This window comes from Scyliorhinus torazame, chromosome 1 (genome assembly GCF_047496885.1).
Source record: "Scyliorhinus torazame isolate Kashiwa2021f chromosome 1, sScyTor2.1, whole genome shotgun sequence".
NCBI classification, from domain to species: domain Eukaryota; kingdom Metazoa; phylum Chordata; class Chondrichthyes; order Carcharhiniformes; family Scyliorhinidae; genus Scyliorhinus; species Scyliorhinus torazame.
In genome coordinates this window covers 191330730-191383305 of record NC_092707.1, presented here as the reverse complement: position 1 = coordinate 191383305, position 52576 = coordinate 191330730, and the positions used below count along the sequence as shown (strand labels likewise).

The following is a 52576-nucleotide window of genomic DNA, read 5'->3' as shown; positions in this document are numbered from 1 at the left end:
ATGACAAAAACGTCAATCCGGGAGTACATTTTGCATATATCGGAAAAAAAGAAAACTCCTTAGATCTTGGCCGCCTAAACCTCCATGACGGGGAGGGATTGAGGATCATTGTAAAGATGCTCAAATAGGAGGATGTGCATGGGTGGATGTCCCAGATCATGAGAGGGCTGTAGGACAGGGCATGGTCAGAACACCCCAGCGCTCACTTTGATGTTCTCTTCCTTTCAGTTTTTGATTCAAGTGAATCATGACAATTCTTTTGATAGCAATCGAGCAGCAGCAGCGATATCAGTGTGCCGCTGCACATGGCCAGGACATGCAGCCTGTAGGGGAAGAGGAGGCTGGGCATGCTGATGAGATCCAGTTCCAGAGAATACGGGCTACACAGCGAAGCCGAACAGTATCTCTGGCAGCAGCGCACCCCTCCCCGATGAACTCAATGCATTCTATGCTCAGTTCGATCAGGTAACCAACAATCCACTGTCGAATGCCCCAGCAGCCCATAATTCACCCATACCTACCATCACAGCTTCCGAAGTCAGATTGGCCTTCCTGAAAGTGAACCCTCGGAAGGCGACGGGATCCCTGGTCGTGCACGCAGAGCCTGCACGGACCAGCTGGCAGAGATATTCACGGACACCTTTAACCTGTGCCTACTCCACTCCGAGGTCCCCGCCTGCTTCAAGAAGACCACCATCATACCGGTACCAAAGAAGAACCAGGCAACATGCCTCAATGACTACCGACCAGTGGCCCTGACTTCAGTCGTAATGAAGTGCTTCGAGAGGTTGATCATGAAGCGCATCACCTCCATACTCCCAGAACGCCTTGATCCACTGCAATTCGCATACCGCTGCAACCGGTCCACATCAGACGCCATTTCCCTGGCCCTACACTCATCCCTGGAAACTCTTGAAAACAAGGACTCCTACATCAGACTCCTATTTATTGACTACAGCTCCGCCTTCAACACCATAATCCCAGCCAAGCTCATATCAAAGCTCCAAAACCTAGGACTTGGCTCCCCACTCTGCAACTGGATCCTCGATTTTCTGGCCAACAGACCACAATCAGTAAGAATGAACAACGACACCTCCTCAACAATAGTCCTCAACACCTGGGCCCCACAAGGCTGCGTACCTACCCCCTACTCTACTCCCTGTACACACACGCCTGCGTGGTAAAACTTGGTTCCAATTCCATCTACAAGTTTGCTGACGATAAGACCATAGTAGGCCGGATCTCGAATAATGACGAGTCAGAATACAGGCGGGAGATAGAGAACCTAGTGGAGTGGTGTAGCGACAACAATCTCTCCCTCAATGCCAGCAAAACTAAAGAGCTGGTCATTGACTTCAGGAAGCAAAGTACTGTACACACACCCCTGTCAGCATCAACGGGGCCGAGGTGGAGATGGTTAGCAGTTTCAAATTCCTAAGGGTGCACATCTCCAAAAATCTGTCCTGGTCCACCCATGTCGACGCTACCACCAAGAAAGCACAACAGCGCCTCTACTTCCTCAGGAAACTAAGGAAATTCGGCAAGTCCACATTAACCCTTAGCAACTTTTACAGATGCACCATAGAAAGCATCCTATCAGGCTGCATCACAGCCTGGTATGGCAACTGCTCGGCCCAGGACCGCAAGAAACTTCAGAGAGTATTGAACACAGCCCAGTACAACACACAAACCTGCCTCCCATCCATTGACTCTATCTATTCCTCCCGCTGCCTGGGGAAAGTGGGCAGCATAATCAAAGATCCCTCCCACCCAGCTTACTCACTCTTCCAACTTCTTCCATCGGGCAGGAGATACAGAAGTCTGAGAACACGCACGGACAGACTCAAAAACAGCTTCTTCCCCACTGTCACCAGACTCCTAAATGACCCTCTTATGGATTGACCTCATGAACACTACACCCTGTATGCTTCATCCGATGCCAGTGCTTATGGAGTTACATTGTATATGTTGTGTTGCCCTATTATGTATTTTCTTTTATTCACTTTTCTTCCCATGTACTTAATGATCTGTTGAGCTGCTCGCAGAAAAATACTTTTCACTGTACCTCGGTACACGTGACAATAAACAAATCCAAATCCAATCTAATCCAGACTGCATCTGTCCTGGGGGAAGGTAGACAAGCTGTGCCAGGTGATGCAAGAGTTGGCATTACATGAACTGGGAGGTCACCCATTGCCTGCCGGCCCTGAAAGTCACTGCCCTCTGAACTTCTCTGCCGGCAGCTCGTTTCAGGGTTCCACAGGGTTCCATATGCCCTGTGCGGCATATCTCAGCTAGCAGCATACGTGGGGTCACAGATGCTCTATTCGTGACAGCCGACATGTACATCAACTTGGACTGGGACATCCACAGGGTAGGCATGCCCCAGGTCCAGGATGTCATCCACTGTGCTCACGTGGCTCTGCACTCCCCTGGCTGCATAGGCCTCCATTTGTATTCTGCAAGGGAAACCACTTCCACAATGTACAGATCGTCAGTGACCACACAATGTGCATCATGCAGGTGTGTGCTCATTTCCCGGGGAGAATCCATGATAGTTACATCTTTGGCACTCGCCGATCCCAGCGGTTTTGAGGGAGAGCAGCGGCTGGAGGGATAGTTCCTCGGGGACAAAGGGTATCCACTCAGGAGGTGGTTAGTGGCACCAGTGCTGAGACTCACAACAACAAGGCTCAGGCGTCAGTGTGTGCTGGTCAAGCAGTTAACCGGACTGCTCAAGATGCGGTTCCGGTGCCTGGGCTGTTCGGGGGAAGTCCTCCAATATAGCCCCGAGAGAATCTCATGTATAAGAGTGGTCTGTTGTACTTTCCACAACCTGGCACTGCAGCAGGGCGAGAAGCTGGATGAGGAGGACATGGAGGAACACCTCATCTCCTTGGATTAGTATGTCGAGGAGGGCAGCGAGGGACAATCCACGGAGGCAGGACCTCAGTCAATGGGCAGGACCTGCATGGGGCACAGGACTAGGGACGCCTTCGCTGCCTCTTGGTTTGGGAATGACCAAAACTAGGGCGTCAAGGCCTCTCACATCATTGGGGTCTCACATCTTCTCACTACTGTGGGGCCTGCGAGAGGTCATTGTGATGGTCTCATCATCACTGGGCAGAGCCCTAAAGTGACTCACTGGACCCTGCAGGAGAATGATTAAATGAAGTGAGGACAGAGCGATGCTCCTCTTTTCCTCTGCAAAATGTCTGACCTCTGCCTGAGAACTGAGCGCGAACTGCCGCTGAACAGTGTTATCTAGGGGCCAATTGAGGCTGAATGACACATCTGCAGCCGGATTCTCCGTTCCTGAGACTAAGTATTGACGAAGTAGCAGGATTCCTGGCGTTCTACGACAGTACAACTTTCGCAGCACCTGGATCAATTCACCGACCATTGAGGGGCTAGAACCGGCGCCAAGTGGAACACAATCAATTCCAATGAAAAACGGGGTCAGCTTCACCGGGGTCGGGATTGGCACTCGAGAGGCTGACAAGCTGTAGCCGCATACAAGCACTCCACTGCCCATTCTTCCCAGCCAACAAGATGGCACTGGTTGCGCTGGAGCGCACCCATCCCTTTGATGGTTCGGCTGGGGGCGGATGGTACCTAGGTGGTTGGTCTGGGGCGGGGCATCTATATGACCAGCAGTGCGTCAGTGGTGTGTGCAGCCAGGCTGCGGTAATGGTGTTCTGTGCCCGTCCACTCCGACCCCACAGCTCAATACCTGGCCACCTCCCCCTCTTCCCCCACCACCCCCTTCCTCTCCACCAACCCCCCTCCCCCTCCCAGCCCAACACACCTCCTCCCCCGCCCCCCCCCCCCCCCCCCCCACCAGCTATTCTCCCAAGCCCTGACAGAAGCCCCTAGCCAGCAGCACAACAATCAGAACACTATGGCAATGTTGGACACTCTCCGTACCCCTTCTCTCCCCCTCATGAACCACGGCGACTGTTTCATGATTTTTGAAAGCACAAATGAACCTCACCGTTGCGAATTCCCCCCAGTGGAGGCGGAGGATCGCAGAGGCCCAGGAGAATACCCTGTCTGGCCCACTAATGATATGCCAACAGCAATACTGTATGTGCAGAGTGGAATGCATTGGCGCCGCTGTCGAGGCACAGAATTGCGAGTTGGCGCTAACTCAGCGCCTGCCACGATTTCGGTGTTAAAACCAATTCTCTGCCTAATCGCAGATATGAGAGGACTGAGCATTGCAGTGAAGGGGTGGGGTGAACTTTCCATGGATGGGGGGTTTGGTGGTGGAGGAGGGGAGTTGAGAGAGAAGGGGGGGTGGGGGGGAAAATCGCACCAGTAGCGGTGCAGCTTTATTGAGTCAGTGTGGGAGGTGGGAGAGACACAGCGCTGCCATTCTCTCACTGTACAGGGAGGAAGCTTCAAGTTTGCCCCAGGATGTGTAGAGAATGGCTCCATGACCGTGCAGAGACTTTTAATAGGCGAGTTATTATAATGGTGACGTATCTCTACTAGTTCCTAGGTTCACCAGTACCCACAAGGTGCCTGTCGCTTCTTACTCTTCCTCACCTTGCTGGCTCATCTAGGTGTATCCCCAGGATCCACAGCTTAACTTGAGGCAGCCAGCTGACTTCCACGTCCTGTTGCCCGAGACAACCGTGACAGGCATCCTTTGGGTGGGGTGGGGGAGGGGGGAGAGAAGGGCTGGACCTGGAGGGTCCTGGCCTGCTTCAGTTTTGCAGTGCTGCTTTCCTCGGTGTGCGGGGCTGGAGGTGTGCCTTCACAGGCAGGAGTATCAGATGGGTGGACACACCCAGGATCTCCTGATGTAAGGCCCCATACTGCAGTCCTGCTTGTCCTTTTCCCTTCGGGTGCCTGGTGGCCCTTAGCCTCCTCCACCGGATAGAATTGAAGCTGGAGTGGGGTCCACAAGCCCTGCTGTCTTCTGGCGCAGACACTTATGGATTCCGACTCGTGCCTGCACCATGCAAATAAAGCCCTGCGTCATAGAGCTCTTGCCCTCAGCCATGGAGATCAACAGCTGAACCATGGAGCAGACATCCCCTGCCATGGAGTGCACAACCTGTACCAAGGTCTCCACTGTGAATGTCACCCTCCAGTGTTGGTCTCGTTGCATTGGAATGACATCACCATTTCCTCAGTCAGGTGACGGGACTCCCCCAGTCGGCCTCGTAGTCCGAGGGATGCGATCATCCCTTCCTGATGCTTATGACTCTGTCTTTGCAGCTTTGGGATGACCAAAACCAGGGACACTCCATCAGCCTCAGGTTCAGCAGAGGCCTGGGATCTGGCATCCCTCCAAGTCTGGATCTCTGGGACGTGTCTCCATGGCTAGATGTGTTCAAGGTTGGACTGTAATGGCTCAAGAAAGCAGGGCCAACGTCCCACAAAAGAAAATTACGAGGCATTAAAATTAAAAAATGTCAACAGTTAAATTTTGCTGCATACTCTAATTTAACAGCACCATGTGATATACGTAAATGAGGCTCTTTTTGACAAGTTCTCTGTTGAGGAAATGTTCATCATGTGCAGCACCCATCAAGCATCTTACTCAAAATAAAAACAGAAAACGTGAAAAATACTCAGCAGGTTGGGCATCATCTATGGAGAGAGCAACAGTTAATGTTTCAGGTCAATTACCTGTCATTAAAAGGTTGACGATTGGTCATCAACACAAAATGTTAACTCTGTCCCTCTCTTCACAGATGCTGCCTATTCGGAGTACTTTTTATTTCAGATTTCTAGCATCTTCTGTATTTTCATTTTGTAAGCATGTTATTAGTCTGTCAATTGCACTGAAGCCCGAGGTTTGTGTGTCTGTCACATCTGTAATTTTTTCAAACAGATTTTTTTCAAGATCTTTCACGAACCCAAGCTTTCACCATGTTTCATCTGAATGAACCTAAATAATTTCCCCTCAGACTAAAGAATTCTCCACCTGTTGTAAATGTCAACCAAAATTATACTTCAATTATAAATTACCATAATTTATGAAAAAGACACTGAAAATAGAAAAATAAATAAAAAATGACTTACCCACGATTTAGATATTTTGTGCTGATAATTGTAGAAATCATTGCTGGGTCAGCAGGTTAAGATGTTGCCCACAGAAATGGGTTCAAATGGTGAAAGTTTTAGGATGAACATTATTATAAAACACTAATATCTTCAGAAATCTAACACTTTTAAGAACAACATTTTCACAGGAGCACTTAGCATTGGAGCAAAATGAAACCAGCAGAACAGCTCAGCATTTTAAAACACGTGTTTCGTTATTCACATTTCACTTATTACTTCCGATGGTGAAGCTCTAAGCTTTTTTTAATAATCAATTATCAGGAAATGTGAATTAAACTAGTCAAGCAGGGATAACATTTTTATCAAAATATTTCCTCTCTGGATTCCATTGTACAAGAGAACTACACTAGTTATTAGACTAGTTAAATTTAGGGGAGCTCTGAGAATTTGCACGTGTGAATTCCGTTTGCAGCCATGCACTTAACATCAACAGTCAATGCATTGAAATTGTGTTTTTTGTGATTAAATACAGAGGAATGAACATTGACAGCCACCACCCCAGTATTCAATAAAGTGTGAAATATAAAGTTCAGGACACGTGTAAAAATAATTTTACTTTTATTGCACAAAAATAACCTAGTCATTTTATTTCAAAATTATCGTTTCTTTTTAAATTTCTGCAGCTTGGAAGCACTTCTGTTTTTGTTTTTATTCTTGTTCTTGACGTTATGCGTTTCATAGTATCGAACTCCGACCTTCTTTGAGTGTTGCAGGCGGTTGAGTCTTCGCTTCTGCAAATATAAAATTAAACAGGTAAGTTTAACAGCTCAACGAACTGAATGCTTCCCATTAGATCATCAATACAAAATTCACAAATAACACCCACATCTTACCTATTTAAGTTTTACAGAGTTCCTCTAAAAGTAAACCCGTGCTTGCTGTTCTTTAAAATAATGGCATTAACTTGTACCACTACATTTAATGATTTATGTATGTACCCCATTTAAGTTCTATTGTCCAAGCAGCATCATCCCGGTTCTGATGAGAAAAATTGACTTATCTCTGTTGATTCTCCCCCTCCCCAATTCTATCACAACCGATTCACAAGTTTGATTCCTTTGTTAGCTACATACTACATAGTTTTGAAGACAATCTAAAACTGTCTTTTAACATGAATGTATCTTAACTGAATCATCAGCACATTCAGTTGGAGATTCTTTTTGAATGAACTCACAGTTAGATAATGGAAATAGAGAAGGATGTTTGAAATATATTGCCACACAGGAAAGAGGATTCTCTTTAGGATTGGGCTCCATTCTAATACAATTGCGCGTAGAAAACAAGGAGAGTTTACCTCTTTGGATGAGAGCTTGGCAGGAGGTTGTTCATCATCAGGCTCGTTTTGAGCTTTTCTCTTTCCTACCGTACGACCTGTAAATTGTTAAACAAAAATTTTATACAAAAATATCTACTTCGAAAAGGCTGCTAGAGACAGATGATACTGGAGGCAATCTTTACTCATTTATTTACAGAGTGTAATATTCCACGTTTTTAACCTCCTAACTCAACAATATCAGTTTTGTTCAGCGTCTGCTCTTATATGCTAAAGTGAAATCCCAATTCATGCCCTCCATCTTTTTTTTTTATTCTTTCAAAGGATGAGTTTCACTAGCAAGTGCAGAAATTGTTGCCCATCCCTAATTACCACTGAACCGCTGCAGCCTAATTAATACATAACTAAACACAATTGATATACAATTAATAAACACAAACCTGTCAAGAAAACACCAATCCTTTGAATAGGAGCCATATTCTACATAATGATCTGATAGTGGGACAGGGAGAGGAAAGAGGAGAGAGCCACACTTTTTCCCAAAATTGCCTGGGCCATGCCTTCAGATTTTTATTTAAAAACAAAGAAATCGCAGATCGCTACAAATTGCACAGCGTAACCATTCCAATTATTGATTTAGTTTAGAATACATTTAAGGCATTGAGATTCTTTAAGAGTGCTGAAAACAACAAACGTAATACAGCATTGTTTTTGCGATCTGCATAAACCAGTGTTTTAAAAACACTATTTCCTGATGTTAGAGTTAACTATTTCCTGATGATAAGAGTTAAAGGCCATAAATGAAAATAATGCCTGCAGCTTAACATTCGTAACTTAAGAGACGGTTACTTGAAAATCTTAGCACAAATTTTACAATTCATAATTTAAACACATATTTTAACTGATTTCTGTGAATAGGACTACAGAGAAGTTGATGATGCCCAAGCTGCTTGAACTTACCCGTTTCTTCTGATTCCTCCTCTTGATCAGTGGCCTTTTGCCCAGATTTGGCAAGCAATTTTGTGGTAAGTTCCTTGGGAATCCTGAAACATTAAAATTTTGCACTTAGAAAATCTCCAAAATAATTGTGCTGCAGCACAATCTCAAATTTAAATTAGAGAGATGTTTTATTCTGACACTGAAATTTGGAATAATGAGCATTTGCTGCAATTAGGTACAATCTCGTACAGTTTTTGTTTCAACTTCAGCTCGGCGGTAAAAGAGTTGCTGGATTATTACAGAAATTATGTCAACTTCACCAATGAAAGTAGCCATAAGCTAGATTTATCTAAGCTCTACTCTGGCGCTAGACAAAAAGTATAAGCAGGAACCAAAACGCAAAAGAGATCCACAGCAATATAATCAAAGAGCTCAGTCGGTGGAGAAGGTTATAAACACTTTGAAAGTTAAGGAGAGAAAATGACCCCCCCAAAAATTGAACAAAGTAATGCAGCATGGGCAAAACTCACAAATATCAAATTGCTATTTATCTTCAAGGACACAGTCAAGTATTTGAGTAATATTTTCTAAACACTAAGATCATATGGTTCACTTCAATAAGGTCAAAATAATTAAATAGCATTTTATTTTATCCTCCTGGAACTATAATTTTTGCTTAAAGTTATAATTCAAAAAGAGGTTTCTTTTATCCACTGGTGGCACAATCTATTCTGAGCAAAGGGAGGCAGTCGATTCCATTTTGTAACCGACTGTTAGGAGACAAGGCCCAGGAAGATTCTTCCCGATCAAAGACTGGAGCGGGAAAACTCCGAATGAAACTAGTACATGATGCTCTGTCTTGCACACATTTTGAATAATACATGAATTCCCTCGCTATTCAAATGCCTTCAAGCCATTAAATTAAAGTTGACAAGCTGTGGATGATACCAGTGCTCAGAGTAGGGCACAGTACTTCCTGCCAAATGTTAAATGTGGCAAAAGGCTGGATTTTGAGATGATAAAAACTGAAGCTTATTTTAAAAAACTGAAATAATTCAAAAAACATCTCAATGCTTCTTGTGGATAATTCTGAAATGTATGTACAAGCATATTATTATGTGGAGATCCCCACCACACTGCTCAATTAAACTTCCCCTACTAAATGGGTTAAAGAGAAAAACAGATACGACGGCTTGAGCAGAATAGCCTCATTATATGCAGGTCTATTTTCTGTCTAGTATTACAAGAGGATGATAGAGGATAATTACATAGAAACAAAATGCTTAAGAGGTAAGATTATTGAAGGTTTAGCCCAGCAGTGGGAATTACGGCATTAATTCAGTCTCGAGTCCACTTTGGCCAGTATGGATTATGGAACGCGACACTAAACCTCACTGCAGATAATTTGTTCAAGGACATATCCCTTGAATTTGATAACCCGTACCTTTTTTCTCTCTCTATTTTCAAACCATACACCAAGAAAAGCCAAACAGAGGACTGCACAGCAGACCATTATGCACAATGTTACTACTGGTCTGGAAATACAATCTGACAAGTTAAAATTCCACTCCCTCCATCATAACAACTTGCATTTATAAGGCATATTGAATACAGTAAGGGAGGAAGCATCAACAAAATTTGACATCAAGTCACTTTAGGAAATATGACAAAAGCTTAGTCATTGAATTAATAGAAAGAAACCCTGCAGTGCAGGAGGTTGCCATTTGGCTCATCGCGTCTGCACTGGCCCTTGGAAAGAGCATCCTACTTAAGCCCACGCCCCACTCTATCTCTGTGACCCAGTAAACCCACCTAACCGTTTGGACACTATGGGGCAATTTTATCATGGCCAATCCACCTAACCTGCACATCTTTGAACTGTGGGAGGAAACCGGAGCACCCGGAGGAAACCCACGCAGACATGGGGAGAAAGTGCAAACTCCACACAGTCACCCGAGGCCGGAATTGAACCCGGGTCCCTGGAACTGTGAGGTAGCAGTGCTGCTTTGTCGCCCATGGTCACGTAAAGAAACACCCAAGAGCTATAAGACCATAATCCATAGGAGCAGAATTAGGCCACTTGTCCCATCGAATCTGCTCCGCCATTCCATCAGGGCTGATATTTTCTCATCCGCATTCTCCTGCCTTCTCCCCATCACCCCTGATCCCCTTATTAATCAAGAGCTGGTCAGCACCTAACCATAACATAGCCAAGATTGACAAATCATTGAGGTTGAATATGAAGTTCTGCAATCACTTCGCTGTATCTCTTTGCCTGTCCATTGTCTGCACTAAGCATTTGCAACTTTGGCATCTGATTTGACACCAAGCTGAACGGAGCTTCCCATATCCACTTTGTCATCAAAGCTATGTACTTCCACGTCCTTAACACTGTCACTCTCTGATTCTTCCTCAGTTTATCGGCTGCTGAAGCCCTCATCCATGTCTTTGTTACCGCTAGACAAGATAATTCAATCCTCTACTGGCTGGCCTCCCACCCTCTCTAACCTCGAGTTCATTCAAAAGTCTGCTGATCTTATTCTAACTTGCACCTGCTCCCAATCATTCATTACTCCTGTGGTACCTGATTTATTTTGACTCCTGGTGCAGCAATGCTTCGATTTTAAAATTCCTATCTTTGTTTTCAAATCTCGCCTACAGCCTTACTCCTCCCCCACCCCACCATTGCTCACTCACCTCCAGCACTACTCTGTAAAATCCCTGCACTCCACCAATTCAGACTCCTTGAGCAGACCTGATTAAAAATCATCACCATTTGAGCTGACGTCACCCCAAGCTCTGTAATTCTTCCCTTAAACCTCTCTTACCTCCTTTAGGATGCTCCTTAAAACCTAGCTATTCAACCAAGCTTGTGATTGTCTGTTCTAATGTCTCCTTATGCGGTTGTCTCAATTATTTTGATAATGGTCCTGAGAAGCACCTTGGGATATTTTAAAACCGCTATATAAATGCAAGGGTGGACAGTGGAGAAGGCAGGACCCTTCCAGAACCTTGTCCACGTCACCTATTTCACAAACAAATGCTACTTATTATAGACAGGCTACTCATCCACCCCATTGAACTAAGTTGCTGCCGGTGCAGCCTCAATCAGAGACCTCCCATGATATCAAGGGACCTGCCCATGGATTGTTTCCATCCAGAGATCCTACAACAAGGCAGAAAAAGCCACTGTTGGCCAGTTAGCTTCAGCAGTGCTTGTGCTGCCTGTTGCAACACTGCATTAAAAAGGAAAAATGTTACCCTGGAGTTTAGGAACTTTCCATTTGGGCTCGAATTCAGAATCTATAAACCAGGAATAGAATCAGTGCAGTGTACTGCACCTTTGCTACAGCTCTAATCTCATTAGAATATCTCCTACTACACAGGAATGATAGTATTCCATTTTACATGTCAACCATCCAGGGATTTGTTTTGAATGAAAATGCCAATTTTGTGCCAACTTGTGCGAGCCTTTGCCCATTCTGAGCTGAAGTTAAACTCAGGAGTGCAAGGCTAATCTATTGAAATATCTCAAAGCCTTTGCCCATTTACAACAACAAAAAAAAAAGGGATGTTAACCAACTTGCCTGCCACTTAAATTGAATTCTGCATAGATTCTCACTCACCGAAAGCCCACATCCTCACTGACCTACTCTGACATCTGGCTATGAACTGTCTCAAATCCTAGTCCTCGTCTCAATACTATATGGGAAACTGACCTATCCAATTTTTGTAATTCCACTAGTCTTCCAATCTCCGAAACATTGTTCCCTTGAATCCAACCACTTGTGTACCCTACTATTGGCAGCCTTGCCTCCAGCCCCTTCAGATCCCTCTTGCTTTCTAATCTTTCCTTTGGCTCGGTATCAACCTGCTCACACCTCTGAAATGCTTTTGAGATACTAAAAGGTGCTTTATAATAAATTATGTAGAAACGCCTCAAAAGTTTTAACGAATGGAAGGTCACACCAACTAGTTTTGGCACCATCAGGGTTCAGTAAATATTCCACTGAAGAAATTTTTTGTATAAATTTATTCTGTATAGGGGAAGAGGAAGCTTACCTAACAGCCGAGAATCTCTTTGCTTTGGCTTTATCCAAGAACTTTTTGTATTTAGCAATCTTTTCATCCAAATCCTGCAGTACTTGTTTTGGTTTTACTGATTTGCTCTCTAGTTGAAGACTATTTTCTTGAAGTTTATTTAGATCAGCCCCAGTTGATTCTTTTTCTTCATTATCCTCGATTTCCTGTTCCTCATCCTCTGAGCAACACTCTTCATTGTCAGAAATGTTGACAGGTAGGAGGTCTGTCTCTGTAAATTCAGGTGCCACATTGATTTTTCCAAAGTTTTGCCTAACTTGTGCAACAATTTGTTGTGTCACACTGGACTTTTCAGTTTTTATTGGTTTACTTTCTGCATTCACATCTTCCAACGACTCCTTCACTTGACTAACGTCGTTAGGTTCTTTGCTCACTTTCAATGTATCCAATAGCTATATATGAAAAAAAAGGGAAAGCTATTAGACAGGGAATCAGGCTATACGTGAGAATTTTGTGGAACACGAGCTCAAATGTAAGTGACACGAAAAATCCAAACTAAATATTCTATACTGTAACCTCTCCAGTTCAGAACTCCAAAATCCAGAATTGTTTGGAAATGTTTTCACCTGGTCCTGCAACTCTCAGGATCGCTCCATTCGGCACTTAATTGAATCGCCGGCAAGCAAAATTCAGAGACATGCTGATGTGCCCAGAATGCAAAACATAGAACGATCATGCGGCTGAGCTGGGAAGGAGCCTGGCTGGTTCAAATGTTGCTGTGTTTCTGTTCCTGTCTGCCCTGCACCGGTTTCTTATCCTGGACGGGTGCTTCACTGGGAATGGTAGCTGGATCAAAAGTTTGGGAAGCACTGGTAGATGGTACAGGTCAGGTACGAACTTGATCTAACCTCAGGTGTCTTCAAATGTGTACTGAATGCATTGGCATTTACAAGCCTTAAAGAACATTTCAAAACAAATGTATTGCCTAATTTTTGATGAAGCTCAATTTTATTCGGAAGCCGTTCACAGTAGTATATCAGCTCATATTTTCAAAGGAGAAGATTTGAAAACATGCGTTTTCATGCCGTAACACTTAATTTGGTATGCTTCTTGCCTCAGGTTATATATTTATATTCGGTTCACTCATTGTGGTTAAGCATTTAGGGGAGGATGGCGGCATAACAGTAATGTCATTGGACTGGTAATCCAGAGACCCAGGCTAATCTCTGAGGACATGGGCTCAAATCCCACCATGATATCTGGCGGTATTTGAATTCATTCAATAAATCTGGAAAATTAATGGTGATGGTGACCATGAAACAATTATCGATTGCCAGAAAATCCCATATGTTTCACGAATGCTCTTTAGGGAAGGAAATCTGCCATCCTTACTTAGATGACCGAGATGTGCCTCCAGACCCACAGACTGCTATGTGGATGACTCTTAGCTGCTCTCAAATGGCCTAACAAGCTACTTAGTTCAAAGACTAGGATGGCAACAAATGCTGGCCTGGCCAGAAATGCCCACATCCCGTTAAAGAATATAGAAAAATCATTCTGATGTTATTCAATAATCCAGAAATGCCTTGGTTCCAAGCACTTTGGACTATAGAGGTTAAAGTGTGTATATGTTTTTGCATGAAAAATTGCAATCATGAAGGTACATATCACATTAAACACCAACTCACCAATGAAAAACCAAACATAATGATTTGTGTAGCTCAAGCCAAATAACTCTTAATTCAGGATTACTCAAAAATATCTAGTTGTCAATTTTTTTCCTGTTTGAAACAAATTGGCGACACTAATTGAATGTGAATAGCTCTTTATAAATATTGTGTGAAGAAAATGAATTGGCCCCTCAATCAATTTGCTGCACAGTGTATTTTGTGCAATGTTGAATCATTATAAAATTTTATACGCTCTGATAAAACAGATTTTACTCCACCTGTAACATTACCAGCAGTTCAAATTGTAATTGGCTGCCGAAAAGAAAACAATTCCTTCACAGACTGTGAATTTCTAAGCAGATATTAAAAATCAACAAATTATTTTGCATAGCTTTACTATCTTAGTAAAATTAATATTAACTTTTAAAATCTTCTATTATTCCAGCGTTGCGACAATCTATAAAACAGCGAGTACTGATGGCATTGAGGAATTTACTGGCAGTTATGTGCATCAATTCCTCCTGACTTAGATCAATATTCAACAAATTAAAATAAAAACAGTCCGAGGAAAAATAGACAAATAATGGCCCTGAAGAGACTTCTCATTACACAGCTTGAAGGTTTCATGTTGCAGCGATATCTAGTTGATCCGAATCATTTCACTATACATGACAAGACACAAACATTTCAGAAATTTAGGTATTGAACACCACTATAGGTACTTCTGTGCTCTGGATATAAGCTGTCTTTAGGCAGATATTATGGAATCATAAATATTTTATGTTCAATTCAGCCACTGAATTAATTCAAGGCTCAATTAAAAAAAAAAAATCAATGTCACAAAAGTTGCCTACAAAGAGATTTCTGTAGCAACAAGACATCAGAAGGTTCTAAAGGTAATCTCTACAACTGCTTCCCCGCATTCTCTTGAGAAGCAGAGCTCAAGTTTCCTGACATAATTGGAATAAGTTATTCTGTTTTTATGCAGCCCATTAGCACCAGTGCCCAGCACAAATCAACGCAGATGTCATTGTTTATTTTGATAGTAACAAAATGGTCTTATCAACCCTGCTCCATCCTATGCCCAGGTCAGGTTGGTAGAAATGACAAGTCACAAGTGACAGGATATTGGAATGATGTTCTGCAAACAGCAGCAAACTGAGACAAGGCCAACCTTGGTCTTCAAGGGTTCCATTGATATAATTCTAGCTCAAGAAGGTGAAGTGAGAGGGACTGTCCTTGGTATCAAGGTGGTATCTGACCAAATATGGCATCAAGGAGCCCTAGCAAAACTGGGGTTAATGGAAATGAGGGGGAAAACTCTGCACTGAATAATCATACCCAACACAAAAGGAAGATTGTGATTGCTGGAAATCAACCATGTCAGTCCGAGACTTTGTTGCAAGAGTTCCTCAGGATCATGTCAAAGGCCCAAACATCTTCAGCTGCTCCATCATTGAAACACTCTCCATCATAAGGTCAGAAATGGGGATGCTCACTGATGATTACACAATGTTCAGCACCATTCGCGACTCCTCGGGTACTGAAGAAGTCCGCGTACCTGTGCAGCAAGAACTCGGACAACATTCAGGTTTGGGCTGATGAGTGGCAAGAAACATTCATGCCACACAAATGCCAGGCAATGACCATCGCTAATGAGTGAATCGAAACATCTTTCCTTGACATGCAATGGCATTACCATCACTAAAATCCTCACCATTAACATCTTGGGGAAGGCGCGCACAAGTCAAGAATGTGATGGAATATTCTCCAGTTGCCTGGATGAGTGCAACTCCAACAACATTAAGAAGTTCGACACCATCTGGGACATATCAGCCCACTTGAGTGGCACCTCATCCAATAACTTAAACATCTACTCCCTCGATCACTGACACAGTAGCAGTAGTGCGTACCATCTACATGATGCACTGCAGCAACTCACCAAGGCTCCTTAGGCTACACCTTCCAAACCCACAACCTCTACCACCTAGAAGCATCAGGGCAGCAGATGCATGGGTACACCACCACCTGCAAGTTCCCCCTCGAAGCCACACACCACTCTGATTTGGAACTATATCTCTGTCCCTTCATTGTCACAGAGTCAAAACTCCCTTCCTAACAGCACTGTGGGTATAGCTACACCATATGGACAGCAGCAGTTCACAAATTCCATATCCTCCCGAAAATGAAGTAGCACCCAATATGGACAATACACATATCAACGTGTATTTATATTTTGAGCACAATTTTTATAATCAAAAAATATATTACCTGTGAATTTACTTCTGCATTTGGTGGTTTCACAAAGAAAGGTATTCGACCTCTTTGCCAATCATTCAGTACCATTTTGGCTACAGTTTGTATGTCTGGCTCTCCACCCTGGAAAACAATAAAAGGTGACAAATTGGAAACCAAAATTGGCCCTTGGAAGAAAAAGCAAGCATAAACACTATTGTTAACAGAAGATATTAGTTATTAATCTTCCAAACCAAGAGACATTGCACTACAGACAAACATTTCCAAAGCCACGTTCAAACAGTGATCCAGTACAAGTACACCTGCAATATTCCGCTGTTTTACATATCATGTTTAACCATTCCTTTGCATTCCATGGTGATTATCATTTTCTCTCTCAAGCATATAAACTAAGTTTTAAATGTTCTGATAAACTAAGTTTTAAATGTTCCTGTACTTACACTATGTTGCTCAAACATTAGTTACCGCCTTTCCGTAAATTATTGTAAACCAAAATTTTCAAGAGTAATTGTAATGAATAGGTGCACCTATTCACTGTTAGGTTCCTATGTACAAAATTTAGTTCCTTCTGTTGATGTGCACTGTACTGAATCTGAATGATTTAAAGTGCCACAATACAGTGGGTAATTAACACGATCAGCCCTGTAAATGAAGAATTTATTGCGTCAAGCAATCAATTTAGACAAACATCCTACTACGCACAATACAAATGAAGCTGTTTTGTATTTTCATCCTCCAACTTGTCTTCTGGGTCTAATACTTAACAGCCGGCTGCACCAGACCACCAGCATAACTTTATGTCACAGTCATCCTACCCACAGGGAGGTGGCCAACTTGGAAGATAAAAGTAGCTGCACTCAACTGTATTCATCAATGCTCCATGGCATTTGGCATTAATGCAAAACAGCAATTTAAATAACTTCTTTGCTTTCAGATTTCTTCCAATGCATTTGGCAGAACAGTTAGGTAAAGGGGAAAATCTGTTATGTGGGATGGTGAGTGAAAACTTAATGCCACTCTTTACTGCTGTCTTGTAGAACTTCCCCATTGGTCAAAGTTTATTTGTAAAGCAATTGTCCTTTTATGCAAAAGCAAGATATTTAAATATTAGTAACATTAAGCTTCTTTTATTTTGTCACCAAACAATTAGAAACCCAGGGATTGTTCACATTTGGAACAGAAACAATTTTTGATTTGAATTGGAAATAAATCGATTTTCTTTCTTCCACAATTCATATCCTCCACAAAGTAGTTCTGCCAGTTACCAGTTTCTCTGAGCTTGCACTTGGAGCAGGCAGTTGTGAAGTACATCTTTATTCTCTCTGCGTGCAGGTTAGTGGATGAAGTGTTTCAGACTTCTTCACAGACTACATTTTAACAAGCTATTATTCACTCAGTGTTTCAGAATGAGGTATGTATTAGTAATTTTGGAAAGAATGACAAAATAATCACCTTCAAAAGCTTCCCCATCCTGAAAGCAAGCTTTTCTAAGAAATCCACTGCATGGCTCCAGCAATCAATCTTGTAGGTCTTACTGATATATTCGGATTTAGCTCTTTCCAGCACTGCAGCAATATGATCCTCAGGACATTTAATTTTCTCCACTTGAACCTGTGTGCAGAGGAATGAGAAAAATAAACCAATTTAGGTAGGCAGGGTCTCACAGACCTAGTCAGCATTGAGACTTGCTCTGAACTTGGTTCCTAATGCGGTCAATAAAGTCAGAAAATATAGAGCTCATAGGAAGTCACTGATGATCAACAGTAAATTACATCAACTTGTATATATATACACACACAAGTCTTTAACACAAAACGCAGTCAATGAACCCAGAGTGAGAATATCACAATCATGGGTGCCAATGATCTAGAATAGGCTGATCATTGTGTTCAACATTAACAGCTGCTTTCAGCATGAAACAATACGTCACATTAAGTTGACCAAAGCAGCCAACTCATGGATAACTGCAAAGCAGTAATCTATTCATGGGTCAGATGAAAGACAACTGCAGTTAATCATCCAAGTTGTTCAATTTAAATGTCACGATTGTGTTACTACCTTATAATTACTTACGTGAATCTATTATTCTCAATGTTAAGTGCATAATCTACAAATGAAACACACGTTTTCATGTTTCACTACATGTTCACTTCCAGGAAGCTGTAAAGAAAGTGATGATTTTCATGAGATTTAAATGATTAAACTTAGTAATTCATGGAATCACAGAATTCCATCGAATTATGAAGCCACAAATAATTTTTCTCTCAACATGCTGAACGCAGACAAGAGTGACTACATGTCACTCAAGAGTGAGTAAGTGCAGTTGTTATATGCAGGTTGTATGAAAAGCACGTACAGTCTCAATGTGTGGGGTGTAGGAAGAGAGAGTTCAGCTTCTCGGTCTTTTTCAGATTTTACACTGACTGGTCTTTTATGTTATACATGATGTAGGCAGAGCAACACAAGTTTCTCCTTTCACTTCCAAATTTAATTTAAAATCGGTCTGTGAAATGGCAGCAGCGAGTAAGCACATGCACAGAATGACTTTGATAAATGAGACATGACACATCTACAATATAATTCATTGAATCAAATGTTGATATAAAACCCAAAACGTGGACATGACTAGGCATCCAATAACATGATGCAACAGCATGGAATCAGAAAAAGTGTTGCGTATGACTGCTTGTGCAGCACTTTCAATAGGCACAATGAGAACATAAAAACGTAACAGACAGGGGCAGGAATAGATCATACACGCGCTCGAGCCTGCTTGGCCATTCAATATCATGACTGATCATCTTCCACAGCTGCACTTTCCTGCTGCCCCCCATATCTCTTGATGACCAAATATCTATCTATCTCGACTTTAAATATATTCAACGATGGACCAAAGTCAATCCGTTAGAATAGAAAATTCCAAGCATTCACAACCGAGTGATTAAATTTCTCCTCATCTCAGTCCTAAATGCTCTTTCCGAGTCTGAGACTGCAAAACTGTGCTGTAGATTCCCCAGCCAGGACAAAAAAAAAAATTAGAATCTTAAACGAAATCATGTCGCATTCTCCTAAACTCCAGAGTTTATTAGCACAATTTACTCAGCCTCTCATCCCAGAAACCAATCTAATGAACCTTTGCTGTACCACCTCCTTATTCTTCTTCCTCAAATATAGAGACCAAAACTGTGGACAGTACTCCAAATGTAGTCTCAGTGATGGGGACCCTGTGGCAGATATGACAATTCAGAGGAAAATGGGTCTTCCAGGTCACACACTAACAAAATCTGAGTGCTTTAACTTTACCTACTCACTGACAGCAGGAGACCCAGATTATGGAAGCTCGATGCTGAAGAATAAATAATAAATAGTTTGATTTAATGTATTTGAAATCCTCCCACAAGGTTTGATAGCAACAGCAGCAATACAAAGGCCGCATTTTGGGAGCAGAAAGTGAAGAGGAAGAAAGCAGAAATTCATGATCAAGTACAGAAAGATATTGTTACATATTTCTCTAACAATAAAAATATTCAACCTCAAAATTGTCAATGTCCTTAGCAATTTTGCTAAGAAGGATGACCATTTTTCTCTCAACGTACTAATTATTGCAAAATGGAATTATAAAAATAATTCTGCTGCATCATTATCATCTTGCAAAAATAACAACTCTTACTGCTGTTTCAGGTCATATCGACTTTGGTGAAAGTCAACAACGCAATTTACAGCTTTGTGCTTTATAGGCTCACTTTACTATTAAATCCATAATGATAATCCTATTGTTTTTCTAGAGCCATGTAACCTCAAAATTTAGACTTACCACTCCTTTTAACACAATTTCAGTCTCAGTATCACCAGATGGATAAACAACACCAGGGCAATCAATTAGGAAAATACGTCGCATCAGTGTGATGTACTGCCAGACCTACAACAGGGAATGAAGGAAGACAGAAATTATTGCAACATTTAATGTCATGAAATTATCACATTACATTGGAAATAAAAAATACTAAGAGCCATACATCCCATTTGAATTATGGAAAATAAAATCACCAAGAGAAAAGCACACAATGGTCAAAGTTAATCAATTAATGCAAGTTAGTCATTTTGAGGTCTTCATGATCAAGCGAAGGATGGTAGTGTTGGAGAATGGAGCATTTTTATGGGGCCCAGGTTAAGTCCTCCTGGATTAAAGAAACAGACTAAAGTCATTTTTCCACTGCGTCACAATGTAGCCTCATGTAACATGCCAATTTCCCACGTGTGCTATCTTTAGAAGATTGGGATTGAATGTAAAAATACAACAGAGATGTGACTCTACAATTCCAAGGGAGATTGTCGAAGTGAGCAGCTTATCTCCGCGATCAAATTGGACGAGTATCTTGGAAACACACTAGGAAATGTAACAGTTCACGTCTTTTACAGTTTCAAGAGTTTCTATGTTTCTTCAATAGAGCATGCTATGTTAACTGGCTGCCCCTGGTGATAGCATCAATCAGTACAATGGAGAATGAGCTAACTACCTGTACTGAAGATCTTTGACTCCCAGCTGTTCCATTAGGATCAAAGTAAATCTGTTCACCAATCTATCATCTTCTAATAACAATCACCTTAATTTAATGGATCTGGAAAAAATGCTAAATCTCACTTTCTAGATGCAGAATAAACCTTTTAGCTCCGTCAGAATGTGAGCTTATAAATCATATAACACGAAAGCAAAATACTGTGGATGCTGGAAATCTGAAATAAAAACAAAAAATGCTGGAAACAGTCATCAGATCAGGGAGCATTTGTGGAGAGAAACAGAAAACAAAGTGCAGCAGGTTCGGGGAGACAAGTTGGAGGGACGTGAGCAGATAAATTGAGACAGCTGATGTCAAGCCAATAGTTTTCAACGAAAGGATCTAAAGATGGTAAAAGGCCAGGAGCAGGGGTGGTTCAAGTGGAGGGAGAATATCGGAAATGGGTGAAGGCACTTGTTAAGTTGGGGCAGACCACTGATCACATGTTGAGCTTGAAACTCATTGAGGTGGGGTCGTAAAGGGACAAAGCTGCAGCCTTTGGAATTGACAAAACGGTGACGGATGCATTTTTTATTTTTATTTCTTGCTAATCAGTCTTGTCAAACAAAAGAGGGTGTAAAATGACCACTTATTTACAAAACCCAGGCCAGTTCATTCAGCTGCAACACTGACCATGAGTCATTAGAAGATAGAGCAAGTTGTATTGATGACTCATGATTATGTCTGGACAGGTGGACACAGAGAAAACATTTAAGTATTGCTGAAAAAAGCGACATGTTGTCAAAGCTTTCCATCTTGTAACTGATCAAAACAGTTCACAAGAATGTCAATAGTAAAGGGAACAATAAATTTTACTGCATGAGAGGAGACTGCTGATTGGGTGGCAAGTATACACTGATTGGTAATGACTCAGGCTAAAAGGTTTGACACAAATGAAAGCTTTAACAGTCATACACAGCAAGGTCTTCGATTCAATTTCTCCTGTTATTAGATTTGGTTAGACTTTCAAAGTTCTAGTTTGAGAAGATCGAAGTCTACGATACGTACCTTCGTTTCACCTGCAATAGGCGCAACTTTGCAGACTTTCTTGGATCGAAGTGCATTAATGATAGAGCTCTTGCCAACATTAGGATAACCAATGAATCCCACACTAATCTGCTTTTTGTCACCGTGTAGCTGTTTAAAAAGGGGATAAATTACACACAATGTATTTATAATATTAGTTTGCTCTAAATAACAGGACAGGTAACAGTTTAAAAAGTAAAACACTGGATTTTTTATCATTGTATGAAAAATTCATCCTCAGATATTCCAGTTTTCACTGCAGGGCTGTACAAACTATGTTCCTCCCTTCCTTTCTGTGTCTATTTTGGGAGGAAAGAAGGAAGTTGAGAGAGACAGAGAGGGAGGGGGAGAGAGAGTGCTCACGAACACATCCAAGAACAAACAAACCGCTAGGATTTAGAAGGAAGTTACCATTATATTAAATGGTAATTCCAGATTAATAAAGACGCTAGCGCAAACCAACAGTTTTGTTACATCTTTCAAATTCTTAGTGCAGCAGCAAGATTTGGTCGCCCATTAGAATAGCATCTGGCAGTTACGAACCGATTTGCCAAATGTAAACGCTTCTATTCTTAGGGGTCTTTAAAGTTCTCTTCACAGACAGAGCAACAATATTGTAACTTCCAAAGAAAAGAAATAAAAAATTCCAAAAAATTAGAAAACCAGAATCTCATTAAAATAACACATTAATCTTCATAAGCTGGAGTTCAGATCCATTACTAACTCCACAGGTAGGCTTTCAACATGTTGGCAAGAAAAAATCCAGAAAACCAGTTAATTCCTCAGATGCAACATGGGACTGTCTTTCCAGTGTATTGAAAAATTACCTTTTATTTCCAGAAACGAGAGTAGAAAAATAATCCACAACTATTTAAATATCTCTCACAAAGCAAATCTTTAATTTACTAAAAGCAGGCACCAGCCTGCAGGATGTTCTGACTTTAAATACAGTTTGTTAGTGTTGAGGGATATTCAATGTTTAAGCATCTGCTCAAGTGTTTTATACAATAGCTTGCACTTCTGTGTCTTTATAATGAATGATAATTCTGACTTTAAAGGATTTTGGACTATTCAAGTACAGTAGAATTTCTCAGCTTTTATTCCTAGAGATTTGGTCTCTGTGGTGAATCAAGACTTGCATTATCCATAAACAAATTCACAACATCTAAAAGTCCAGTCACTTATCAAAGGCTTTAGAAATGCAACCTACAGTAATGTCACACTGATTTATATCTTACAATATAATTCAACTTCTGCGCATTAATTACCCTGTAAGTAAATCTGACCAAGTAGTTTTGGCCTATATACATTGGTCTGTCGTGTATGCTCATTTCCATCTTTCAGAAGGATGAGGAATAAACAGTGGGCATGATTGCCCATAATTGCGCAATCCTTTAATTATTTTATATGATTACGATCCTAGATCCGACCCCAAGGTGCTGATACGGTCCGGTTAAGGACCAATAATGTTTCGTTTAAAGTAGACAAAGTTTGAGATTCAAGACACTTGCTCAGTGAACAAAGTTACAAGATTCCGTGGGTTCTGAACAAGCAAAACCAAACTCTACTCCACAAGGTCAGAAAGAGGAAACAATTTACAATATCCAGCCTATACTCTAATATTCATGGTTAATCAAGGTACAAGTGAATTAACATGTGAACTGTGGTTAAACACACCACACTACATAATAAATGGCAGATGTGACTGAGACAGAGTCCATGGATTTCTCAGTGGCCGACCCAACTGTCAGTAACTGCGAGTCAACAACCTCACTGAAACTCTGCCTCTCATGAGGGACTCGTCTTCACCATTGCAGATCTCACCTTGGAATTGTCTCCAAAGTTGCTCAAAACACAAGATGGCATTAACAACGCCCACGTCCCAGGGTTTCAATCTCTTCACCAGAGATTTCTTTCCCCTTGATTCCCAAGTATACATTAAAGGACAAACTCACAAGCACAATTTCAGCTCTTCGGCTGCACGGAGCAGAAACCTACTGCACCAAGGGGATTCCTTTGCTTCAATGGCACGCAGCATAGAGCCCCCAAACATTTGCGGCATTCTTGGATTTTCAGGGCCTCACTTGAGCTTGCTTCAATTACCAAGCCCACACCTGAGCCTCGCCAGCCCGTTCTCTACTTGGAGCCCCTTTCTCTGCTCCTCTCTTTATAACTGAACTGGGACCATTTCCTGTCCCTGTCCTATCTGGGACCTCTCCCAACTCCCTTTGGGGCTTCTGCCCTGTCCGGGGTACTTGGCTGAAATGGAACGACTCAGTCGGTCATCCGACCTGGGTTTTCTCGTCGTTTTCCATTTCTGTGCTGGTGCACTGGCCCATCTTCAGCCCAAACAACTAAGACGAAGGCCCGTGCATGCATAGTCTGCTCCTGGCTCATGGACACAAAGCCCGCCGTCGGCTCGTGCAACAGGCCTCTGGCCTGTGCATGTGCAGAAACTCAGAAATCTGTTGCAATTGGTAGGTGCTAACTGCTGTCTCGGACGAGAAGGTAAATCTAGTGCTTATTTTAATGATCACCTATAATTCAGTTATCATAGAATTTACAATACAGAAAGAGGCCATTCGGTCTATCGAGTCTACACTGGTCCTCGGAAAGAGCACCCCACCCAAGCCCATGCCTCCACCCTACCCCTGTAACCCCACCTCACCTTTTTGGTCACTAAGGGCAATTATCATGGCCAATCCACCTAACCTGCACATCTTTGGACTGTGGGAGGCAGCCGGAGCACCTGGAGGAAACCCATGCAGACACGAGGCGAATGTGTAAATTCCGCACAGATAGTGACCCAAGCCGGGAATCGAACATGGGACCCTGGAGCTGTGAAGCAACTGTGCTAACCACTGTGCTACCAAGCTGCCCATAAATTATGAATACTTGTTTTATTTGTATTGTGTAAGGATCCTTCTGTTAATCCCCATTTGTCCCTTGTTTATTGCCTTTATGTTCTTTTGTTTTTGCTTTTAGAATTTTTGTACCTGGACAATTACTGGGACCGACACCTTTAAGATGGACTTCACCTTTAATTTTAATAAAAAGGAATCCAGCAGGATGACTCCTCTTGATGGACTTTGCTGTCGTCCAATGAACCATTTACTTTGCCAAGCTCTTGGCTGATAGCATCAATCAGCATAGACTGACTGTTCCGGAATGTTCTGCCGAGGACAGGAAGGCTTCATCTGCTTTTTAAGTTTTGGTTTGATCAAGAAGCTGGAGGGCCACATCATTGATCTTTCTCTCAATCTGATGGTCTCAGTCTAAAGGTTCAAAGTAAGGACCTGTCCCCTCTCTACAGCCAAGATTCGCCTGCAAGGAAGTTCAGTCCAGCAGTAGCTCAAGCAGGGCCAGTTGTTTAAAGATCCCTCTTTAAAATCTCATGAGAACTCTTGTTTTTCCTCAGTAAAACTAGGGGATATTCTGGTGGAGTTGGAAGCAAATAGGAACTACACAGGCCTGAGGAAGAGTGAAAGCCCAGGTTAATACAAGTGAAAGCGACTCCCCGAGAGACTCCTACAGCTGAGGATACTGACTGAACACTCCTGCTAGGAGATGATCTCTAATCATACATTTGTGGCTTTGATCCTTAAGCATTCTGGAAGGACAGCTTGCTGCAACAACCTCAACATCCAAAGCAAGGACACTCATCTTCCATTTCATATTAATCCTCTTTCCTTTTACCTCCCCCATCCGGTGCGTGTGTGTCTTGTGCGTGTTTGGGTAGAGGGCGAGACGGTAAAATGGGGAGCAGTAGATTAGCTGGTCTTTATATTATTATAATTATTGCATGTCTTATCTCTATTGTTGTTATAAATAAACAGTTGTGTTTCACTTACAAATCTTGTACGTGTAAGTCATTGGAGCAGTCGCGGGTCAAAAATCTCAGAAACGTTATACAAATTATTGGTTAATTCATTTGGGAATCAGGGGTCTGTTGGACTGGAATTGACCGCGAATTAGCCCAGGGTGTCGTAACAATTGTCATCTCAATTCACCACCTCCTGTTGTGAATGAGGATTTTTCAATTAACCAAAACTGATTATGCACTTAAATCTGATTAGTTCACCTGACATTAGTCAAACATTATCCACCTTTTATTGTTTTGCAGGGAAATAGTAGGACTCATAAATGTACATTATCCAAAATGTATCCATTTAGAATCATGCACAACGGACTTTCAAAGCGCGTTTTATTTTCTATACCCTTTCTATTGACACCCAAGTCAGTATTTGCGTAAAGACATCTTACCTTCCCAAACTGCCGCAAAAGTTGGATGAGAGCTCCTTTCCCAAAGGGATTGGTGAGGCTAGCATGAAAGGCTAGAGTTGGATGTTCGTGCGATAGGACAGCAACCCATCGTTTCTAGGATAGAGAATTAAATTGTTCATTTCTAATGCTGTGTCTTAAGTAAACATGTCACTTGCAGAATCATTCTTTTCTTTCAACACTTCATTGTAAGAAACGTACGTGCTCAACTAATATTGCAGAGCTTCATGCTAAATCTATATGAAATAATATCCCATTGATTGCTAAATGGTTCAACTACTTCAATAATCAGTGAAACTTTTTAAGTGTTTTTAATTCATCATTGGGTTATTCAGAACTGATCTGCTCAAATGGCGAGTCAGAATCCAGGCCAAAAATATCTTAAATCAGGTCTCAAACTCACTCCACCATAGGGTATGCACAGATTCCCCACTTCTTGAATTATCGTGATTCATTCCTACATTTCATTTGAGGGTCTGACTTTGGTGGTACCGTGACATCACATGATAGTTTTGCAAGGTCTCCAATTCGTAACAAAATATCAGGTTGCTAATATCATGTAGTGTAACTTCAACCCATTCACACTTCCTATGGAATTCCAGACTCTATGACACTAACACTTGGATCAATGGACTAAATTATCATCCTGATATAGAATTGCAAAGAAGTATTAAATGTATTAAGCACAACAAAAGCAGTTGTGTATGATAATCAATATTCATACTTCAAAAACTGAGGCAAGAGCTTTGTCAAACTATTTTGGTGATGTATTGCATTATTTTAGCAGTGTGTCTTTAAAAGACCCGTACTTCCAGTACTTCCCCCGGAGCGGAGAAATTACATCTTCTGCGCAGCCTTCAAGACGTCATCGATGAAGACCAACATCTTGCCAAGGTCATCCCCATACCCCCACTACTTGCCTTCAAACAACCGCGCCACCTCAAATAGACCATTGTTTGCAGCAAACTACCCAGCCTTCAGAACAGCGACCATGACACCACACAACTCGGCCATGGCAATCTCTGCAAGACGTGCCAGATCATTGACATGGGTATCACCATTACACGTGAGAAGACCATCCACCAGGTACGTGTTACATACTAGTGCAACTTGGCCAACCTTGTCTACCTCATATGCTACAGGAAAGGATGTCCCGAAGTGTGGCACCACATCGGCGAGACCATGCAGACGCTGCGACAACGGATGACAATCGCCAGGCAGGAATGTTCCCTTCCAGTGAGGGAACACTTCAGCAGTCAAGGGCATTCAGCCTCTGATCTTCGGGTAAGTGTTCTCCAAGGTGGCTTTCAGGATGCGCGGCAACGCAGTATCGCCGAGCAGAAACTTATAGCCAAGTTCCTCAACCAGGACCTTGGATTCATGTCGCATTACATTCACCCCCGCAATCTGGCCTGGGCTTGCGAAATCCTACCAACTGTTCTGGATTGAGACAATTCACACCTCTTTAACCTGTGATTGTCCCTCTCTCTAGTTGCTCCATCTGGACCTGTAAAGACTTAATTACCTGCAAAGACTCACATTCAAGGTACCGTCTTACATCATTGACTTGGCCTATATATACACATGTTTCTGGAACCCACCTCTTCATCACCTGAGGAAGGAGCTGTGCTCCGAAAGCTAGTGATTCAAAACAAACCTGTTGGACTTTAACCTGGTATTGTAAGACTTCTTACTGTCTTTAAAAGAAAATACAGAACAGGACTTATAATTCACAATTTCCATTTTGAGAATTTGCTCTTTGAGCTCGGCCATTACATGTACCAGAAGTTGCCACCTTTCCCACACTAAAAGTAAGGTAATCATATTCCAATGCAGAAGTTTTAAGCAAAATGAAAATCAAAAACTTACAGTTGCCCAGGTAGGTACAAGGTCACACTTGTTGAACACAAACACCAAATGTTTCCATGGCTTTTCCTTCTTTATGTAAGCTTCTATGTGGGGTGAGCGTGTTCCTATTGGATCTCTAGCATCCAGCACTTGGATTATAACATCTGATGAATCAATTACCTAACAAAAATGATTATTTCTTTTGTTAAATGGGTAAAAAGAAAGCCATATTTGCCAATTTTCGGGCAAAGAAACATGTTAGTCCTCAGCCTACACTGAAGCATCATAGAATCCCTACAGTGCAAGAGACCATTTGGCCTGTCGAGTCTGCACCGACCCTCTGAAAGAGCACTCGAACCTCAAAACACTCTCCGCAGTATTCCCGCAACCTAACCTACAGGTCAATTTTAACACGGCCGATCCACCTAACCTGCACAACTTTGAACTGCGGGAGGAAACCGGGTGAGCAGCCAAGAGAATACTCTTGCAGACACGGGAAGAATGTGCAAACTCCACACAGTCAGCCAAGGCCAGAATTGATCCCGGATCCCTGGAGCTGCAAGGCAGCAGTACTAACCACTGTGCCACCGTGCTACCATTCTATTCAAACGGTGTACAATCATTAGTGATAAAACGTTTATACATTTTATATAAAACAGATGGGTGGAAAAAACCAGAAGACATGACAAAGACCACCTAATATATCAGAAAGTAATGATCTTTATTAGCGTCACAAGTAGGAATACAGTAACACTGCAATAATGTTACTGTGAAAATCCCCAAGATGCCACACTCCGGTGCCTGTTCGGGTACACCGAGGGAGAATTCAGAATGTCCAATTTACCTAACAGCACGTCTTTCGGGGCTTGTGGAAGGAAACCGGAGCATCCGGAGGAAACCCAAGCAGATATGGGGAGGACGTACTGCTCCGCATACGGTGACCCAAGCCAGGAATCAAACCCGTGTCCCTGGTGCTGTGAAGCAAAAGTGCTAACCACTGTACTCAGCAGGTGAGGCAGCATCTGCGAAGAGAATAGTTAATGATTCAGGTCCGTAGCCTGCTGAGTATTTCTAGCATCCACAGTGTATTCAGCTTTTCAATTTTAATCAAGTCCCTGTTTGGTGTGCAGCTTGACGTTTCATCATGCAAACATAGCAGAAAATTGTCTAAGGAAATCACTCGACGCCATTTAAGACGGTGTGGAAAAAAAGAATGTTTTATAATAAATATAAATGATGTCTAAAGAAACTTTTGAAAAACAATGATGGCATGTAATTCAGAGGTGTCCCCATTATAATTCTTATTGATGGTCACTATTTTGCTGATAACAAACGTCTGATTATTTGATTTACAATTACACTTAAATTATGTTATCTGCCAATGCCAATAAGACATCCATTGATATTCATAAACAAAACACCGACCTTGTATAGCTCACCCCATATTCTTTTGGACTGTCCTTTTTTGAAGATTTCTTCTCGGACTTCATCCCTAAACAAAAATAGAAATCAACAGTGCTTAATCTGCAATAATATCCATTTTCCCTTGCAAGTCAACACATCATACTGACTTGGCTACTTATCACCATTCTTTCATTATTGACAAACTAAAACCCGAGTACACCCTACCCAACTGCATTGTGCAAATACCTTCAGCACATAGATTGCTGCAGTTCCACAAAACAATCCACTACAACTTCAAGGCCAAGTAGCTTCATCTTGGGCAGTCCTTCAGTGTCGAGTATGACCTGCTTCCACTCCGGGCAGGTGGATTTTGTAGTGGTTGAATAGTCTGATCCTGGATCCGCAGACTCTGCCACAGGTTGGAAAGGTGATGCTTAATGAGGTGGGTAGATGGGACGCTCTGGATTCTGCGCTCTTCTTCCGCTGTTTACGCCTGGCCTCTGCGGGCTCCACCCTATGACGTTAAAGGTGATTGGCACCTTCGTGGATGCTTTTTCTCTGGTTTGTGTGTTTTAAAGGCCAGCGATTCCCATGTGTCGGTGGAGAAGTTGCATTTATTTAGGGAGGCTTTCAGAGTGCCCTTGCAGCATTTCCTCAGCCTCCTGGTGATTGCTTGCCGTTGCAGAGCTCCGAGTAGAACACTTGTTTTGGGAGTCTTAGAATTTACAGTGCAGAAGGAGGCCATTCGGCCCATCGAGTCTGCACCGGCTCTTGGAAAGAGCACCCTGCCCAAGGTCCACACCTCCACCCTATCCCCATAACCCAGTAACCCCACCCAACACTAAGGGCAATTTAGCATGGCCAATCCACCTAACACGCACATCTTTGGACTGTGGGAGGAAACCGGAGCACCCGGAGGAAACCCACGCACACACGGGGAGGATGTGCAGACTCCGCACAGACAGTGACCCAAGCCGGAATCGAACCTGGGACCCTGGAACTGTGAAGTATTTGTGCTATCCACAATGCTACCGTGCTGCCCTTGTATCGGGCATGCTCGCAATGTTGCCTGCCCATCGCAGGTGGTCGAGCATGACCAGTGCCTCGATACAGGCGAGATTGGCCTGGCAGAGGACACTCACGTTGGTACGCCCATCCTGCCAGTGGATTTGCAGGATTTTATGAAGGCATCGTTGATTATATCTCTCCATGGATTGAGGAGTCTATTGTACATTGTCCCACCTTTTATGCATCAGAAAAATGGACAATGGTCCTCTGTAGACCATGAGCTTGGTTCTCGGTTTGAGGTTTCGGTCTTTGAATACACTGTTCCTTAAGTGTCCAAAGACTGCACTGGCGCATTGGAGTTGATATTGGATTTCGTCGTCAAATGTCTGCTCGCACCGAGAGGACGCTCCCGAGGTATAGGAAATGATCCACATTGTCCAAGGGTTCTCCGTGGATATTGATGGTTTGGGAGCAGTTTTGTGCTGTACGAGCAGGCTAGTAGAGAATCTTTGTTTTCCGGTGATGTTTAGTCTGAGGCCCATTCTCTCATATGCCTCAGCGAATGCGCAGATGGTTTGTAGCTCAGTCTCTGAATGTGCGCAAACAGACGTTGTCTGCCTACTGCACTTCGATGACATGAGGTTGGGGTGGTCTTAGTTCTGACCCTCATGGTAGACTAGTACAAAAGGTGAAGTCACACGGGATCAGGGGTGAACTGGCAAGGTGGATACAGAACTGGCTAGGCCATAGAAGGCAGAGGGTAGCAATGGAGGGATGCTTTTCTAATTGGAGGGCTGTGACCAGTGGTGTTCCACAGGGATCAGTGCTGGGACCTTTGCTCTTTGTAGTATATATAAATGATTTGGAGGAAAATGTAACTGGTCTGATTAGTAAGTTTGCAGACGACACAAAGGTTGGTGGAATTGCGGATAGCGATGAGGACTGTCTGAGGATACAGCAGGATTTAGATTGTCTGGAGACTTGGGCGGAGAGATGGCAGATGGAGTTTAACCTGGACAAATGTGAGGTAATGCATTTTGGAAGGGCTAATGCAGGTAGGGAATATACAGTGAATGGTAGAACCCTCAAGAGTATTGAAAGTCAAAGAGATCTAGGAGTACAGGTCCACAGATCACTGAAAGGGGCTACACAGGTGGAGAAGGTAGTCAAGAAGGCATACGGCATGCTTGCCTTCATTGGCCGGGGCATTGAGTATAAGAATTGGCAAGTCATGTTGCAGCTGTATAGAACCTTAGTTAGGCCACACTTGGAGTATAGTGTTCAATTCTGGTCGCCACACTACCAGAAGGATGTGGAGGCTTTAGAGAGGGTGCAGAAGAGATTTACCAGAATGTTGCCTGGTATGGAGGGCATAAGCTATGAGGAGCGATTGAATAAACTCGGTTTGTTCTCACTGGAACGAAGGAGGTTGAGGGGCGACCTGATAGAGGTATACAAAATTATGAGGGGCATAGACAGAGTGGATAGTCAGAGGCTTTTCCCCAGGGTAGAGGGGTCAATTACTAGGGGGCATAGGTTTAAGGTGAGAGGGGCAAAGTTTAGAGTAGATGTACGAGGCAAGTTTTTTACGCAGAGGGTAGTGGGTGCCTGGAACTCACTACCGGAGGAGGTAGTGGAGGCAGGGACGATAGGGACATTTAAGGGGCATCTTGACAAATATATGAATAGGATGGGAATAGAAGGATACGGACCCAGGAAGTGTAGAAGGTTGTAGTTTAGTCGGGCAGTATGGTCGGCACGGGCTTGGAGGGCCGAAGGGCCTGTTCCTGTGCTGTACATTTCTTTGTTCTTTGTTTGTTCTTTGACCCAGAAGCATCAGAAGTTGAATAGTTTCGTTCTTGTCCGGTAGGTTAGCTCCTCTCCAGCAGGGAACTTCAGGGTGACGAGGAGTGTTGCTGCAAGGAAGATGGAGAAGAGCGTAGGTGCGATGACGAGGCCCTATTTGACCCCAGTTTTCACATGTATTGGGTCGGTGGTGTTTCTGTTGGTGAGGATCACAGCTTGTACATCATCGTGGAAAATGGTGACAAATTCCTGGGGCAGCAGAATTTGAGGAGGATGTGCCACAATCCCTCACGATTGACAGAGTTGATGACCTTTGCGAGGTCGAAGAAGGCCACATAGGGAGGTTGACACTGCTCCCAGTACTTTTCCTGGATTCTATAAGTATAGATGGGCAATAAATGCACATCTCACCCAGTGCCACCAGCACCCCAAAATTAACAATTTATTTTACGACGATCACTCTCGGCATCAAATCGCCCTGATTTAAATCTCACCCCGTAATGAAAAGCTGAAACAGTGCTCAAATATTCACAAACAGTGCTCTTAAGCACACAAATGTTGCTCAGAGAGCATCTTGGGGCACTTTCTGCCCAACCAGGAACTGGCCTACACTTAGAAATCTTTCCCATAACAAGCCAGCTGAAATTGGAAACTTAGGCTATAACATATCCTACCACACCTATCCAGCATGGTAATGATGAAATGCACTGTATTAGCCTGAGATGTAGCATCTTTTTCAGCCTTTGCAGCAACTTTAAGGTTTTCTTGATGAGAGACAGAGTAAATTTTGAAAATGTAATGAGTGGAATATAGCATTTAACCACTACTGATATTGACAACATAGATGTAAAAACATAGTGAACCTTTGTATTACCAAAATGTGTGATTTTTCCCATAAATGTTGAGTAATTGTTAAGATATTTAGGCATTATCTTTGTAATTTGAGATGCAAATTTTTAAATTAACAAAAATACTTGTGTTTGCCTCAGGTACGATAAAAATTTCAGTAATAAATCTGCAATATCCAAAAACAAGCGGTACATTAGTGCAACATAACACGTCAGGACCCCAAAATTCACGCACCGTACTCCAGTATCTTCCACAACTAGATCTCGGTCCTTTTCTAGGTCATATTCTTCTGCCAATGTTTCAGCTTTTTCCACCAGACTCTGCACATCACATACACCAAGATTTGGTCTCTTTCGCTGAGCTTTAGGACCAAAGGTTGTTTCAAATGTCTCCGTATCCAGAATGTGTACTCTTGAATTCTGCAAGCAAATAATTTTCCTTTAAGCATTCATTACTTTGAAACAGATACAGCCCTACCCAAATATGTCAATCTACTCAAATATAACTTTCCCACCCAAGCTCAGTGAACAATTTACTGCAAAGCGCATATCGAGAATCAGGATAAAATGAGAGATGACAAATTGCAATCAAAAGGGTAGACTTTAGATTTCACTGTCTGAACAGCAATCAGGTGGAATGGAGTGGACCCAGCGTACAAGCAACAGAAGCTGCCTAATTTTCAATCAATGGGATGATTACCAGTCAACATAAAAATATATTGATCCCCCTGACTATCTTAGAAAGGTTATGAAGATTGCACTCCTGATAATAATTAAGTAAACTCCACTGAGAAAAATGGATCAGTGGATACTATTTGAGAAAACAACTGAACTTGACTGCTTTGCAAACACACATCATCCAAACTCAGAGAATGTTCACTTGTTAAGGTACGCAAGGAGTGCCTGCATCTGCCACATTCAAAAAAGCAGGGTAAAGGGGAGAAATGAAAAATTGTAATTATTTATCTTCCAAATAGATAAATTTCCATTAATATAATTCCTCATACAGTTGAAAAAGCGGTCAGCTTTAATAAGCAAGATGACTATTTTCAGCACAAGAACGTAAGAATCAAAGATGTTAAAGAATTTACTCTACAAATTTGCCAACCGTAGCTGGTGGAAATGCTGTGCTAGGAGCATTGTAGGAATTTGAAAACTTCCCCATCTGCTTTAGCTCAACTCATGGGGAATTTTTACAATCACCTTTTGTTTTGACTATAAACTTTAAAAGAAACTATGGCTTAGGTAGAAAAATAAATGTTTTTATAATAGCCATCTATGTCAAGACATGCCTTGGAGCAAAAACAGCAATTCGGACTTGGGGAATTCTCTGCTTTTTAATCACAATCATGGAGTCAAACATTTTTTAAAATGCAGATAACTTAGAATGTCAAGGATCTAAACTTAAGAGGAAGTTTCCACAACTACTGGGATACTGCCAGCCTATGATATCCAAAAACCTTCATTTCAAACAATAATGTATGCTGATTCTAGACCTAGAGCAGAACTTTCATCATGCCCCAGAAACTACATTGGGAAAGATTAATTGTAGAGTGAAGCAAATATCAACGTATACAACTGACAGGTGCATCAGTGAATACGGCAAGAATAATAAATAGAAATGAATCGAGTAAAATGAACTGCGCGCTCCAAATCACATTACCTGTGTAATGATGCAACACACTGTCTGGAATTGAGTGAGGATCGGATAGAATTTCTACCACATAACGGATGTTAACTCATTTGGGAGGAAGAAACAAAAAGTAACAAATATAAATGAATACTTAGTGAGGCCTAATAATTAGAACTGCCGGTAGGTAAGCACTCGAATTTATATAGGAAATACAAGAAAGCTGATTCCTCCAAGCTTATCTACTATACAAGTCTTTCACAAGCAGAAATATATTGAATGCGGGAAGAGGCTCGGAGAACGAATGGCCTACTTCTGTACCCACATTGAATTGCATCTGTAATTACAAACTGACTGCCAAAAGCATAACATTAACCTCCATACTATCCCCCCATTTTTGAAAAATTCATATAAAACATGAAACGTGTGTCTGTGACATTTTTGTGGGATCGTAAATGTGCAATTGTCTTTTGGTCTGGTTAATTTTTAGGTACTTGGTTATCCTTACAAGCTCGTAAATTCCTCCATGTTCAAGAGGTCTGTCTGCATTTTAATATGGTTAATATGGTAACAGAGCATTACATTCCAGGTTAAAACTCATGGTCAGGTTTGTTTACAAGTCAGGTAATTGCACACAGGTAAAAACACATTGCAAATTACCAATGGCACAAAAACTTTAAAAGTAATATGACTCCACAATGGTTAAAACATTTTTCTCAGTCTGATATTCTTCAATCATTTTGGAAAAACAATTTTTCAAGGATTTCAACATGAAATTTGGGCGAGGCAATTCCAGAAACTGCAAGCGTTAATTCTAGAAACCAAATGAAGAGTTCATACATACTATAGTCCAAAAAGTATTCAAATAAAGAAAGATCAATAAAGTTCACCAGCATATCTTGTGCACAAAACTGCTTGAAGAGCAGCTGCTCACACCATTTCCAGGTCTCTCACGTTTCTCAATATTTTGCTCATTAATTGTGGCAGCACGTAGGACAAAGCTTCTGTACCATAGCTAACCCACAGATCAAACTGCATATTTGGGCCTTGCAGAGAGCTAATCTCTGACAACTAACTTGAAGATAAGCAGCTTTCACTTTAATATCCATTTCTGAAATAAGTTGTAATATGCCTAAAGATACAGAAGATTATGTTATTTGGCAGAGGACAAAATTCTACATTTGTAAAAGTTTATATATACCAATTCTGTGAAAACATATCTTCACATGTTTAGTATGAAGAGCAAATACTGCAAAATTATTTTATGATTACCAGAGGGGTCTTGCTTTAACTGCTGGTTTAACAATTTAAATTTCAGCTCTGGATCTTGATATCAACTTTCTGCACAGTTCTGTATATGGGCAGTTAGTACACCGTCACTCCTGAAAATGCACAGCTCACAATGAATTCTTACTACCGTTATCATCTTCTCAAGGGCAATTAGGGATGGGCAATAATGCTAGCCTAACCTACAACGTCCAGATTCCATGAAAGAATAGAAAAGACCTCCATGTCTGTTGAAAAATAAGATTTGCCAGAAAAGATCAAAATGCTTTACTTATTTATGTTTTTGATTAAATTGCGGCACATGCCAAAGGGCAAAAATATCTTAGAAGTATCCCACAAATTCCTTTGAAAGAAAACCCTGCTTTAAAGGAATTAGTCACGCATCTCCTCAAAAGTTCTAAAGGTTCTTTTGAATCATTCCAAATGTGGCTGCATCAGGATAAAATGCTTCATTTCAAGGGAAGTTATACCTATATTGAATGTGACTTCAAACAGGCTATAACTGTCACAAGGCTAAAGCTTAGGATACTACTGAACACATAAAAATGCATTCAAAAATACAACAGTCCAAAAGCCACAAGTTGTACTGTTGATTAAAAGAACAGAGTTTAATTATTTCCAGCCAGCATTGCATTTAGGCCTCTCCGGAGGGTGTTTTGAGCTTTTTTTCCAATTAGGATTCACTATTTAACTTTTAGATTCCCACTTAGAATTTATAAGATAAACCTTTTGACACTGTACTTTCTCCCAAATACACAGTCATCATCAGGAATATGCCATCAGGGTTTGCATCACCACAGCCAGTGAACGCAACAGTGAACTACTTCAACGTCTATCTTGCCAAGAAATGTAAATTACCTGAGATGGGAAAGAACCAGAGCATTTTGGGGGACATATTTCCAAATTTTAAGTTCATTGAATTTTAGGCATAAGCAGTGAGAAATCTAAATGCTGCAAATACTCTCCATTTCAGTTGATATGCAATGGTGCATTAAAAACTGCAATTAACAACCACTAGCTAAAAAAGAAAATCAAAAGACTACCGACTGTTCACCAGGTTCCTCATTTTCTACCCAATCAACAAAAGAAAGTCACTTACATGAGGTTTGATTCGGTCATTCAGAAGAGACATTGGAAGTTTGGTCTGCTTCATAACTACCCTGTAAGGATCTTTCATAACGTTGCCCATCTCATCTTGGAACTTTTGCAGTAATGACTGCTTTATGACTCGAGTGTTACCTGTTCATAAACCAAAAGGATTTGACAGCATTATATCCTTTCTCAAACAAAGTAGTCTTTTTGTCAGGTTTGAGAAAAAAAAATCTGCTCAGTGTGTCACGATCAGACAGAAGGTACACACAGTGAACTCTGTTCCCAGGTTACTGCTCTAGGATCAGGCCGCTAGCATGTGGATGATACTTCTATCAGAATTGATTTCCTTAGTTCAGTGCTTTTCAAACACTTTTACCCGAGACCCACATTGGCCAACCTTTGCGATCCACGCCTCATTCGCATACCTTTAATGTGAAAAGGGAACCTGCTGGGTCTTCACAATCTCACTTGAATCAGGTTCAAAGGAGATGGGGGTAATGCACATATCAGGTGCAGCCTTCAGCCAGTTCCTTTGTGACATCTTCAACTTTATGAAAACGGAAAATCCAACTCGCATATGTAGGTCGACGTGAAGGGCAATAGCAACAAATGCTTGTTTTACTCAGCACTGGATACTCCTGGGAGATGCTACTCTTGGATGCTGACAACCTCAACCGTATTTGGCATGTTTTTAATGTGGTGTCACCGGTCAGCTACAGCATCGTAGTATTTTAATTTGGAGTCAGCTGTAAGTTAATAACTGACAAAACACATTTTTCGCCCAACACTTCACTTTCAAAATCTGAAACTTCTCTCATTTGCCAGGACTTAACTGCATAAAACACACATGGGCTTCACATCCTTATTTACAATGGCATAATTGGCAAAACCATACCTCACATCATCTTTATATTGCTTTGTTCCAGTGTTTTCTTTGTAGGCTATAAACCAGAGGCCCTGGAGCTCTGTACAGAGGTAACACTAGCAGTGCTCTGTCCTGCCCTGAACTCTTATAGTGAGCAGCTCTCTCCAACAGATTTTGTTACAAAATCCTGTCCGTCCAGTAGCTACACTACCTATTTGATTCATCTTCACAGTACTCTTGCCTTGCTTGCTAGCAGCTAGGAAATAGAAGCGGCTCTCTGCCGTGATTTGGCGCCAAAAGCACATACATAGAGGGCACTTGACACCGACACCAAGTGTACATGCAGGGCATGTGACCTGCTCACTGTTACCGCTTCTGGCTGAAGACTGTACATAGCCTTATTTATTTTCATTTAAAATGCGGCAGTGGTTGCCATTCCTAATTTAAAAGCTGGTAGTGGCCATTTGGAACTTCTCACCCCATCTGGACCCCCCCCCCCCCCCCCCCCCCCAACCTGCAGGCTGTGACCAGCATTTGAAAAACCCTGCCTTGGCTCATTGTTTCATCTAATTGAGGAACTGAGGTAATACACTTATAAGGTGGGGAAATCTTGGAAGTACGCACCTTATGATCCAAGAGCATCAACATTAAGCCACCAAACAATAAATAAATTAGCATGGTTCAATTAAAAGAGGAAAGAATATTTAATTCATGTGCACAGTTGAAACATCTACCAATTCTCTTAGGTTGATTATTAATTCAACTCCCTCATTCCTTCACTCCCAGCAACTCCTATTAAGTTTCTAATATGTCATTATGTTCTGTTAAAAATAAAATATTAAGCTCACACAAAAATAGGCCCCCAAAAATGTTTCTTCCTTATATTTAATTTGAACAAAAGGGTCTCAGTTACTGTAAGAGCCAATGAATAACATCTATCTCTGGAGTCTAAAGTTTGCAATACCTGAATACTCAATCATATTTAGATGACAAATGTTACTTTGTAATAATTATAGGTTGTACAGGCACTAAAAAAGTCTGAACAGAAAATAAGTACACTGACTTCATATGGATTTCTTTGCATTGTATTACTGCAAAAGTGTAATAGACTTATTTTAGCTGCAGTTTCTGTAAAACCCTGGACAGTAAGTTCCGACCACCCATAGCCAGTGATCACTATGAATGCTTTCAGTTATGTATGCAGGTATAGCTCGTGCATACTATACCCACATTCTATCTGCATGGAAAATATGAACTCACCGAACCATTTGATATTTGGCTCCACACGGGCTACGGTGCCAGATGAAACTGTTGACTGGTATTGCAAGGGTTTGATAACCTTTCCTGCTTTGTTTCTTGGAGGGAAAAAAAATAAAAAAAATAGGTATGCTTGTAAGATTTTACATTGCTAAGGAAGTTGCTACATGGTGAAGTAATGCAAAAATATAACACATTGATAAATTCAAAGTAGATGGGGTCAACAGTGCAACATGCACCATCACAAAATCTGGAATTTAATTTCTAACATTCTTAATAGAAACTGAAGCAAAACCACAAATGGATAAGGCATAAGGATGCAATTACCGACTATGGCTTAATAAACCATATTCATCCTGATGCAAAAATATTTTAATTGTAGGGACATTAATTCAGAGATCATGGGCGAAATTCTCCGGAAACGGCGCGATGTCCGCCGACTGGCGCCCAAAACGGCGCCAATCAGACGGGCATCGCGCCGCCCCAAAGGTGCGGAATGCTCCGCATCTTTGGGGGCCGAGCCCCAACATTGAGGGGCTAGGCCGACGCCGGAGGAATTTCCACCCCGCCAGCTGGCGGAAACGGCCTTTGTTGCCCCGCCAGCTGGCGCGGAAATGACATCTCCGGGCGGCACATGCGCGGGAGTGTCAGCGGCCGCTGACAGTTTCCCATGCATGCGCAGTGGAGGGATTTTCTTCCACCCCGCCACGGTCTCCACCGTGGCGGAGGCGGAAGGGAAAGAGTGCCCCCACGGCACAGGCCCGCCCGCGGATCGGTGGGCCCCGATCGCGGGCCAGGCCACCGTGGGGGCACCCCCGGGGTCAGATCGCCCCGCGCCCCCCCCCAGGACCCCGGAGCCCGCCCGTGCCGCCGGTAAGGTAGGTGGTTCAATTTACGCCGGCGGGACAGGCAATTTATCGGCGGACTTCGGCCCATCCATGCCGGAGAATCAAGCGGGGGGGGGGGGCCTATTCCCGCCCCCGCCGAATATCCGGTGCCAGAGACTTCGGCAACCGGCGGGGGCGGGATTCACGCCAGCCCCCAGCGATTCTCCGACCCGGCGGGGGGTCGGAGAATGTCGCCCCATGTTAGAAAGCACAACAATGGTAAACCTCCATTTTACCTCACAGCTGCGTGCTCAATGTAACCCAGTAATCTTCTACCAGGTCTCTTGTCAATATTGTCATGGATTGACTGCAATTGACCCTTTGTCCAGCCATCATTGTAATTTTGCACAGCTATAGCGCGGATCTCTGATATCTACTCATGTTGCTAAAATTCAAACAGACAAACCACATCTGTAGCACCATGTGTTTGTGTTTAATGTTACAGCATCAGTGATTGCTTGAATCATGTTGTGGAGGTATCTTTTCCTAGGTTATTTTCAGTTGATGTCACAACCTAGAGCTTACCAGGGTCCTATTAACATCTCACTTCTCTCTCCCCCTTCCCTCGCACCCTTTTACAAAGATACAGCAGGCCAATAAAGTTTTGGTGAAATTAAATTATGGAGTTGCATCGTCATTTCGAACTGGGTATTAACTACTGTACAGATAATTTCTGTTATTTGTTCATTGAACTTCACACCAAGAAATAATTGGGACACCTACCTTCGTTCTTTCTGTCTGTACATATTAAGGCGTTTAATAGTTGCCCGGTCCCTCCAGTGGCCTCCTGCATCTTTGGGCCGATCTGCAACAAAACAAAAGAACCAATAAATTACAAACAACTGACCACATTTCAAACTGCATTGATTAGTCTGATAATTCTGTCACTTTACCACTAAAATAAAATTCTGAATCATAGAATCACTATGGTGCAGAAGGATGCCATTCGGCTCGAATATACACTGACCCTCCAAAAGAGCACCCTAACCTAGATCCACTCCCCCACCATATCCCTGTAACCCCACCTAACCTTCTTGAACACCAAGGGGCAATTTTATCATGGCCATTCCATTTAACCTGCACATCTTTGTACTTTGGGAGGAAATTCACGCTGACACGGGGAGAACGTGCAAACTCCACACAGCCAGTCTCCCAAGGCCGGAATTGAATCCAGCTTCCTGGTGCTGTGATGCAGCAGTGCTAACCACTGTGCCGAATCAGGGATCAATCATGTATTAAGGTTGAATTAAGTTTTAATGAAGAGGAACCCATCCTGTGAAACATTCTATGATTTTTTTAATGTTTCATATTTATGCATGTGTGATATCTCATAACCAATATGTATGTTATGACTAGCTGGAGAAACAAGTTGACTTTGCAGAACAGGGAAGGCAGAAAAAGAATGTTAGTTGTTTCAGATTTTTAGTTCAAATAATTTTCTCCAACAAGCCGGTAGAAATCTAAAATTTGCCTTGCAACTCCCTAAACATTTAGTGACTCAATTAATGATTGGTATCTGTTTCTTCCCCGAGGCTGATCTCAAGTAGTTGTCAATTTTTTAAAAGTTTGGTACAAGCTTAGAGAAGAACAGGTAAGGTGGTGAACAAATAATAAATATTTTTATACTGCCGATTCATTAGATACCAAAACTGTGCAAACCTACTTGGCATAACCTTCATAATCAATGAGACTATACACTTCTAATTACAATCTTTATTTACCCAACAATCTTTAGGTTTTCCTGAACAGTTTTGATTCATTATTTTCATTGAAATCGTGAGATATGAACAGGAAAGCATACTCATGTCATATAGACAATATTTTTTTCTGTCAGATTCTTATCCTTGTCTATAAATCCCTCCCTGGCTTAGCCCCTATCTCTGCAATCTCCTCCAGCCCTACCACTCACATCCATTCTCCTCTTATTCTGGCCTTTTGAACATTCCATATTTTAATCTCTCCATTTTTAGCAGTCTGCCTTGGTCGTAAGCACTGGAATTCCCTTCCTAAACATCTTGAACCTCTTTCGTTCTTTAAGATGCTCCCTAAAACCCACCTCTTTGACTAAGCTTTTGGTGGTCACCTGCCCTAATATCCCCTAATACCTCAGGTAGATGCCTGCACTGATCGTGGATTGAATCAGTGAAGTGTGTTAGTGTGAAACGGAGGGGAGGGGAGCAGGAAAGAGATGAATGCCTTTGTGACCTGAGAGGCAAAGGACTTTCCTTTGTCAAGTAGGAGCAAGGGATGAGAAGAGTGCCTTAGTTTTGAATAGTGAGGAAAGAGAATGCGTAAAACAAAATAACCTCCATATTTTTCATATCAAGTTTGAGACTCTGGTCAACATTGTCCTTTCCATGCCTCAGTTGGTACATGCTTTGGTGTGTGGAACAGATGCACGTAAACCAAGAATATCTTGGATAATCTATCCTTTTAAATCCTAAACTACAACCAAAAAATTGATACATCACAGACGACGGCCATTTGGGCCGTAGGGACTGTGTTTGCTCTTTGGAAAAGCTATCCAATTAGTCCTACTCACTGGTCTGCCCCAATGGTCTTGTAATATTTTTCCTCTTCAAGTATGTATCCAATTCCCTTGGGGGGAAAAGCATCAAACCTGCTTTTACCATCCTTTCAAGCAGAAACAGAAAATACTGAACAATCTCTTTCTATTGCAATTATTTATGCTTTCGACCTTGTCATGACACCTTGGGTTAAGGATCTCTGATGCACTGGGATGAGTTTCAGTCAATGTCTTTCTGAAGTTCAGGCTTTTGTTTCTTCCTTCTAGGCTTGAGATAGTTTCCCTGCCAAGATGTCTAGTTTCTCTGCAGACTGAACGTCTTTCTTCTAGGCTAGAGATGATTTTTCTCTGGCACAAAGTTGACTACTTTCTCTACAGACTCAGCATCATTTCAGCAAAGGCTGTGCCAGGCACTCACTGCTTTCAGAACAATACAGCAGTTTTTCCACTTCAGCAAGCTAAAGATAGAATTCCTTTCACTTCCAAGGTCTAAACACTTCTGCCAAGTTCTCTTTTGACACCGTCTATTACTATTTTAACTCTAACTGTCCCCTTTTCATTATGGACTGGTTTAGCACAGGGCTAAATCACTGGCTTAGAAAGCAGACCAAGGCAGGCCAGCAGCACGGTTCAATTCCCGTACCAGCCTCCCCGAACAGGCGCTGGAATGTGTCGACGGGGGGCTTTTCACAGTAACTTCATTTGAAGCTTATTTGTGACAATTAAGTGATTTTCATTTCATGGACTTCCAGTCCCTACATCTTCAGCCTTCACCAGGATGGTATAAGTTTCTTCCTTGAACCAAAGATAAACCAGCCCCCATCCATCACCACTGTCCCTCACCTCTCTGAACTTGTTTACATTCAACAATTTCTCTTTTGACTCAGCTTATTTCTCCCAAATAAAACGTGTTGCTATGAGAATCCATGTGGGTCCAAGCTATGCCTGTGGAACACGAGGAACATTGTTTCAGCTATGTTTGAGTCCCCTCCCTCACAGCTTTCCCCAGTACATTGATAAGTGTAAGTGTTGATTTCTATTCTTGCCTCAAGACTAGAAAACTTCAACGATGTTGTTTTCAGTTTTCACCCTTCCCTCACTTGGTCCATCCCTACTCTTCCCTCCCCTTCCTCAGCTTTTCTACCCCTAATTCAGTCTGCCGTCAGGTATTTGAACCTTTAATTTTCTGCTCCACTCCTGCACTGACCACTGTCTTTGACCTTCTATACAGTTCTAACAAAGCTCAAGGAAAAACACTGCATAGGAATGGGGTGGTCATAGCTGTATTGCTGCTGGATTGGTAATCCAGGGTAATGCTCTAGGGACACAGGTTCAAATCCCACCACCGTAGGTGGTCAAATTTGAATTCAATAAAAAAAAATGGAATTAAAAGTCTAATGATGGCCATGAAACCATTGATTATTGTTGTGAAAACCATCTGGTTCACTAATGTCCTTGAGGGAAGGAAACATGTACGCTATCCTCATCTAGTCTAGACTAGACTACATGCGACTCCACAGCAATGCGGTTGACTCTTAAATGTCCTCTGAAAGTCTCATCTTCACATTGAGGATGCCCTCGACATTGGGTGACACAACACCAACATGCTATACGTGATAGATTTCGAACACATCTAACAACTCAAGACTGGGCAATCATGAAGCAATGTGGGCCAGCAGCAGCAGAATTATACTCAACCACAACCTGTAAACTCATGGCCTGGCATATCCCCCACTCTATCATTACCACCAAGCCAGGAGATTAACTCTGGTTCAATGAAGAGTGCTGAAGGGCATGTCAGGAGCAGTACCAGGCATACCTAAAAATGAGGTGTCAGCCTTGTGAAACTACAACACATGACTAGTTGAGTGCAAACAGCAAGTGATAGACAGAGCTATGCAATCCCATAACCAAAGGATCAGACCTATGCTCTGCGGTCTTGCCACATCCAGCCCTTAATGGTGGTGGAAAATAAGGCTACTCATTCAGGAGGTTCCACAAACATCCCTAACCTCAATGATGAAGGTGCCCAGCACACCAGTGCAAAAGATAAGGCTGATGCATTTGCTACAATCTTCTACCAGAAGTGCCGAGTGGACGATCCATATCAGCCTCTTCCGGATGTCCCCAGCATCACAGATGCCAGTCTTCAGCCAATTTGATTCCCTCCTCATATCAAGAAACTGCTGAAGGCACTGCAAAGGCTATGGGCTCTGACAATATTCCAGCAATAGTAATGAAGACTTATGCTCCAGCCACAACATTAGCATCTACCTGGCAATGTGGAAAATTGCCCATGTACATCCTGTACACAAAAAGCAGGACAAATCCAACCTGGCCAATTACCACCCCATCAGTCTACTCTCGATCATCTGTAAAGTGGTGGAAGAGTCATCAACAATGCTATCAAGCACTGTGGGTGTATCTACACTACATGGATTGCAGCGGTTCAAAAAGGCAGCTCACCTGCAGCGGTTCAAAAAGGCAGCTCACCACCACCTTCTCCAGGGCAACTGGGGATGAGCCAGCAAAGTCCACATCCCTCAAATGAATAAAACAAAACATAGAAAGAAGCCATCTGGTCCTTTGAACTTGCTCCACCTTCATTAAGACCATGGCTGAACTGGTTGAGGTCTCAGCTCCAATTCCCTGTCTGCCCCCAGAACCCTTCATTACCTTGCCTAACATAAATCTCTCTAACCCTCCCTTAATTTTAAGACCCATCCTCCACTACTTTCTGGGGAAGAGAATTCCACACATTACCAGCCCTTTGGAGAAAAGGTTCTTTTCACCGGTCTTAAAAGGGAGACCTCTTATTTTTAAACGATGTGTGCTTAGTTTTAGTCTCAAGAAGACACATCCTCCAGGTAACAGCCTATCAACGCTACCCATATTTCAATAAGATCTCCTCTCGTTCTTGTAAACTCCAATGGGTATAAGTCTAACCCTTTCAACCTTTCTTCATAAGGCAACCCACTGCATCCCAAGAATGAGTCCAGTGAACCTTCCCTAAACTGCTTCTAAAGCAATTACATCTTAAATTTGTAAAAAAACAGAATTATTGCCAGAAATCAGTTCGGCACTTCACAGCCATCTAAACTCAACAGCTTCAGATCATAACTACGTCTCGCATTTTTTCATTAAGAAGTCTTGCAACACCAGGTTAAAGTCCAACCGGTTTGTTTCAAATCAATAGCTTTCGGAGCACAGCTCCTTCCTTAGGTGAAAGAGCAGTGCTCCGAAAGCTAGTGATTCGAAACAAACCGGTTGGACTTTAACCTGGTGTTGTAAGACTTCTTACTGTGCTCACCCAAGTCCAACGCTGGCATCTCCACCTCATTTTTTCAGAGAGTGGATTATAGACCAAGATTCTGTGTTGTAATTTTCAACTCTTCCAGACTCATATTTTGTTTCTTTTATTGGACCATTTCTACAACCAGTTCTTTTTTAAAAATAAATTTAGAGTACCCAATTATGGGGCAATTTAGCATGGCCAATCCACCTAACCTGCACACCATTGGGTTGTGGGGATGAAACCCACGCAAACACGGGGAGAATGTGCAAACTCCACACAGACAGTGACCCAGAGCCGGGATCGAACCTGGGACCTTGGCGCCGTGATGCAGCAGTGCTAACCACTGCACCACCATGCTGCCTTCTACCACCAGCTCTGATGAAATGTTGTAGACCTGAAACTTTCACTTTGTTTCTCTCTCCAGATACCGCCTGACGTGCTGAAAATTCCAGCACTATTGGTCTTTATTCCAATTCCTCTAGCCTTGCACCATTATCCCTCATCATTTCATCTTTATCCTCCATCTTCCTATTTGTATATTCCACTCCTTCGGCTGCTTCTGTACCTGTTACATCCATAACCTTATGCAGTTCTGATCAAAGGTCAAATTTGCTCCATTTCTCTTTCCACTGGTGCTACCTTTCCAGCACTTTCCATTCTGACGTCAGATTTTGAAACACGGGTGCCTGTGGCAGAACAGGCATATCCGAGAACGTTTGAAGATTGAAGTTAGAGCTCCTGCAATTTGAACCCATAACACCCGTTGTTATGTTAGATGTGTTCGAAGTGAATACATATCCAGGCTAGATAACTTGAGTAGTGCCAGCCTTTCACGTTGTTTTCGACAGCCTTGTGCATCAGTTTCTCTCTCCCGAATACCTCCCTTCATGAGCAATACCCCCCACCTCCCCACCGCACCAGCCTCTGCCTGCTCCATCAATTTTGTCATTTTCACCATCCGCCTGCATCCACACATCCTGGTAGTTCTCCCAATTGAAGCTTCCACCTTACTCCCGTCTACTCAACGCCCAAACTCTCACTCCTTGCTGCCCACTTTTCAGTCCCTCCTCACCCCACCTCCTAGTCTGACCCCGCCACATTTCTCTCTCGCTCCCCCACCGCACCCAGTCTCTCCCTCTCTGGCCCTCCCCGCCCAATCTCTCTCTCGCCCTCCCCGTCTCTCTCTCTCTCCTGCCCTTCCTCACCCAGTCTCTCTCTCCCACCCTCCCCATCCGGTCTCTTTCGACCTCCCCATCTCGCTATCTGCCACCCTCCCCTTCTCTCCCCGATCCCACCCCGTCTCTCTCTCTCCCCCCACCTTGTCTCTCTCTCTCTCTTTCCCCCACCTTGTGTCTCTCTCTTTCCCCCACCTTGTGTCGCTCTCTTTCCCCCACCTTGTGTCGCTCTCTTTCCCCCACCTTGTGTCGCTCTCTTTCCCCCACCTTGTGTCGCTCTCTTTCCCCCACCTTGTGTCTCTCTCTTTCCCCCACCTTGTGTCTCTCTTCCCCCCACCTTGTCTCTCTCTCTCTCCCCACCTTGTCTCTCTCTCTCCCCCCCACCTTGTCTCTCTCTCTCTCCCCACCTTGTCTCTCTCTCTCTCCCCACCTTGTCTCTCTCTCTCCCCACCTTGTCCCTCTCTCTCCCCCACCTCGTCTCTCTCTCTCCCCAACCTCGTCTCTCTCTCTCTCCCCCACCTCGTCTCTCTCTCTCCCCCACCTCGTCTCTCTCTCTCTCCTCCACCTTGTCTCTCTCTCTCTCCCCCACCTTGTCTCTCTCTCCCCCACCTTGTCTCTCTCTCTCTCCCCCACCTTGTCTCTCTCTCTCTCTCCCCCACCTTGTCTCTCTCCCCCACCTTGTCTCTCTCTCTCTCCCCCACCTTGTCTCTCTCTCTCTCCCCCACCTTGTCTCTCTCTCTCCCCCACCTTGTCTCTCTCTCTCTCTCCCCCACCTTGTCTCCCTCTCTCTCCCCCACCTTGTCTCTCTCTCTCTCTCCCCCACCTTGTCTCTCTCTCTCTCTCTCCCCCACCTTGTCTCTCTCTCTCTCCCCCACCTTGTCTCTCTCTCTCTCCCCCACCTTGTCTCTCTCTCTCTCCCCCACCTTGTCTCTCCCTCTCCCCCCCACCTGGTCTCTCTCTCCCCCACCTTGTCTCTCTCTCTCTCCCCCACCTTGTCTCTCCCTCTCCCCCCCCACCTGGTCTCTCTCTCTCCCCCCCACCTGGTCTCTCTCCCCCCCACCTGGTCTCTTTCTCCCCCTCATCCCGTCTCTCTCTTCCCCACCCCACCCCTCATCTCCCTCTCCCATCCCACCCAGACTTAATTCCTCTCCCCACCACATCTCTCTGTCCCTCTCCCACCCAACCCGTCTTCCTCCCTCTCTCCCACCCAATCTCCCTGCCTCCCCCAACCCACCCAGTCTCTCACGCTACCCCACATCCCCAGTCCCCCCTCCCCCATATCCCCAGTCCCCCTCTAAAGTCATTGTGTCGGTCTCCCCCAGCCGCCCTTCCCTGTCAGTGTCTGTTTCCACCAGCTCCCCCTCCCCAGTCACGGTCTGTCTCCCTCGCCCCCTCCCCCAGTCACTGCCTGTCTCCCCGAGTTCCCCCTCCCCCAGTCACTGTCTCCCTCCCTCGCCCCCTCCCCCAGTCACTGCCCGTCTCCACGAGCACCCCCTGCCCAGTCAGTCTGCACCCCACAGCTGACCCCGCCCGTCGCTCCCAACTCCCCTCCCCAGTCACTGTCCGTCTCCCCCACTCCCTCCCCAATCACTGTCCGTCTCCCCCACTCCTTCCCCAGTCACTGTCCGTCTCCCCCACTCCCTCCCCAGTCACTGTCCGTCTCCCCCACTCCCTCCCCAGTCACTGTCCGTCTCCCCCACTCCCTCCCCAGTCACTGTCCGTCTCCCCCACTCCCTCCCCAGTCACTGTCCGTCTCCCCCACTCCCTCCCCAGTCACTGTCCGTCTCCACCACTCCCTCCCCAGTCACTGTCCGTCTCCACCACTCCCTCCCCAGTCACTGTCCGTCTCCCCCACTCCCTCCCCAGTTACTGTCCGTCCCCCCCACTCCCTCCCCAGTTTCATGGCCATCATTAGACTTTTAATTCCATTTTTTTTTATTGAATTCAAATTTGACCACCTACGGTGGTGGGATTTGAACCTGTGTCCCTCGAGCATTACCCTGGATTACCAATCCAGCAGCAATACAGCTATGACCACCCCATTCCTATGCAGTGTTTTTCCTTGAGCTTTGTTAGAACTGTATAGAAGGTCAAAGACAGTGGTCAGTGCAGGAGTGGAGCAGAAAATTAAAGGTTCAAATACCTGACGGCAGACTGAATTAGGGGTAGAAAAGCTGAGGAAGGGGAGGGAAGAGTAGGGATGGACCAAGTGAGGGAAGGGTGAAAACTGAAAACAACATCGTTGAAGTTTTCTAGTCTTGAGGCGAGAATAGAAATCAGCACTTACACTTATCAATGTACTGGGGAAAGCTGTGAGGGAGGGAATCAAACATAGCTGAAACAATGTTCCTCGTGTTCCACAGGCATAGCTTGGACCCACATGGATTCTCATAGCAGCACGTTTTATTTGGGAGAAATAAGCTGAGTCAAAAGAGAAATTGTTGAATGTAAACAAGTTCAGAGAGGTGAGGGACAGTGGTGATGGATGGGGGGTACAGACAGTGGGGGAGATGAACAGTGACTGGGGTGGAGGGGGTTGGGGGTAACAGACAGTGACGGATGGGGGGTACAGACAGTGACGGGCAAAGGGCTTCTGGGGGATGCAGACAGTGGCTGGGGAGGGTGGACTGTGGAGACTGTAACTGGGGATGGGGTGGGTCAGATGGGCAGTGACTGGGGAGGGGGGTCTGGCTGGGGGGATGCTGGGGGACGCAGACAGTGGCTGGGGAGGGGGACTGGGGAAGACTAACTGGGGAGGGAGTGGGGGACTGGGGAAGACAGTAACTGGGGAGGGAGTGGGGGGGACGGACAGTAACTGGGGAGGGAGTGGGGGAGACGGACAGTAACTGGGGAGGGAGTGGGGGAGACGGACAGTAACTGGGGAGGGAGTGGGGGAGACGGACAGTAACTGGGGAGGGAGTGGGGGAGAGGTCAGTAACTGGGGAGGGAGTGGGGGAGACGGACAGTAACTGGGGAGGGAGTGGGGGAGACGGACAGTGACTGGGGAGGGAGTGGGGGAGACGGACAGTGACTGGGGAGGGAGTGGGGGAGACGGACAGTGACTGGGGAGGGAGTGGGGGAGACGGACAGTGACTGGGGAAGGAGTGGGGGAGACGGACAGTGACTGGGGAGGGAGTGGGGGAGACGGACAGTGACTGGGGAGGGAGTGGGGGAGACGGACAGTGACTGGGGAGGGAGTGGGGGAGACGGACAGTGACTGGGGAGGGAGTGGGGGGAGACGGACAGTGACTGGGGAGGGAGTGGGGGAGCGGACAGTGACTGGGGAGGGGAGTTGGGAGCGACGGGCGGGGTCAGCTGTGGGGTGCAGACTGACTGGGCAGGGTGTGCTCGTGGAGACGGGCAGTGACTGGGGGAGGGGGCGAGGGAGGGAGACAGTGACTGGGGGAGGGGGAACTCGGGGAGACAGGCAGTGACTGGGGGAGGGGGCGAGGGAGGGAGACCGTGACTGGGGAGGGGGAGCTGGTGGAAACAGACACTGACAGGGAAGGGCGGCTGGGGGAGACCGACACAATGACTTTAGAGGGGGACTGGGGGTATGGGGGAGGGGGGACTGGGGATGTGGGGTAGCGTGAGAGACTGGGTGGGTTGGGGGAGGCAGGGAGATTGGGTGGGAGAGAGGGAGGAAGACGGGTTGGTGTGGGAGAGGGACAGAGAGATGTGGTGGGGAGAGGAATTAAGACTGGGTGGGATGGGAGAGGGAGATGAGGGGTGGGGTGGGGAAGAGAGAGACGGGATGAGGGGGAGAAAGAGACCAGGTGGGGGGGGGAGAGAGACCAGGTGGGGGGGAGAGAGAGAGACCAGGTTGGGGGGGGAGAGAGAGAGACAAGGTGGGGGAGAGAGGGAGAGACAAGGTGGGGGAGAGAGAGAGAGACAAGGTGGGGGAGAGAGAGAGAGACAAGGTGGGGGGAGAGAGAGAGAGACAAGGTGGGGGAGAGAGAGAGAGACAAGGTGGGGGGAGAGAGAGAGAGACAAGGTGGGGGAGAGAGAGAGAGACAAGGTGGGGGAGAGAGAGAGAGAGACAAGGTGGGGGAGAGAGAGGGAGACAAGGTGGGGGGAGAGAGAGAGAGACAAGGTGGGGGAGAGAGAGAGACAAGGTGGGGGAGAGAGAGAGACAAGGTGGGGGAGAGAGAGAGAGACAAGGTGGGGGAGAGAGAGAGAGACAAGGTGGGGGAGAGAGAGAGACAAGGTGGGGGAGAGAGACAAGGTGGGGGAGAGAGAGAGAGAGACAAGGTGGGGGAGGAGAGAGAGAGACAAGGTGGGGGGAGAGAGAGACAAGGTGGGGGAGAGAGAGAGAGACAAGGTGGAGGAGAGAGAGAGAGACGAGGTGGGGGAGAGAGAGAGACGAGGTGGGGGAGAGAGAGAGACGAGGTGGGGGGAGAGAGAGAGACGAGGTGGGGGGAGAGAGAGAGAGACAAGGTGGGGGGGGAGAGAGAGGGACAAGGTGGGGAGAGAGAGAGACAAGGTGGGGGGCAGAGAGAGAGAGAGAGACAAGGTGGGGAGAGAGAGAGAGACAAGGTGGGGAGAGAGAGAGACAAGGTGGGGGAGAGAGGAGAGACAGGTGGGGAGAGAGAGAGACAAGGTGGGGGAGAGAGAGAGACAAGGTGGGGAGAGAGAGAGAGACAAGGTGGGGGGGGGGAGAGAGAGAGACAAGGTGGGGGGGGGGAGAGAGAGAGACAAGGTGGGGGGGGAGAGAGAGAGACAAGGTGGGGGGGGGAGAGAGAGAGACAAGGTGGGGGGGGAGAGAGAGAGACAAGGTGGGGGGGGGGAGAGAGAGAGACAAGGTGGGGGGGGGAGAGAGAGAGACAAGGTGGGGGGGGGAGAGAGAGAGACAAGGTGGGGGGGGAGAGAGAGAGACAAGGTGGGGGGGGGAGAGAGAGAGACAAGGTGGGGGGGGAGAGAGAGAGACAAGGTGGGGGGGGGGAGAGAGAGAGAGACAAGGTGGGGAGAGAGAGAGACACAAGGTGGGGGAAGAGAGACACAAGGTGGGGGAAAGAGAGAGACACAAGGTGGGGGAAAGAGAGAGACACAAGGTGGGGGAAAGAGAGAGACACAAGGTGGGGGAAAGAGAGAGACACAAGGTGGGGGAAAGAGAGAGACACAAGGTGGGGGGAAAGAGAGAGACACAAGGTGGGGGAAAGAGAGAGAGAGAGACAAGGTGGGGGGAGAGAGAGAGACTGGGTGGGATCGGGGGAGAGAAGGGGAGGGTGGCAGATAGCGAGATGGGGAGGTCGAAAGAGACCGGATGGGGAGGGTGGGAGAGAGAGACGGTGTGAGGAAGGGCAGGAGAGAGAGAGAGACGGGGAGGGCGAGAGAGAGATTGGGCGGGGAGGGCCAGAGAGGGAGAGACTGGGTGCGGTGGGGGAGCGAGAGAGAAATGTGGCGGGGTCAGACTAGGAGGTGGGGTGAGGAGGGACTGAAAAGTGGGCAGCAAGGAGTGAGAGTTTGGGCGTTGAGTAGACGGGAGTAAGGTGGAAGCTTCAATTGGGAGAACTACCAGGATGTG

General features: G+C 44.3%; 1 protein-coding gene across 1 annotated transcript; it reads right to left on the bottom strand.

The window, feature by feature from the left end:
• Positions 1-6622: 6622 nt before the first annotated feature.
• LOC140418250 (nucleolar GTP-binding protein 2-like) lies at positions 6623-40855 on the bottom strand. The gene is made up of 15 exons (XM_072501697.1): positions 40779-40855; positions 39172-39266; positions 37054-37193; positions 33273-33457; positions 29397-29463; positions 27993-28151; positions 26106-26219; positions 21825-21953; positions 20075-20179; positions 17713-17871; positions 16276-16383; positions 12356-12786; positions 8315-8397; positions 7376-7452; positions 6623-6812 (listed from the first exon to the last, which is right to left on the bottom strand). Exons 1-15 carry the CDS (start codon positions 40799-40801, stop codon positions 6678-6680), a joined length of 2010 nt encoding a protein of 669 aa, XP_072357798.1. The 5' UTR covers positions 40802-40855; the 3' UTR covers positions 6623-6677.
• Between the last annotated feature and the right edge of the window lie 11721 nt (positions 40856-52576).

Coding starts and splice junctions, on each gene's coding strand:
- LOC140418250 (XM_072501697.1), bottom strand. CDS start 40,801: ATGTACAGACAGAAAGAACGAAG. Junction 26,220..27,992: donor TTGTACCTACCTGGGCAACT/GTAAGTTTTTGA, acceptor TCTCTATCCTAG/AAACGATGGGTTGCTGTCCT. Junction 20,180..21,824: donor CTATTGCAGGTGAAACGAAG/GTACGTATCGTA, acceptor TCCCTGTTGTAG/GTCTGGCAGTACATCACACT.